At 37.3% G+C, this 72,089-nt stretch overlaps 1 long non-coding RNA gene across 1 annotated transcript; it reads right to left on the minus strand.

Moving 5' to 3' along the window:
• Window positions 1-24,322: 24,322 nt before the first annotated feature.
• Window positions 24,323-35,084, minus strand: LOC141567626 (uncharacterized). Its single transcript, XR_012490464.1, has 2 exons — window positions 34,862-35,084; window positions 24,323-24,617 (listed from the first exon to the last, which is right to left on the minus strand). It is a non-coding gene; the product is annotated as an uncharacterized LOC141567626 (long non-coding RNA).
• Window positions 35,085-72,089: the final 37,005 nt, after the last annotated feature.

Below are 72,089 nucleotides of genomic sequence, written 5' to 3' on the forward strand. Positions count from 1 at the left end.
TGATTGGCATGTGGTCCCACAGTCCTTTCCTTACATTGTTTTTACATTGTCCTTTGTTCTGTATCTGCAGCTGCTGCCTTCAGGCCTTTTTTCTATTTATGGTGTTGTCTCTTCAGCACTGATGTATTTGGATAAATATGAAAGCACAAATATGGATTTTTATTACAATATCATTTAAAGCAGTCTCTTCAGATTTTCTCACGAATAACATTTTAAAGGATGTGGTCATTTTTAGACTCGGGCTGAAAGCCACCTCTGTTTCTCAAAGCAATGACTTAATAATTATTTTTAAAAACTCATCCTTATGCAAATTATTTTAGAGTGGGTGAGACTGTGATTACCAAGAACCTGGGTATGTTTAAGTCCTGAAAGAGCCATAATCAATCCACTGCCCCCAAATCAGTACTTATTATGTGCAAAATTAAGTACTCACTAGTCCCTATTAGAAAATAGGTCCCAGAACTCAACAATATGCATGAAACAATCAGAGAACAATTGCATAATGGGATGTGAGTTTCTGGTTTTTCGTGCAAACCAATTTCAAAGAAGAAAGAAATAAAAATGAACTTGAGTCGTCAGGAAAACTGCATCAACAGCATCTTCCTGGCCTGATATTTGAGCGGGCCCTACCTGAGTGATGATGATTATGTAGCAGAACAGGAAAGGAGGCAATCTCCAGACTGTCAACGGTGTGACTCGGTGAATGGAGAGAAAGCTGAGTGTGACACGTGCAGAGGACGGGAGTGGGATGGTTTGACATGGAGAGGAATGCCTCGTGTGTGAGCATGGTGCCCTGGGCTGAGTGAGTAGGGTTGATAGATAGCGCGGAAAGAAGGAATAGACAACATAGAAAATCAGGTTGTAAAAAATCAGAGGTATTAAATGCTTAGGCAAAGCAGGCTGAAGACCGTGCTTTTAGAAAATCAACCTCACCACCTAATGGATTGAAAATGGGGGCAGGGGGTGGGGGGTTGCTTAAAGCTGGTGGAAAGATAAGCTAAATCTGAAAGACACTTCAAAGGACTACGTAGGAGAAAGAAACAGAAATAAGGAATTAGAGTTTTCTATCCTGTGAAAAGACATTTCCACTGACAAAGTGAATAATTAAGGAGAGTTAGGATTGTATCGTTGTGCTTTGTATGCTTTTGTTATATTCTGTTCTATTGTTTTGGAAAGGGGAACATACAAATTCAGGTTTAGAAAAATAAACAATGGGAGGATGATAGAATGAGGAGCAGAAAAGCCCAGAAGACAGTCATAAGAAAGGCAATTAATGATAGAAGTAATATGTCATATCAGGAAATTCATATTTGGGCACTTTGAGTGGAGGGTTAAGAAGCTGTAGCTAATTCCATGATAGTGAATGAGTGATAAGAGAACTGCTGTTCATTCTGAAATGGAACAATGAAAAATCCAGTTTTGTAAACTGACCCTGTTGTTGGTTCCTGTCCCCCAACTACCATTAGTAGATAGTCCTGTGCAAAGGGATATACTCTAAGTAAAAGTGACAACAAGTGTTTAAAGCAGTCGTGTGCATGTCCACAGTTCGGTAGGGGTGCATTTATCCCTTTAAAAATATCATGAAAGAGGTGGGCCCTGGCGAACCGTGGAAATGCGATTAGTAAGAAAACATTCAAGAAGATCCCACCGCACAGTTGAGTGAAAATAAAGTTTAATACTGTCTGACTCTAGCAAAGGGCTTGAATCAGCAACAACCAAGCAAAAGTCTGATCAATCTCCAAAGAAATACCTTAAATATATCCTACCACGTTAGCCTAAAACACTCTAAAACTGAAGGTTCATTTCCAAATACTTTTTAAAATCTCAAAAGCTGCAAGCAAACATAAGAAAATCCTGTAAAAGTGCCTTTGATGCCATTAATGAAATGCAAAACAGATGCATTTGTATATTACTAACTACCCCATGTCTTCAATGAATATGGAATTTGTTCTTTCAATAAAACAGGCTTAAAGCATGCCTTTTGGATTCATTTAATATCTATGGACTTTAATGTTTGGGACAGAAAAAAGTCTCCAGGGCATAAAGGCAATTTATCTCTTTAAACTTTTCAATAATATAACTGAGAAGAGCTGAGTTTTGAAAAAGTTGTTAGTTATTCATATGGTGCCAACATTTTAGCATAAGAAATGCCAAACATTTATTTTATTAAGTATAAGACCTCCACCTTCACATCTCATGGTCATTCTACAATATCCCTGTTTCTGAATATCTGCTTTATGCCTCTCTGCTGATTTCCAACCTTCAAGGCGTAGCAAGAACCCCCACTAGCCCATAAATATTTTTCTAAATACATGTATACTTGTGTGACATTATCTCTCCCTCTTTTAAACCTGTACAACTTATCATTTAATTTTATTGTGTTATCATTTAGCATGTCCTACACATGTATATATATATATATATATATATATATATATATATATATATATATGTATATGTATATGTATATATATATATATATATATATATATTACATACACACATATACACATGTATATGTTGGCATATACGAGGTCTGACAATTCAGTTCGTAAACTTGTTGCAATGATGTTGCTAACCTTTCTTTGATATCAGAGGGGTTATTCATTATGAATTTGTACCCACTGGACAAACAGTGAACCAAGTTTACTATTTGGAAGTGCTGAAAACGCTGCGCGAAAAGGTTAGACGACCTGAACTTTTTGCCAAAAATTCATGACTCTTGCATCACGACAATCCACTAGCTAATACAGCACTCTTTGTGAGGGAGTTTTTAGCCAGTGAACAAATAACTGTATTGGAACACCCTCCTTAGTCACCTGATCTGACCCCCCAATGACTTCTTTCTTTACCAAAAGATAAAGGAAATATTCAAAAAAAGGCATTTTGATGACATTCAGGATATCAAGGATAATATGACGACAGCTCTGATGGCCATTCCAGAAAAAGTTCCAAAATTGCTTTGAAGGGTGTGCTAGGTGCTGGCGTCAGTGCACATCTTCCCAAGGGAAATACGTCAAAGGTGACCGTAGGATATTCAGCAATGAAATATGAGGCACTTTTTCTAGGATGAGTCCATGAACTTAATTGTCTGACCTTTTATACATACACACACATTTACAAAGAGAATAGATGTGCTATTACATATACACTACATGTATATATATAGTATGCAGTATATCTAGTATATATGTCGTGTGTATACGTAACTTTTATACATATGACATATATACACATATATACAGAATTTACAGTGCCATATATACACCTACATTTGACATTACACATACAGATGACATGATATGACCCATATATATAAGCTTATATAGAGAGAAATTTATCATTTATTAAGGGGTGACTATGTGCCAGGCACTGACACATACGTAATGTTACTCAATCTGCTCCATAACCCTATAAATTGGTTAATATTATTTCTACTTACATTAGACGCAACTGAGATTTAAAGAAGCTAAACGAGTTTCATGCAATTTCACAATCAATACTGAGTAGTGAAGTCGGAAATAGATTCACACAGAGTAATAGAATGTCTCAGTCAAGCAGGCAGCATAAAATCATTCATTCTTTCACCCCCCAGACGTTTACTTACACCACCCAAAGTGGGACAACAAGTATGGGAGATAGAGAAGAGTTCATAAGATATGGCAGAAGAGGCCCACCTCGTAACTGTGTGTGCTATGAACAAACAAAGGACCACAGTTCAGTGGTGAGGGGTGGCAATGTATAGCGGCCCACCATTTTTCTCTACAGTAAAAGTGTCCTCGCTGTCAACCCCAGCAACCAGGCGACAGGGCCTTCCTACTCACTAGGCCCTGTCCTTAATGCCTCAAAAGCCACCTAGAGTGAGGAAGTCAAGAATTACCAAACTTTTGACTTCATGGACCAATCAAAAATAGTGTTGTTAATTTTCTTTTTCAAATAAAGATAACAGAATAAAACAAACCTACCATAATGTAACATGATTATTTCATAAAACAATCGATATTTTAATATCAGAAAAATAGAGAGGAATTCATCTCAGAGGAAAACAGGACTGTATTTTCAACTGAGAGAATTTAAAACATTTAAAAATCATTTAACTTTGTTATGTTAGCCTTGGACAGATTAAAAAACCAACAACAACAACAAGTCTGTTGTGAATTAACACCACTTTTTCAGCAGTTTTAGGGAAGCACCATTCTAAGCCACGTGGATCCAGACAGCAGGCCCAGAATAACGTTCCTCCACGTGATCTGTTAATTGTATACGTTCCTTCTTACAGAGGAGTGCTTGGAAATCTAATGTCTAAGTCACAATAGTTATTTCAGACAGTTGATCGGGGATCACATTTTGCTTTATTAATTCAATCAACAAATGCATACCCCAGTCACTGTGCTTTAGACCAAGGGCCGGTTTAGTGCACATGCGCACTTCTGCTTGTAAAGACGTGAAGAAGGCGGTGCTGCCAAGAGAGCCCCCCGGAGCCACTGAAGGCCATCACCTAGCTCAGTTTATGGTTCCCAAAACACACTCAGAAGTTACAAGCATGACTGGAAAATGCTCACTAAAGGGTCTTTTGTTTTGTTTTGTTTTTCCCCCCAGATGTAAAAAATCTACACTAGAACTAGATTATCTCCAAGGTCTGTTGCCATTCTAAAAAACTGTGGTTCTAAAAACACACAAGCATTGGAACTTGATATTTACGATCATGGTTGGATTTGTCTCAGTATGCACAGCAGTGTAGCAGCCAAGTTGAAGAAGAATACCTTCATTCATGCATTTTGCAACACCAGAATATGTGACAGGGATTACACTGAAAATAATACAAGCCAGAAAATTTAAAACTGTAAGACATTTTGAAGACTGAAGACAATGTAAATCTTACAGTGGGGTGGGAAGTGGGGTGTGCTTACCCACTGGTCTCACCCCCCCCCCAACTTAGGGAAGTCCCATTTTCCTGTCTGTGTGTCTTTTTTGTTCAAGGAGGTGACCCCTTGACTTTGTGTTTGTTATTCGTGGCAAAACGTTCAACCTTTTACAATAAAAGCACACACATAAATAACCATGTATTCATTTAAAAAAAAAGCATAAATATCTCTCACCAATAAAAAGCAAACGAACAAACAAAAAACCTCATTCCTCATTTGGAAGACAGAGCATTGTTTTTTTGACATGTTTTATTCGAGCCGGGGAGATACCATTAGAACACTTTTCCGTTCTTCCCAATAAAACCACTGAGGCCGTGGTGGCAAGCGTCAGTGTCTCACAATGGCGGTGCATTAGAGAAATGTGTACCTCAGCCCCTGCCCTGTGCTTTCATTTTTACTGTGGTTTACAATTAAGCCCAGGGATAAAAGCAGCTTCGAGGCAAATTCCATTTTCCTGCTCAGCCTTTAGTGTGGCCGTATGGTGGGAAAATAAAAACATTATTTCCTTTTTAATATAGACCAAAGTCTGATGAACTGGAAATAGAAGGAGAGCCTACATGAAAGATCTTATCTGTAGAACGGGCCATTTGTGTCTGACACGTCATATTTTTCACTTAACTACATATAGGGTTATAATTATGGTCCACTTCTGCTTTGCTGCCTGGGGAGGGGAAAAAATGCCTCAGCGATGTTTTTAAATAGAGAGAGAGAGTGGAAAAATGGAGCATCATTTAAAATATTCTTAAGAGAAAAAAAAATCTCTTGAATGTCAGTGCAGAACTAAATATAGAAAATAGCACTTGTCTGAGATCTGTTCATTCATTTATAGGAAACCTACAGAGGTACTGCTTATATTAAATGTCAGAATCCAATTAGTAAAGATGTTTTGTGTAGCCCTTAAACCAACTAAATTACCCAAATAGGCAAGAACCAATCCAATGTGTTTTTTTTGTTTTTTTAAAAAAAGGTGCTGACTTTCAAAAAGATGGTTCCTCTAGCACAGAACATTCCATTCCTAATGAGCCCAGCACACTGTATTTCTTAAGGTTCTGTTATCTCAAATTATTGCTATGATTCTTCTTCTGTTCTTAAGCCATGGACAGTGTAGCAGGCACTTAAATTAAAAGTTCAGAGGGATATGTTGATGTGTATTAGAAGTTATGACCTGCAAAAGATGACAATGTTACAGGAATATGAGTTTTTAGGGAGTTTTTAAAAAAGTGTACAAGAGTTACTGCCTGAACTGACAACACCCAGACAAGAAAGAAATCCGAGCTCTCAAAGCATTCACATTTAGCAGAAATGTCAGTACTGAGAGCTAGCGTATTTCTTGAATTCCCTCTGTCATGTCCACTGTCCAACCAGGGATTAAAACTTGAAAACATAATCCCCATAAATAAAAAGGTGGTCACAGTGACACATAATCAAATCTGTAAGTGTTAACGGGTAGAATCGAGTGATGTGGGTTCATAGAGTGAAGATAAGGAGTTTAGATACTGACTTTATCTACTAGTTTAGACGATAGTATCTCCCTGCATAATAACATTGCTAGTGATTGTGATTTAAGAAGTAAAGTGGCCGCCATTCTGACAGGTAATGCGTCTTGCAGTACGTTTTTTGGAGAACAATGTAATTACATCCACGTTGCCGGAGCGGTGATGCATTGGGAAGCCTTGTCATTTTCCTTACACAGAAATAGTCAGAACCTCTCTACTTATTTATACTCACCTTGGTTTGCTTGGTGGCATCCAAAGCTCACCAGTCCTGGCCGCCTTACTTTGCTTTGTGAGCAAAATCATTCTGAAGCAATTACTGAGACTCCCCTACCCCCCACCCCTTTTATTCATTTTCAGAACAAACTAAGATCACTGCTCATTTTCTTCTTGCTCTATACATCTTCCACCCCTGCTACACCCTGAATACATTTAAGTCATTCCTCCTGAGATATATCTCTGGTGACTATAACCCAAGTAAAATGAGATTCATGAACTTACGGGTAAATGCATATCATCTCAAATTTCGAACTATGGCTACTTTTTGAAATATGAGAAAGTTGTCTAGAAGAATTCAATATCGTTTAGTCATGCTGAACTTGCACAGTTTACACAGGTCTTAGTCCTTTCAATTTGACAGCAGACTAACTACCAGCTTATGATACTGTGTTTCCCTGCAAAAAGCTGGACAATCAGCTCTAATGCATCTTTTGGAGCAAAAATTAATATAAGACCCGGTATTATTATATTATATTATATTATATTATATTATATTATATTATATTATATTATATTATATTATATTATATTATGTTGTATTAGACTGGGTCTTATAGTAAAATAAGACTGAGTCTTATATTACTTTTTGCTCCAAAAGACGCATTAGAGCTGACTGTCCGGCTAGGTCTTATTTTCGGGAAAACACAGTAGGTGCCTGCCAATGAAAACCTCTGGACTACTAAAAATCACCTGGTTAGATTTCTAAATAGTAATTTCAGCATCCACCCCAGACAAATTAAATCAGAATCTTTGGGGATGGAGGAACACAAGGTATTAGTATTCTTAGAAAGCTTCCTAGTTAAGAGCCACTCCTCCGGGATACATGAGGTTATTGGGCACAGCAAGTGGTTCTTACTTTCAAGGAGAGGAGTAATAGTGTAAACTGATGCTATTGTTATTATCATTTGGCTAGAAAATCACATTCAATGTATTGGAAGAAAGTTTCCTCCAGATGAGGGCAGGATTCATTCATTATTCATGAATTCTTCCAATATAGCTATGAAGAATTATGTTTACCCTGATTTAGAAGTATCCCCTGTTTAGAAGGAAAACTTCTCAAGGTGGAAATGCAAGATACAGCTTTATCTTATCAGGCAGTGAGCTTCCTCTTTCCATTCTTAGCCATTCTTTTCTACCCACATTTGCTAATGGACATCCTAAACAGATATTGTAGTAGGCAGAAGAATACTCCCCCATCGAAGATGTTCACATCCGAATCCCCAAAACCTGTGGCTATGTTTCCTTACCTGGCAAAGGTGAGTCTGAAGATGTGATTAAGGATCCCGAAATGGGAAGGTTATCTTAGGTTATCTAGGTGGCCGCAATATAATCACAAATTGTAAGTGGTAGAAGGAGGCCAGAATGGGAGAGATTTGAAGATGCTACACGGATATCTTTGAAGATGGAAGAAGGGGCCACATCCGAGGAATGCAGGCAACCTCTAGAATCTGGAAGAGGCCAGGAAACAGATGTTTTCCTCAAATTTCTATAAGAAATGCAGCCCTGCCAACATTGGCTTTAGGACTGCTAACCTCCAGATCTATAAGATAATTTGTTATAACAATAGGAACCTAATGTGGACATACTGAATTACCTCTAACCTTGCCCACTCTGGAGATTGCCTTTTACTTTTCTCTAGGTCAAGCGCTCATTCATTTATTTATTCAGACAGTTGAATTAGACATTAAGCATACACATATAAAAACTTGGCTCTCGCTCTTAAGGAATTCACAGTTAAGTGGGGATGTAGAAAGCACCATACACAATTTAGCAATGGACATTCTAGAGGTTTGCAGATTGCTAAGGTGTGGGTTATCCAGTCCAGTGAGGTCATAAAAGTTTGCTTGGAGAGGTGGTACCTGACCGGTTTCTTGAAGAATGAGCAGTAGAAACATTAGGAGTAGGTAAATGAATTGGGAAAGTTGGAAGGTTATAGGTAAAAAGATATATAGAGCAAAAGGTGTAAGTAAAGAATTGATGAGGTATAGCAAAGAGTAATTAAGTAATTAGTACGCAGGGCTGTAGTGTTGGCAAAGTGTATAACTAAACAGTATGTGTGGCTGGAGCTCAGATACAAATTAGGCAGTGCTGAAATATGAGACATTCAAGCTACACATATTCCTTCAATCATCATTCAGCAACACCTCACAGGTACACAGCACATGCGTTTTGCTTAAGGAGTGACTCTTCCCCACATAAAAAGGGATTCCAGGAACACCCTAATTTAGTCATGATCTGCTACCTTGATCCTCATGCAAATTAGGCTTCCTATAGACCTAACTTCCGAGCTTTCCAGGCATGTTCAAGTTCAACTGGCTCTAAATTAGAACCAAGCTGAGAACGCTGAAAACCCTGTTCCGTAATATAAATACCCAGTCTGGTCTCATCTGTTGTTTTATGGATGATGTAAAGACCGAATCCATTTTGAATCATTTGGGTCAGACTGGAAAAACTCACCTCCTCCCACTCCATCCTTGCCAGATACATAGTAATGGGAGTAATATTGGGGACAGAATTCTGCAATAATAACTAATTCAGCATTTCAAATAAGAAGAGAAAGAAAATACAGATTGCATGTATTTGTGTGTGTGTGTGTGAGAGAGAGAGATTTCTACCACTTCTTCTAAGCAGGTAAAGGCTTCTCAGTACCTGTCTCCCATTTTCTGTTTCCTCCAGTTTACCTTTCTCCTGCCTCTAGACCCAGATAGGAATCTGCCATCAAACACACTACTGGAATAGGAGTTAAAAGTGGTCCACACTAGAGTGTACTGTTCTCAGTCTGAAACTCTGAAGGTGGTTATTTATGTAACCAACCATTATCAGCATCACCTTATTTTCTTTTAATATTATTACTTGTACTTCTTGTACACATGTCTCCCCTGAGGGATTATAAATGATTTGAAATGAGTCTTACACTTTCACTCAGCTGCATTCAGTGATAATGATATATTTGGTAAATCCTCATTAAAGAATTGTTCATGTAACAAATCCAAAGTCATCAGAGGTTGAGGTTTAGGTGTTTCTTGGTGATGGGGCATTAGATGTCGAAGGGAATTTCAAGTTCCCCCCAACAAATTAAAATTTAAGTCAATTGTAAGTTTTGTGCTTTATCCTTTAGAAAATTGTCTATGCAGCATTAGGACTTCTCAGACAAAAATGTGTCTGGTACCTGATTCCTTTGTAGCAAAGATTCTCATCACAGCTTCATTCTGGAAAAAAATCTGAAACACAGATTGGCCCATCTTGCATGAATTTTCCTGATACTAAGGTATTATGATTCAGCAAAATATCTTCCTACCACATGGCTGGTATCCTGACATAGCCAAAAATTTCCCAGAGGGAAGATATGAAACAACCAAGTCACTTTCAGTGGGACTCATCATTTCCTTATTTCCTCCTCTCTGGCTCGTGATGGCACTTAAGAGCCTAAGGGAATGAAGAAGTGGAGATAACCAGGGACTACTCAAGTTCATTAGTTCTTAGGATTTTAGATTTCCATAATACTTCAGAAACCATTTTCTCCTACTCATTCATTTTATAGATGATGAAACTAAGACCCAGAGAGGTTAACTGACATCCACATACACACAACTTGCAGTTGCAAAGCCTGGGTTACATGTTGGCTCTCCTGATCCCCAGAAATATTCCACTTCATCAAAACAATGTATTGAAAGGGTGATTTATGTTTCTGCTGTGAAATTGGTCATTTGAGTATGGATTGGTTCTTTTTCATTATAAGCGGGGTGTTCTAATGACCTCCTTACTGCTGTGTAACAGACCACTCTGAAACTTAGTAGCTTCATTTTTTTATCACTCATGGTTCTGTGGGTGATGTCCTCAGCTTGGAGTCCCTCATACAATTAGTTGAGCCATACGTAGCAGCTGAGACTGGAGTAGAGACCTAGGAAGACTTCTTCACTCACACCTGGTACCTGGGCCAAGACAGATGAAGAGCTGGAGGCTGGACAGGCATTTGCTTCTCTTCGTGAGGCTGGACTTAGCCTCCTTATAACATGGTGTTTTAGGGCTGCTCTTTCTACATGAAGGCTGGCTTCCCGCACAATGGGTGTTTCCCAAGACTAACAGAAAAATTGCAAGGCTTTTTCTAGCCTCCAAAGTCCCAGAATGCTACTTCTCTGTTCTTGCATTCTATTCTATTTGTCAAACAATAGATTCAGCCCAGATTCAACCTTTCAATGGGTGGAATACCAAAGAATTTATGGTCATGTTTAATCTTATTTTTACATATATTTTACATGGATTATTTTATATAATGAATGCATTCTTTTACCTAGAATGTTAAATCCTTGAAATGGTAAAATGCAGTCATTATTCAGGGAAAATTAGGAAAAATAGTAGCTTGCCTATATATGGAGATATTTTCTACTCCAAATTATTCAAGGACCACTGAACGGTTGTCTGCAACACGCTAATTTATTTATTTCTGCAGATAAGTCTCCATCTGCTTAGACAAAGATTACAATTTATTTAAGATTTTTAAATGAATTTCTTTCCTCTCTCACAATTATAGGCCCATTAGCTTACTATACATTTAATATAAAATGTATGTTCTTTCCTTCTTGATAAATTGAAAACAGGCTTCTCCAATACATGGTCTACATTGAAAGCTGACAAATTACAGGTACAATATTTTTTTGTATTAAAGTGTGTTATATTTTTTTAACAATTCATGGAAAATCCGGAACAAACACAGAAAGTTAGTTGACACATTTTGTTTTCTTTCCTTTAGTTCTTGATTCTGTGAATAGAAATGGGCTGTGAAGTATAAATTATACATACAAAATCCCTCGAAGGAAACAGACAAAAATATAAGTGGTTTTCTCTGGTTGATAGTAATAAGTCTTTTATTTTTACTCAGATTTTATCTACCAAGAATATAAATGATTTCTGTAATATGAGGATAATAAAATTTAAAATGAAGGGTTATAGACAAATTTTCAGAAAAATATTTTTTTTTCCTAACAGATTCCCTGCCTGCTGCAGTCTCCATTTTTAACTATTTGCATGATGGCAGATAAGTACTAAAATAAATCACACATAGTAACTGCAGCTGACACTTACACATCATAACCTGTTTATCTTGGAGATTAAATGATAAATTACATGGTTCAGTACCAGATATCCTCTGAATGTTTTCCTAAACAGAAAATCATAGCTAATGTGCCCACCAAGCTATGTGCATTTTATATTTCAGTGAAAATAATTATAGCCAGACTGTAGCATAAACACTTGAGACAAAGATCACTCCTTTAAAAATGTGGATTAGAATACATCCACAGTGATCTCTAGAGAACTATCTTGGTGTTGTAGATAAATAACTCCCTTAGCTTCTGCCCAAGCAGAAGTGGTACATCTTTCTTTTCTAAAATTAGTTTATTGGGGTGACAATGGTTAGTAAAGTTACATAGGTTTCAGGGGTACAATTCTGAAATACATCATCTATATCTCACATTGTGTGTTTACCACCCTGAGTCAGATCTCCTTCCATCACCATATATTTGACCCCCTTTACCCTCTTCTGCCACCCCCCACCCCCCTTACCCTCTGGTAACCACTAAACTATTGTCTGTGCCTATGAGTTTTGTTTCTTCATTTGTTTGTCTTGCTCCTTTGTTGTTTTCAGGTACAGCTTCCCAGTAAGGCTTAAGTCATGGGAGGACAACTCTGATTGTGAAAGCTTGTAGCTTTCTCTTCACTGGCAACACTGAGTTGTCGTACTCGGGACATTTGTTAATTAGAAGGTGTGATCTCAAGGCTACTCTGGCCCAGGTCTTGTCAGAACTTCGCTTGGGAGAAATAGGATCCATGGGCCTGACTCACCCAGGCCGACATCTATCTTTGAGAGACCAGAGGGCCAGGTACTCCCTCCCACCCATTTGCTACTTGCCCTCCCAAACAGCAAAATGCTTTTACTAAACTATGTTTGGAATGCTGTCATGTCATAGAACCTGATCAAAAAAGCGCTACGCAGGCCATCATGTTATTGATTCCAGGTTGTCATTTAGTGTGGTGCACTTTGTGTCCCACAGGAAGACGTCGATCTCTGTTCTTAACGTGCTTGTGCTCTTCCTGAATATCTGGCTTATTTATGTCACAATCATTGTGTATTATGTAATTTGTGGGTGCTAGAAAGCACTTTGTGGGTGCTAGAAAACTGGGAATCAAATTTTCGCACTACCTTAAGAAGACGGTAGGATGTCATCCTGGAAAGTTGGTGCAATAATCTTGTTCCTGACTTTATTATTATTATTATCTACCCTCCTTTCCGCTTTGACTCAGAGGCCTCTAAATTTTGACCTTATGTTTTCACGGTGCTCTGTATTAGATCTCTGTAAGTTGTACTAAGTGAATTCTGGAACACCTTAAACCAAATACTCCTGTTTCTCACCAACCATATGATATCCCATAATGAACCATATTAGACCAGCTAGAAGAATCAGTCCAAATCAGTATTGGGGGAGGATAGGGCTGGATTTAAAGAACATATTATGTGAAAGTAAGTAAACAATATAATCTTCAAATAGGAAGAGTGATTCCTAAAATGTGCCTCTTAAGATTAGAGTTGTCAGTGAGTGCTAAATACTGTATTCTTTGTTAGGAAGATAGGAGGACCATTAACAGAAGATGAGTTAAGAAAAAGTACCACCAATGATAAAACTGTATAACTTTTTCCATAGTAAAAAACAATGAATGGACCTTAACTTGATGTCCACAGTTGCTTTTTTTCATAAACAATTTAGTTACACTGTTTTAATAAATAATGCCAATAAAATGTGATGCAACTTTTTTTCGGGGGGTCGGGGGGTTACAGTTGATTTTCCCCACAAATGTAATTTTGGCATTTTTATCCGTGTCACAAAATAGAATTAATAATAGAACCAAATATCAAAGAGAACAAAACCATTCAGAAAGCATATTGCCCATGTGTATGCCCTGTGAATAACAGCCTTTCCACTATCATAAATAATTAGTAGGGAAGATGTGTGTGTGTGTGCGTGCGTGTTTTAAATAACCATATAGCTTATTTATTTAGTATTGCTGGCTTGTGGTATTGCATTACTCCATTGCATAATTAAATTTGTAATGTTATAAAAGCATACAAAGGTTTGGCATTCTAGGCCATCTTTCTATGCTTTGGTGGTAGAGCAAATGAACACTGTTTTAGTTGAGTGTCTTAAATAATTTCATTGCGGGCTATCTTAATAAAATCAACAGAGGGCTGCTAAATGAAGTCAACCGTGCCCACCATATTCCAAATGAAGAAAAGATGCTAACAGGCAAAGTGTAACACTCTATGTATAATATTGTCAAGCTGAATTCCCTTATCATGTTTGGTCTTTAATCATGTTTTGCAGTACATAGGTGGTGAAATGAGCAGTAGTCATTGATGGGTGACCAGGGATTGGTGGCGACGACTTGAACTGCATATCACTTTTAGGTATTTTGTATTTGGGAAGACAGCAGAGCTGGAAGGAAGGGACATAAGAAAATTCTGGAGACTTTGATTCCTAAAAATAGTTCCTAGGCTATTATCCTGGTAAGAACTTTGTTTTAACTAATAATGCAACATTAGTTTTTCATGTGTAAGTGATTATATCAAAGGTAGTTCAAAATCATCTGTTCTCTTAAGATCAACAACCCTGTGGTCTTATTTCCATCATTCACTTGTCACACAGAAATTCTGTACAAAGTGAAACCAGTTTTGTCAGGGTTTTTCTACCAGTGAGAGGGAAAAAAACACAGAATCTCTCTCCATGGAATTTTAATTCAAAAGAAAAACTGTTGAATGTCTTCATGGGCTTTACTTAATCACATGTGGGAAGGTATATTTTTAGCGTCGGAAGACTCCTGTACCAATTTCATCACTGAAAATGTGTATTTAGCATATCTCATGCACAAAAGGCCCTGTCACAGAAAGTTCCAGAATATGAAATACAAATTAAATATCAATAACTTCCCACTTGTTCTTTCTTGCTTTGGTCCCGATTTAAGATCAGGGATTATGTATTCAGAGGATGATTATGTTTGATCCAGAAAAGAATCCTGTCAGATTCTCAATATACTGTCAGAGAAGACATTCAACTGAACAAAGCTGGGAAAAAAAATTTTTATTTACTAACTGGACAATCTTTGTCTTATTTCTAGAAGCTAAGTACTAGTTACCTTACAGGACTAAGACCAATAAAAGGAAGACATTTAAAGGGACCCTCATTGTTACATGGGAGAAACATGATTCTCTGAGGTCCCCAAGGAAGAAAACCTCCTACAGAGAAAATGACATTTTCAAAATAAAAGCTTGACATTTCCAAGGTCTTGTCCTATGCGTGTTTCTTATCCCCCCGGAATTCTCTGTGCACAAGCTGGTCTGAACCACAAGAGAGAAACACGACTGACACTTTCTTCTTCACTCAGTACCAGATATGCTAAGGAAAGGAGGAGAGGTGATTTAATTATTCCTCCTCTATTGTACAGATATCTTCTCATTCTTTCTTCTAACTTAAGTGCCTAGGAGAAATGAAGAGTCCCAATATAGTATTCTTTTTTGGTGATTATTTTCTTCCTTCAAGATATTTTTCATTCCAGACTGTCAAATTCATACTTAAATTAGTCTGATGAATAGAATATCTTGCACACTTTGGTGAATGGAAGTGAGGTGTATGAATTAGGAAAGCTGGACATGTAGTTGTTCGTTTCCTGACAATTCTGACTTACACCAACAGTCAGTCTCTCAGGTGAAATAATCTTTTTCACCACTTATAAAAATCAGTATGAGAGATTGGAGACACTATTTGAGCTGCAAAAAATTCTAAAAACTAAAAAATTAAAAATGTAACTTTCTTAATGGAAAATGGGAATGTTTCGTGAAAAAGTTAATCCTCTGTTTTGCTTACAAACTGGTCATTTTGGGGTGTTTTATGAATGGCTCAAGGTCAAACATCACCAAGGCTTGCAGCAAATGAATTGTTGTGGTTAAATTCAAGAGAGATTTTTTTCTCTCTTCCTTTCCTGCCCCCAAAGCCAGTGAATTACAACACTAGCCACCCATTTTCCTCAGAAAGATACTGAGTTCTTCTTTGAATCCTCCTACCCTCTTGTTGTTCATGTCTAGTCTCCAAATAGTGGATTCCATCTGCGATACTGTATCACTTTCACATCTAGCTATTTTCTTTCCATTTTCAGTGTCTTCAGGCCAGGTCAAGACAGGATCACCTTTCATACATATTTCTGTAACTATTTCCCTATATTCTTCCAATTTGCCCGATTCCAATACATTCTCCAAACTAGTCAAATTGATTTTTGTAAAATAGAAACCAGGACATATCACACCCTTGCTTGAAATCCTGTAATGGCACCTCACAGACTTCAGGGTAATTGGTAATTTCCAAATTCCTAAGGTGGTTTGCAAGGCCCTGTATGATCTGGATTCTTACTGATATTCCAGCTCATCTGTGGTATCACTTTCATCCATTCTAAATCCAGTAATGTTGTAGAATTTTCAATAATTTTGTTCTTGCTTCTTGGTCTTTGTATTTGAAATCTGTTCTTGTCCTTTCGCCTTTTCTAAAGGATATTGTTATTCATCTTCTAAACTGCATTTTATAATTAGTCATAATAAGAGTAACAATTATAGTTATTATTTATTAAACACTTCTATGTGCTTAGCACTATACATAATTTGTGTGTGTGTGTGCACAACAGATTCATGAGGGAGTATATTAGTTGACAATGTGAAAATGAGGAAAGTGAAGTAAGTTATTTATTACAAATCTGTTGGCTCTTAGCCATTATCTTTCCGGCCCACCAGGACCTGGGTTTGTTCTCTACCCTTGCGATCCACGTCATCTGTACGTGCACAGTTGTGGCACTTCTCACTACAGTCTCTTGTTTCCTATTTGCCATTTGTTCTCTGTTTCCTTTGCTAGAATTCCCTTACATTCAAGAAGCAAATTTCATTCCATATTGTACTTTCTACCCCAGCACCTATCACATGGATAACACAGAAGGCGTTCAGAAAATATGTATTTGTTAAGTTAACAAAATAATAAATGTGCTTGTCTCTGAAGTTTGCTCAGATTTTCAGAAGGAAGACATTATTAGATTTTATTACTCATCAACCTTCAACTGTGCTCCCTACCCCCAGCTCTCAAGGCTTTGTGGAATGAAAAGATACTCTTCACAAAACCATTGGGGATACCCTGCTCTTCACTCTTGAATTCAAAAAGATTAAAAATTGAACTTGATCCAGAAAGATCCTAAGTACAGAATAAGAGGAACACATTAAAATCAAAGCTGCTATTTTGAAATTTGTTTAAATTGCAAAATAACCAAATTCTGCATAAGCTATGCTTGTAAAACAAAAGCTCACTGTTCTTTTCTGTGTCAAAAGCAACTCTTGCATTATTTAGTGAAAAAGAATCTGCTCACCAACTTGAGCCAAGTAACTTGCACTCATTGAGCAAAATCGTAAAAAGTGGAGAGTGATATTTCATCCATAATTTCAGCATATATAATCGTAGAAAGAAACCTGCACAATCTGATCATATAACAGACCAGAAGAGATCTGTTCCTAGTACTGCAAGCTCTTCACTGTTTAATTATGGGAAGACAAGCCATTTAACCTCTTGGTGCTTTTTAAAAATATAGACTGTGTCTCTGTTGGTGTTAAGACTATAAATAAACTAATAAGTTGAAAGTACTTCTAAAATTGTATAACAATGGTAAAGAATGGTAAATTTTATTTCAGTGCTGATACTTTTATTCCAGTGTGATCAGTGTATTTAGATAGAATCATATAGAATGTACCATCTTTTGCATTATCAAGGTTCTATCGATCATTTATTGCCTATTTTTTTAGGTGCCCCATCATAATCAAAAGATCTCACTGATTTTTCTTTCAAATAGAGAAAAAAAATTGAGTGAGTCAGATGCACTTAAATGTAAAAACTCACAAAATAAATTATTTCACCTAAGGCAATTTTATATTTAGTACATGAAAGCAAACTTTTCTGAAATACTCCTTTATTTTTGTTTGTTATTCAAATAAGAAAGAAAGAAAGAAAGAAAGAAAGAAAGAAAGAAAGAAAGAAAGAAAGTCTCAGTCTTCCCAAAATGCAGATAGTGTTTAAGTCAATATTTATGTTTCTTAAGTACAATTTTCAAAATAATAAGTCATGACTCTCATACAAATGTAAAATGAGCATGTGTGAAAGCTTTTACTTAATTCGTTAATTTGTGAGGAAGGAAGGAAGATGTTAGAACCAGCTTAAAGAGAATTTGAAGAACAGACATAGGTAGTTAGAAATGCTGCAGTACGTTTGGTAATAAATGCAAAGCAGTTTAATATGTTTTAGGGTAATAAAATATAAAATTTGGAGCCATCTTTTCTAAAGGGTATAAATCACACTGGACAAGAATAATTCACATTACCCTCAGTTTTCTACAACTTATTATTTTACCGCTGCAGAGTCATTAATCACTCTAGTCGACAGAAAGACGACCAGGAATACACATCCCATAGAATCAGATAATTCCTCAGAGATCCACCAGGTAATACCCAGCAGTCCACTGAAAGGGCACCCAGGAATTTCTTTTGGCCATTTCCAAGTCTGACAAATCTTCCTGACAAAGTCTATGAAAATAAAATATGGAAAGATTTGGTGGGTAGGGACGCTTCTTTCCTTCACATATTTTTGTCCTTGAATACTGAGAAGCTTAAATCTAAATGATCACTAAGTTACAATCTTTAGTTTTTTCAAGATAGATCTCCAAATTTCTAGGACCAGAAAATGGTTCAAGAACTAATTATTATACAGGTCCCTATAATCACACCATCTTTAAGATATCTGTAACTAGACCATGCAAAGAAAACACTCATAAAATAAAGCATTCTAGCCCAGTACATCATCCAGAATAAAGGTTTTGCTGTTGTTGTTTGTTTGCTTTCCTTTCTCTTCTGTATATGTCCTGTGTTGTGATGTAATTTGGATTTGGTTTTACATCTGCTCTTCCTTAGATCTCTCCTGCCATGTAATCTTTGGTTACATTTAAACATCAATAATTTGAATTCCATTTGTGTTTTCAGTTATCTCAAACAGCACAATTAAATAGTTTGTCTTTCGCTCCTACTGGAAAGTGAGCGCCATGCAGCAGGGCCTTCTCTGATTCATCAGGCGATATCCACCTTATACCTGGGGAGAAGTAAGGGCTCAACAAACATCTGTTACGTGACTAACTATGTTGACTAACCTGCGATCTGAATCTTCTCTTATCAGAAGCAAGAATACAGAATTGGCTTTATTCATTCAATAAATATTATTTAGTATTTTTAAACTAGCATTTTTATCATGATGCATACATACAGCTCATGAATGAATAAACATAAAGTTAACCATATTGAGACAAACATGATAACTTTTATGCTACATTTTTTATTGAGCAGATCAGCTTTGGTGCTCAGCAATAAAAATATCATAATGTTTTTTTCAATTATCCTTCTTTATTTTTAGCAGATTAACAGCAAATCACTTGCTTATTTTATAGGGTACAGAGAACCTTTGTACCCTGTTGTTGGGAATGTAAATTGGTATAGCCACTATGGAAAACATATGCAGATTTCACAAAAAATTAAAAGTACTAGCATCATATGATCCAGCAATCCCAGTTCTGGATATATGGCTAAAGGATACGAAGTCACTATCACAAAAACATATCTGCACTCCCATGTTCAATGCAGCGTTATTTATGGGCCAAGGTATGGAAATAACTGAAGCGTCCGTCTCTGAATAAATCGATAAAGAAAACGTTATATACAGAGGGTGCCAAAAAAATTGTATACACATTTTAAGAAACGAAAAAACTATTAAAATTGTAATACTCAGTATATAATGATAACAAAAGATTAATACAAGTCACGTTTGACGTCTGCAATTACAAGACGTACTCAAAGTGGTTACCATCAGCATCCAGACACTTCTGATTGCGGTGAACTACTGGTTGAGCAACGTCGACCAAAGTGTCCACTTGTAGGCATTTTTTGGCACCCCTGGTATATGTAAATATTATTCAGCCTTGAGAAGAAAAGAAATCCTGCCATTTACAACAATGGGAATGGACCTTGAGGGCATGGTGCTAAGTGAAATATGAAATAAGTCAGACAGAAAAATACAAATACTGCATGAACTCACATATAGAATTTACAAAAAACTTAACTTATAGAAATAAAGAGTAGAATGGTGGTTGCCAGGGGTGGAGGGGTGGGGGAAATGGGAAGATGGTGGTCAAAGGGTACAAACTTCCAGTTATAAGATGAATAAAATCTAGGGCTCTGATGTACAGCATGGTGACTGTAGTTAACAGTACTGTATCATATATTTGAAAATCGCCAAGAGAGTAAATCTTAAGTGTTCTTACCACACACACAAAATAGGTAATTATGTGAGGTGATGGAGGTGTTAGGTAACCTTATTATGGTTATAATTTCACAATGTTATGTGTCAATTATATGTCAATAAAGCTGGAAAAAATAAAATAAAACTAAGTAAAACTATGTTCCTTAGGTTATTTTACATTCAGAAAGTTCTACACCCTTCATTTGCATAGGATCTCTTTGTGTGTTAACATATGTTTTCCAAACTTGTCCTAACATCTGTTTTTATCTTCGTCATGCTTAATATGAGATTCTTTGTCAAATTTCCTGTTTGTCCTGATATAATATAGGCACATTCTCTATCATAGCCCCCTGGGCTATAATGCCCCTGGAGTGTTGTATTTTATACTACTAGGAAGTGAGCTCGGTAAGTGGGGAAGAAAAGAAAGCTCTTGTGAATAATGTAAAACTTTTGTTGATGAAACTTGATTCTCTCCTCTCTGGGATGGGTGAAATGTCCAGGGTCCTCCTGGAGTGCAAATATTTCCCCCAAATAACTATAGAGTCTTTTGTGAGACGTCTTTAGCCCTGGTTGCTTTCTCTATATCTCCCCACCAGCTATTTCTGCTCTCCCTCGTCTGCAATGGGGAAACAATGACAAAATCATCACAGTCACTTATCTGTAAATATCAGACTATACATGAGAATTTGCAGGAAGCTGACAACTCACTGACAGTGCTTCTAGCAGCTGGCAGTGGAAGTGGGGCAAGAAATCTCTGAATCCTTGCACTCTGTCCTTGTTACCTCCTGAGGTTTAAGGCATGTGGGTAATCATCTTCTTAACCCTGTTTGGTCATGGTTGGTAAATTTTCTGTTTATTTTTACTATTTTCAGGTGTTTTTCATTTAATTAAATATTGGCAACATATGCATGTATACACGTATATGTGTATATGTTTTTGTAAATACATTTACATATTTTGTGTATATATGGTTATATGTATTTGAAAGAGGATTAAATGCCAAGGTCACCATAAGGGTTAATAAAAAAAAAATCCATTGTCCATTTCCCACCCCACCTAAAGGAACTGTCAGAATGTTTATATATAATTAATCCTCTGCTTCAAATAATTACACATGTTGAGAATGATTTGTGGGAAATAAAAGGAACATTGTTATATCACTCTAATTACCCTTTTTCTATGTCTACCCATGCTAGGTATTTCTTGTTTTTATCAAATAGACAGATGAAATGGTTATCATAGCTGCAGTATGGGAGAGTTCAGAGAGAGAGAGGAGAGCACTCCTCACATGAGCATAGTTTTAGGCAGAGAGAGGGAGAGAGGGCGCTCCTTTTGATGTGTTGCTTGAGGCAATTCACAAGGAAGAAGAACTCAACAAATATTTGCTGATTGATTAAAGCTCAAAATTTAAATTCCTGCCACTTTAGAGAGCCTAAAACTCCAAATATCCTAATTATATTTTTCAAGTCACTGAAACCTATTTCAGTTGCAAATAGCCTTGTTCTCAGGTGGCACGGAAACTATTCTACACAATTATTATTGCAAGTTTCCTGTGGCCCTGGGCCTGCTTGTCTCTTCTGTGCATCACAGCAACTGAATAATAAACCCATTCCCTGCAGTTTATCAGAGAGGTGTTGGCTATAGTCAGGGGAAAGAGACAAAGAGAAGGCAGTGAGGGTGGTTATTAATAATAATAAATTATTTATGCCGTGCTGACAAAGGGCTCTCTGCTGTAAAAGGTACACAATCAAAGATAGACTCCTCTCTGCCTTGAGGACTGAATTCTAAGCAATTCAGACATGAAATAAGCCTTGTCAAGCTGAGGTTGCAGTTTATAATTTCAGAACTTCTTTTGCATAAGTTTCATTCTAAAAAGTTATTGAGTGTATATTCTATACTGGTGACAAATGGCCTTCCAATAAGGCACAAGTTTAAGTACAACACAGGATATTTTCCTCTTTGCCTTTTCCTCAATTTTGTCAAAGTGACAACTTAAAATGTGAATAACTATACTAAATTATACAACTATTTTGACTAGAATGTTAAAGAGGGAGTTTGATTAAAATATTTTTTCCTTCCTCACTTGACTTTATTTTGATCTGAAATGAGGGTAGGCTTTCATTAAACACAGTGTATAAGACCAAGGCAAATGCTAGACCTAAAGAGGCTGGAAGCAATATTCCAGCATGTTTTTATTAGCAATATCTGCCCCCAATGATGTATGACAGGATATTTAGAAGCTATGGCCTCTCCAGAACCTTGGGAGACACCAGAACTCTCCGGAGAAAGCTCAGGGACCAGCGCATTTAAATATCTTAGGAAATCTGCTTTAGGTCTAAACTATTGCTCAGTTCAGCTACTCCTGAATAAACAAACAATTCTCAGAGACAGTTTAGGATTGGGGACTTTGGGGTGGGATAGAGGCAACGGAAAGGCAGGTGAATCAGTTGCAACCCTGGTTCATTGTCCCAAGAGCAGATTGGAACTATGCAGAGAGAACTTTGAATACTTCCATCCAGTCAGAGAAGCTCTCGTCTCCCAAACTGAAGCCAAGACCCTGTTCTATGGTTGGTCTTTCCAGGCTTTTTGATCCAAATATATTCTTTTCTTTTTTCTTTCTTTCTTTATTGTTAAAATACACATAAAATTTACTATCTTCACCATTTTTAATGTACAATTCAGTTGTATTAAATACATTTATAATATTGTGCAAGCATCATCACCATCCATCTCCAGAACTCTTTTCGTCTTGCAAAAGTGAAAGTTTATACCCATTAAACTATAACTCCTTATTCCTGCCTCCCCTTAACCCCTGGCAACCACCATTCTACTTTCTGCCCTATGATTTTGACTATTCTAAGTAGCTCATTTACGTGGATCAGGTATCTGTCTTTTTGTGCTCATTTCACTTAACATAATTTCCTCAAGGTTCATCCATGTTGTAGCAAATGTCAGAATTTCCTTCTTTTTTAAGACTGAATAACATTCCAGTGTATGTGTACACCACATGTTGCTTACCCATTCATCATGTGATGGACACCTGAGTTGCTTTCATGTTTTAGCTATTGTGAATAATGTTGCTATGAACATGGCTGTACAAATACCTCCTCAAGACCCTGCTTTCAATTCTTGTGGGTATATACTCAGAAGGGAAATTGCTGGATAATATGGTAACTTTATTTTTATTTTTTGAAGAACTGCTATACTGTTTTCCACAGCAGCTGTACCATTTTACACTCCCACCAACAGAGCACAAAGGATTCTTTTCTCCACATCCTCCCCAACACTTGTCATTTCTTGTCTTTTTTATTTTATGTCTAGAGATTGTTTTGTCTTATTTTAAAAAGTATTCCCCCATTACCTAGGTTATAAAGGTAGTCAACCTTTTTTGTTTGAAAAGCTTTCAAGTTTTTCTTTTTATACTTAACTGTTCATTGTATCTCGTGTTTAGATTTTGCATAATCTTAAACAAAAATCCAAATTCATTTTTTCCACATGGATAACCACGTTTTCCAACTGTATTTATTGAACAGTCCCTCCTTTCCCTAGTAATTTCCCGCGCTACTTCTGGTGTATATCAGTTTATATACTATACGAGGTCTGACAATTAAGTTTGTGAACTCACCCTAGAAAAAGTGCTACATATACCTCATTGCTGAATATCACTATGGTCAGCTTTCAAAGTACTCCCCTGGGGAAGCTATGCACTGATGCCAGTGCCTAGTCCACCCTTTAAAGCAATTTTGGAACTCTTTTTCTGGAATTGCCAACAGAGCTGTCATCGTATTACCCTTGATGTCCTGCATGTCATCAAAATGTCTTTTTTTCAATATTTCCTTTATCTTTGGGTAAAGAAAGAAGTCACTGATGGCCAGATCAGGTGAATAGGGAGAATGATCCAATACAGTTACTTGTTTACTGGCTAAACCTGCCGCACAGACAGTGCCATGTGAGCTGGTGCATTGTCGTGATGCAGGAGCCATGAATTGTTGGTGAAAAGTTCAGGTCGTTTTCATCTAACTTTTTCATGCAGCCTTTTCAGCACTTCCAAGTAGTAAACTTGGTTCACTGTTTGTCTAGTTGGTACAAATAATCAATAATCCATCTGGTATCAAAAAATATTAGCAACATCATTGCAGCAAGTGCGCGAACTTAATTATCAGAGCTTGTATACAGTTTTGTTTCTTAAAAATTGATCAGTTTCTAGACCCCTTCGTTAATTTCATAGTATCTTTATTGCTATAGTGTTATAATAATAAATCTTTATGTCTATCAGGAGACATCCCTCCTCTTCTCCTTCCTCCGCCTCCTTCTCCGCCTCCTCCTCCTACTCCTACTTCTTTTTGGAGTTAGACGCTCACATGATGACATGTCAAACGATCATTTTCCTGAGGGATGGGCGTAGTGCTAATAAAGCCAAGATTGTGTTATCAGAATTGTGAAGAGACAAACTGTTCCAGGTCCCAGTCTCTACATCCAGAAACTCGTCTTTCTGAAGGCTGTCAGCTGTCCTACAAAGAAGCAGAGAGGGGTGACTTAATGAAAACCTATTTTCATTACTAGCAAGCAATATTGTATGGCACCGTCAGCAGTGATGTCTCCGTGCCAGACATTAACACATTCTCACAGCACAACCTGATGTCTTCAGGGGTTATTCGTTACTGAGTGTGGGACAGGGCCTGGCAGAAGACAGTCTGGATGTTCGCCCAGGCACAAACTTTTAGCAGATGCTGAAGTCTCCAAGAAAATTTGATTGGCTGTCAGTATAAGAAGAAACAGTGCAAGGTGAATAGTTTTTAAGAAAAGAAATATAATTTTTTCTTCCTTACAGTTCATAAATGTATTTATAACCCTGCAAAGAGTAAAATGTTCATTTTCTCAAAGTATGATTTCTTTCAGGCGTTGAGCCTGTAGACCTGCAACAATTTACAACTGAACTAACATCTTTAAAGTGTGAACATGGAGCATCTAATAACATAGCACATGCTCCCAATAAATGCCCTCACAGACAAGCATGTCATTTGGAAGACTTGCCCGATGAATAACATTACTGACACATGCCCTGACAAAGTCTGTCAGATGTTTTCATTTTCAAGTGGAAGAGAAAACCATCTGGCACCCAGAGCAAGTAGTCTCATCTCACTAAAAGAGAAACCCAGTATTTTATGCCAACTGGAACCTTGGGAAATTCAAAGAAAAATGGTAAATCTTTAATCACTAGAGTAATTTTCCATCTTAGTTATCAGACATAATTTTGGTGGAGAAAAGTGTTCTCTCAGACATGAAATGCTCTATTGATCTGGGGTAACTACCCTGTTTCCCCGAAAATAAAACCCAGCCGGCCCATCAGCTCTAATGTGTCTTTTGGAGCAAAAATTAATATAGGACCGGGTATTATATTATATTATATTATATTATATTATATTATATTATATTACATTACATTACATTACATTACATTACATTATATCTGGTATTATATAAGACCAGGCCTTATATTAATTTTTGCTCCAAAAGACACATTAGAGCTGATTGTCCGGCTAGGTCTGATTTTCCGGGAAACACAGTAAAGACATACGAGCATCTCTGATAGTCTATTGCGTAGGTAACACAGAAAGCTGCCTTCATCTGGAGGCAGCTTGATAAAGTGAATGTGGAGACTTATGCATCTTTTGATTCCTTCAAGAACTGTGAACCAAATATAGGGTTAAGTGTTAGGGACAAAAAGACCATGGTCCTTCCCTCAAAGACCTTACAATACAGTAGGGGAAAAACACAAAGATCATTAAAAGCAATGAAGAAGAGACGGAACAGGTGAGTGAAGAGAAGGAACCCCTCACCAGCTGGTCATCCAAAGATGGCCTCTAGGGCCAGGAATTATTTCACACCACACATTATTTATCAGTTAGTAAGTTTTCTTAACAACTCTTAAAAATTATACCACTTTTCTGGTGATTCCTTTTTCTTTAAAATAATGATTTTTTTTTTATCCAAAAATACACTGAATAAATATGCTTTAGGAAATAATAGTTTAAAACTACAGTTTCAGGCAAAGACACACATGTTTACTCGACATAAATTCTGTAGTCAAAGACTATCAAATGAAACAAATTTGAATTGTGTGCTGTGTTTAGAAAAACTCAAAACATTTGGGGGCGGGAGGATAGACAAGTCAAGTGAGTAGGATGAAAAGTTTAAATTGCATATGACTTTTCATAGAAAATGTGCGCATGCACTTTTTCCATGGGTTTCAAAGCACTCTTGTGTTTAGACTTCATTTTGCCCTAAAAGTGATTTTTCTGTGCTGCAACTTTGCTTTTAAATGCAGTTTGAGTGCAGGATAACCATGAGTCTCATTAAGTTTGAAAAACTGATAAGGAAAACAGTACAGAAAGAAAATCTATGAAGAATGATTGTCTCATCCCCGCTCATCCCCAACACTCACCATTAGTCTTCTCCTCATTGAGTACAAACAGTCAATTCTCAGTACATTTCATTTTATATACATGGTACATTTCTTTATTTGCAAACTTATGTTTTGCTTATATAAGCTTGCTTTTATTGTTTTATTGCTAAGTGTTTCTATCTACCATATGAACATGTTTTGGATATTTTACATTGAGATGGAGTACATTATTACATTTCTCATTCAAAGCAAAGTGTTGTGTGTGTTTTTTTAATTTAACAACTTTTCACTTAGTAGCAGGGTTTTCAGGAAAAAATGAAAGTTGTTAAGTAAAAGATAAATATATATGTTGAGTTAGATTGTAGAACATTCTTTGGAGTAAGCCAGGAAAATAGATAATTCAGATGTGTGTGAAATAAAGGAATAGGGAGAAAATGTAAGGAAGTTGGGTCCAGTCAGGTAAATATGCAGAGCAAAAAATGAATGTTTTTATAAAAATGAGAAAGGAAAATTGGATCATTATTCCTGAAGGTATAATGTTGCAGATTCAAGTGTTAAATATCACCGAAAATCAACCTTCTAAAGATCATTTTAAAAAGCAATACACTGATTGCCTTGGGAAAATTTTTTAAATGTACACATGTAGGATGAAAGACAAGGAAGGAAGACTGTCCTAGTGTCCCAATTATGGGAAGCTCATGTTCAGGGTAACATTTCTAGGAACAGAATCACACACAGACTGTACTTTTAGGCTAATATCACAAACAGTGTAGTTGGAAGTAAAAATGATTTGCTCTAGGTTGACTCAAAAAGTAGTTTTAAAATTATGAAGTCACTGATGCTGAACATGCATGTGAATAGTTTGAATAAAATTATTTCAAGAAAATGAGAATGTAAACTCCTGCTCCAGAGATTTAACCATATACTACTCTGTACTATTTCTAGTTTATTTGGATTGGATTGGATTCGATTCACTGTTTCATGAGTTTCTCTTTCCATTCAAGACTATAAGTTTCTCCAGAATGTGTATTATATCATACTGTCGGGCCAAACTCTGTCCAGCGCATGGCTATAAGCACATTAAATCAATTAATTTTTGTTGAATTAAATTGCATTGGCATTTAAGGAAGTCATGAACTCAAAGCAGAGAGAACAGAGTGAACTTAGTGACTTTCTTCTTGCTCTTCATCAGATATGAGGTCATAACTGATATGCCATCAAGAGGGTCTGACTTCCAGTTGGGTTTCTGTTTATATGGTTGGCAGGGCAGAAGAGAGCAGAGTTGACTTGCCCATATTGGACTTTAACCCATGACCTTGGCCTCTGTGACACAACAATCCAACCAACTGAGCTCACCCAGCTATATGTCCATCTTCATCTTTACACTTGGTAGGAGAAACAGCACCAAGAGCTGTCTTGGTTATTGTGCAATCACAATTAATAAGCCATTTCTTCCAATAGTGAAAAATTTTCCTATCTGAGTTTTCACACTTCTAGCAAACAATAAAAGGAAATTACTAGTTGCAAATAATACGGATGACAACTAAACTCTCAGTACTGAAACTGTGTTTCTATAGTTTGGTGAGACTATTGCTGCTTTCATGTCCATGTGAAAGAATCCTTATCAAAGCTCATTCTTTGTCATCTTTAGAAGAGGTTAAAGATGCTATGAACCTACTCAAAAGTTAAAGAATTGCCACCCTTTCATTTAAGCTTTGCTTGAAAGTGAAGAATGGGGCCAAAATGCTATTAATAGCAAAAGAAATAAAGAAGCGTATTTAGCAGACCTACATATTCGAATTGCTTATCTTTCTCTCTTTCCACTTAAATAACTTTTCTGGCTATGCTTCTGCAGGGAAAAGGAAGTTGGAAACTGTTATTATTCGGCTCCATGAACTGGGTTTTTTAGAATCCAATGCTGGAAGGGACCCTAAAGATAATCAAGTCCAAGCCTCTCATTTCATGGTAAGAAGACTGAGGTTCAGGGTAACAAATATTATAAGTGGCAGAGTCACTCTTAAAAATATCTAGAATTGGTCATGTTGTATACAGACAATGAATTAAATTCAAGCACAACTCTATCATTGGAATTGGAATGGCCAATTAAAGACAAGAATTTCCCATCTAGTTCTATTTTTTAATCTCAGTTATTTTATTTTACATGTTTTTTTGGGCTCTAAATATTTACTGATTAACTACTACTATGTGCTAGGCTACTGGCTAAATACCTGGATAGTTACAATAAGGAAGATATTTTGCAACAGCTATTTTGGTTTCATTTAGGCACATTGGAAGAGCAAAGTCCAAGTGTAAAAGTTCTCTATACATGATAGAAATCCCTAATACCCACCCTTTCCTGAAGCCGTACTTCCCCTCTGAGACTCTAGTGTGTGACATGAGACTCAGGACAAAGTGGGGGAGAATTAATGGTCTTAGAAGGGGTTGGGTGCCCACATTATCTTTGTAACAAAGAAACAGTATTTTCTGAACATTATAAAATCTGTCATACCGTGTTTCTCCAAAAATAATACTTAGCTGGACCTTCAGCTCTACTGCGTCTTTTGGAGCAAAAATTAATATAAGACCTGGTTTTATTTTACTATAATATAAGACTGGGTATAGTATAATATAATATAATATAATATAATATAATATAATATAATATAACTGGGTATAATATAATACAATACCGGGTCTTACATTAATTTTTGCTCCAAAAGATGCATTAGAGCTGATTGTCCAGCTAGGTCTTATTTTCAGGGAAACAGGGTATGTAAATGTCCAGTACCTAGGTACAAAAATAAATAAAACAAAATTCCATCTGTCTTAAAACAAGTTTTTACTATTAAGGTTACTGAAATAGCTTCTTAATGGTGTCCCTTCCATCAAAAATTACAAAGAATTTGAAATTTTTACACTACTTGCATGTGACAAGTTAGCCTGCATGGTTCCATGGATTATGGCAGAAGACGTGAGGTTGTTGGATCAGAAAATACTTTATTTCCCACAGTGCAGCAAGCAACAATGGCAACACATCTGTGTCAGTGCCTCTTACTTCCAGGTTCCACAGGGACACTGAACTTGGACCCCCATAGGTTTTTGTACATACAGTGGGTTGCATTACAGGAGAGGGACCCCTTAGTTTAGGGAAACTGAATCTTTTGTAGCAGATTGTAGTGTAGGCCTGCTTGTTTTTGCTCTGGAAGGAGATCCTATCTACCTTCCAAGGCTATTCACAATAAAAAAATAAAAATCCTTGAAAAGATAGTTCAGAACAAAGGCAATATCCTGGCTTACAAGGGACATGTGGAAGATTACCATGCAGCATATCCCAGTCTCTGCTCTCTCTAATGCATCATGCATACTACCTCTAGATTCATCTTCCTTAAGCACAATTGTGATCTCATCAGTCTCTTCTTTAATAGCTGTCAATGTATCCATCCCAATCATCATCTAATCCACCTCCTAGCCTGACATTAATAGGATCTGAACACCTTGGCCTCGGCCTCCCATGCAGGCTTACCACTCACTGTTCACCCTTAGATCCAGGGCTCACATTTCTGCAAACGCAAGCAGCCTTACCCAGCTCACGCCCATTCTGCTTCAGCTCTCTTCTCAGACAGAAGGTCGTCCCTCTCCTCTGTGTCTGCTCTGCGTCCTGGCTGTTCTTTACACTCACACCTGCTCCATGAAGCTTTTCCGAAAGAAGCATTCATTATTCTGTTCCCAGGCTGCTACCTGCTTGCATCTTTATTTCAGATCGACTTCAGTGGGATGGGAATCATTGTTTCTTGTGAATGTGCCATCTCCTTTGTCATACTGCCATACCCCCCAGGAGGGAGGAGCTGTTCTTTCACTTTCTCATCCCTCACAGCATGAAATGTGGTGTCTGGCATATATCAAACCCCCGTTTATCCTGTTAATTGGATTCAATTGTAAGCTACTGCTTCCCAAAATCCAAAAAAAAAAAAAAAGTAGATGGCAGAGCTAAGTGGCTTTCTCCCTTTTCTGCATCCTCTGGAGGGGAGAAGACTCTCTAGAACCATCTTCTCTGTAGAGCCATGCCCCTCGCATGGGCTAATATGTTTAATTTTTTGCTCTGTACTGCTCTGCCCCTCTTTTTTTCATTTCCCCTTACCCTTTCTCCTCAAACCCAAGAAATGTTGATTAGCATTTGTGGCAGGATAGTAGCCATTCCCCATTCCTGTAATTACATAATTATAAGCCCCGTCCCTTCCCCGATCTTCTGTGCCCCACAACTGATTTAGATGTGTTTCTGTATGCCCATCAGCAAGCACAGCCAGACAGGAGGGACGCTGGTCCTGCCACAGGCTCAGCATCTCAGTCACAGGTTCACAGGGCCCTGTGTGGCCCTGGGACAGTTCCTACAAGGCATTGTTTAGGCTGCTACATTCTCAAAGATGGGAAGGATCTTAAACTCTCCACCTGGTCTCTCTTCCAGGTGTCCTCCCACTTTCAAGTCCCAGGCGTCCTCCCTTGGCCTCCCTTGTATGTATGCCTTACAGGGAGCCCCGCAGAGGACGTGGACACTCGTGTCTACCCTGGTATCCATCCATGGCCCTTATCTGACCCTGACACGGATGTCAGTCCAAGGGCTGTGCACTCACACACTGTTTTATTTATCTCAGCGTCTTGTTAGGCACATTTTTATCATGAGTTATTCTTCCTTATTATCAGTTCTTGTTCGGTTTAGTCTAACCACAGATTCTGTGTGTGAATCCAGAACACCTGCCTCCATCGAATGTCCATTACATTCATGGTCATGCACAGGCTAAGAGGAGTATCCTGAGAAAATGGCTAGAGTAATGTCAGTGACTGCAGTCCTGAAATAGTCTTTGTAAATAGTGGGTTGTTGGGGACAAATCAAAGCAGGAAACCCAGCCACAAGCCTGAAAGTTTGGAAAGAACTTATGCTAAGTCAGGTGCCCAGCACATCATGTACTCCCTGGCAAAAGAGGGAACAAATCGCATGCTAGTCATTTTTTCTTATTTATAGTAACATCACTTTGTATTTCCTAATGGGGACAGGAAGTGGCAAAGGAGAAAGAGTCTGTGGCCCAGGAATAGGAACTAGAAGGCCTTAGCGTCACAGTGACCCCGCGTGAGCTTTCCCTGTAGCCTGAAACAGAAGCCCTGCTAACCCCTCAGGAACCCTTTCCACTAACCAGGGTCAGGTCAATGATTGACAGCTTCTTTGTATCCATTGAAGTAACTCAGGAGATTTCCCAGAGCAAATTACTCCATCAGAAGTTTAATCAGGTCAGTTTCAAAGACAGCTTCGGGGAGCAGCTGGCACAAAGCTCCTCTCTGGCTTTCCAGGACAGTGCAGTTCCTCTGGGAGGATATTTTGTTCCAGAATCTGAGGTCCTGGCTATACACAATGCCCCAATTGTGGCCACTTCTGAGCAGGGAGTGTTACCTGGGGACATGCTTCGGGCCCTCTCTGATTCTGAGCCAGGTCATATTAAATCTTTTACAAAGATGTTTTGGAAGAAGACACCACAGAGGGAAAATACACAAATAACCAAAGTCTTTTTATGTGAACCTACTTCCAGGATAAATTTTAATAAATTGTATCACATGCCTTCAAGTCCAGGACCTAAAAGAATAGTAACTTATGTGTAGGTCTTCCCAGATTTCCACCCTCAAGAGAATAAGACAAAGAAGATTAAAAATGGTATTTTTTTTAATCATTTTCTTTTTCAGACTACACTTCCCTTCTTCTCAAAAACCTAGGTCTATAAATCCTCAAATAATCAGAATGTTACAGAATAGAGAGCTCCTAATATCAGAGCACTTTCTTTACCTCCTGACCTCCCTTGAAGGTGCCTAGAATTAGCAGAACACATATTTGGACGTGTTGTATTCATTTACCAATAGAGGAAATAGAATTCTAACTCTATGAGACCTCTAAGGGTAATACCGATTGTGTGATTTTGGCCAGAGATGCTAACTTGAGAAATTGATTCTGGGGAAGGATGCAGCTATAGTTTACAAGGACGTCTTGAAAGGATTTTGGTTAAAACATTATAGGGAATACCTCACCTGCAGTTTTCTGCTATAGTAATTATTCTATCAGCACAGAGGTCGCTAAATGTCCTTCTATTTGATAGTGTGTTAAAAATCGATCTTAAGCATTTAATCTTAAGGCTGGAAAACCCAGTCTCTCTCTCTCTCTCTCTCTCTCTCTCTCTATATATATATATATATATATATATATATATATATATATATCACATTTTTTTAAAGAGAATGAATTTTTTTCAATTGAGGAATATTGGGGAACAGTATGTTTTTCCATGACTCATCAGCTCCAAGTCAACCCATCATTTTCAATCTAGTTGTGGAGGGAGCAGCTCACTGGCCCATGTGGGAATCGAACCGGCAACCTTAGTGTTATGAGCACCGCGCTCTAACCAACTGAGCTAACCGGCCACCCCCATCACTTGTTTTAAAAGTAACAAATCTTCCTCATATTCATCCCCCAGAATATATGGCATAAAAATCAAGCCCAGTGGAGTAATCTATAGCTGTTGATTTGGTGTCACTAGAACTTGTTAGGATTTGGTATAACTGAATGTGACTGAAAAACAATAATGTCTTACACAAGACAGAAACGTATTTCCTGACACACACACAGAAATTCATTAATAGGCAGCCCAGGGCTAGTAAGGTGGCTCCACAAACAGCAGCAACACTGCTTCGGCCCTTCTTCAGTAGACAGAATTGCTGCCAGAGCTCCAGTAGTCACATTCCCGTTCCAGGCAGTGGAGGAAGAGAGGGGCTACAAAGGGCAGAGGCACTCCCAGAACCTGCCGGGTGAAATGTTTGCTTACATGACCACATCTAGTACAAAGAAAACTGGAAAACCCAGTCTTTATTAATGGAGGTTCTCTCTCTTAGGAAAAAAAGAGGAAAGAGGTATTAGAGACGACAATATGCCACCACTGCTATACATGCATGCTTCAATGCTTCTCTAAACTATATTTATGAGCCAATAGTAATCATTGTTCGATGAAAGCTCATATAATATACCAGCTGTAATATCACCAGCACCTACTTTAATGAGATTTTGCTCAGTGGTGTATTCCATTCCCTCAGCTATCAAATAGTAACTTTAAACTATGTTAAAAGTACATGTTCATTGTCAGGTTTCAATTTATTTCCCTGAATTTTATCTTTAAAAGAAATGGAAAGCCTTATTTATATGCTTACAGGGCTGTGTTTCAAGGTGATATTATAACTTTGTAGGGACAACAGAAATATTTTATAAAATTTCACTATACAAAATGCACTGAGGATTTGAGTAATTTTTTTTTCTTTTTGCCATACAAGTTGAACCTCAAGTACAAATAAATGTCGCATTTTCACATCCCCGAATGACTTGGCGCGAGTTTCTGCACATCGCTTACAGTCTGCAGTGGGGCGGCGGCAGCAGAGGTGGCATTGGCTGGAGGGCACCCCTGAGCCCTGTCTGACATTTTAATAAGTTCAATGTGTGTGTGCCAGTTGGGTACTTACCTGATAGTACAAATTTAGCTCGGTGGCTCTGTGAAGACTAGACTATTTAACTTCTAAAACAGCGATAGTCTTCATAATTCAGTGTTGGCAGGAAAAGCCTTCCTTTTATTTAGATCTGTCCCCCAGAAGTTAGCCTAACAGTACCAGCGATGGCACTGGTGGTCTCCAAGGTGTGGTAATTGGTACATAACCTACTTTGGAAAGTGTCCGCTTTTAGTAAAGTTTTGAAATTGTTTTAAAAAAAATTTAAACAATTGACTCATACACATATAGACACTCTGAAGTATCTAAGATTCTGGGAATTCAGCTTAAATAAATGCCATAGGTCTAGCAAATAAGAACTGCCTAACCCATTAGATTCTCGTTTGCCTTTTTTGATCTCATCTTCCACACAACAAATGTGAACAGCACTATAACCCCCATTTTAGCAAATCTCTCTCTCTCTCTGTCTCTCTGTCTCTCTGTCTCTCTGTCTCTCTGTCTCTCTGTCTCTCTGTCTCTCTCTCTCTCTCTCTCTCTCTCTCTCTCTTTCTCTGCCTCCTCCCACACACACACCCACCATCTGTCCCTCCCTCCCTCTTTTCCTCCCTCCCTCTTTTTCTTCCTTCCTTCGTTCCTTCCTTCCTTCTAAGCAAATGGTAATCTAAAACAAAGAGAGAGTGATATCACTTTCACAGAGCAGGTAAGAATGCAGCAAAAGAAAGCATAAACTCCTGCTTTTCTGCCACCTGGTATCATGCCCCCCAAATCACCTTAGTGCTTTGCAAGCACACAATCCTGTGTTTGCATTTATGGCTTTACACTTACCAGAGAGACATTCTTGCATAGCAGTCACCTTGTGAAAAGAGAAACTTCTGGTTAGGTGAGAGCTCTTGGCCACCTTTCCCTCCAGATGAGCTGAGGAAGGGACAACAACAGGGACCAATGCAGTTAAGCCTCTAGTGTGCCTGTGGTGATATTTTTAAGACAAGCTAAATATGTTTTGTTGTCATTGTTGCTGTTGATCTGAATGTTATCTCTGGGCTTTTGGATGCCAGCTGCCACACCAATTCGTTAGACCAGCCCCTTTAGGCTGAATGCAACGTGTTGGAGGTCAGGGATCCCTATGAATGGAGAGTTCTCAGAGAACTGCAAGTTGAAAGACGTTTTGTTGACTTTCAGTAACCACAGAGGTGCCCGCATAACCTGGGAGTAAAAAGGACCCTGGCTCTTTTGTTAAAGAGGTATTATTGTTTGTTTTCTCTTGCTATCCTGCTCTGTTGCCATTTCAAGTAGACAAACTTTGACTTCATTGCATCCCACTTCCTCTAAAATAGTCTAATTCTTTCTCTCCTTCCATCTTTCAAAATAGTGTCCCTGAACATATAAAACCAAAGGAAAGATAGTTATTATTAAACATAATAACACTAAGGTGGGAGTAGTTTAATAGTCTATGGCCTTCAGAAATATTCTTATTTTTAAAAGGAGATGCATCAGAGAAGGAAAAGAAAAGAAATCAATAATTACTGAGCCATGACTACGTACCACACATTATCGTCCATAAACTTTACTTATTTTACTACTTATTTGGAGGTGTCATTAGCCTCATTAGTCTGGAAAATTAAAATTCAAGGAGGTTAAATGTTACCACACATACAGTTAGTAAGTATTAGCAATTGTAAATAAATAGAGGGCTCCAGTCTTTTGTGCCTATAACATGGCAATTCAAATCCATCATTAGGATGAACTGCTCAGAAAAAAATGGTGGATAAGGGAGATATGAATAAATACACTCTATGCCTGCAATTTCTAGTATGATAGCCTCTAGCCACATGTGGTTATCTAACTTGAAATGTAAATTAATCAAAATTAAATAAAATGAAAACTTTAATTCAGGGGTGTCCCAAACTTCAGACCGCGTTAACTGCAGCCCGCAATCCATTTTTAATTGGCCCGCAGCAAATTCCAAAAATATATTTAGTTTACTTAAATAAACCAGGGAAGGCAATACGTACTTCACCTCTAGTGAGTGGCCCAGCTGTTTGTATATTTTATCGCATATGGCCCTTGGTAAAAAACGTTGAAAAAAGTTTGGACACGCCTGTTTTAATTTGTTGGTTGCTTTAGGCACATTTCAAGTGCTCGATTGCCACATGTAACTATTGGCTACTTCCCTAAACAGTGGTGAGAAGTAAGATATACTCTTACTCTCAATTTTGAAGATCTATAACAATACCAAAATGAAAATAAGGTGTGTGTGTCTGTGTGTGTGTGTGTGATGTTTTCTTTCTTGAAGGAAGAGAAAGGATGAAATAAAGTGAAGAAGAAGAAGAGTCTTTCAAAGTATAATGAGGGAATTTACCACAGGCTTTGTTTTGGATGGAGGGGTGATGGAAGACATAATTGCAGCTTGCAAGGAAATACTTTCTTGGATAAGTAAACAAACTGTACAAAGGAGAGTTTAAAAGAGTTTAAACTCCAGGGACTTCCACTCTGGCCTTTCTCCTTGAAACAACCAAAAAACAACAAAAGAGTAAAATATATGAAACCACTCTTTTCAAGACATGAGGCATGAGAAAATAAAGGACAATGATTGGTGAAAAAATGGAAAATAGATGAAGTAAACTCTACAGTTGCCCCCAGATTACAGCTTGAAAGAGATTCAGGTCATGAGTGAAGAAAAGGGAACCCACCCCCACCTTTCACAGGTTTTCATCCCTAATAAACATTTTGTGTGCCACACTTTATCTGGGGATATGCTTCCAGAGAATCCAACCTGGGGCTGGAGACGACTGCAGGTTGGCAGCTAGTTTAAATCTGGCTTGAACAACTATATTGAGCTGAGAATTACTTCGAGAAAAATAAGTTGAGTGTATGAATGTGTGGGTGGACATAGTCTGTTTGATTATGTTATGTTGAAGACGCCTATTCGATGTCCAAATAAGGATGTGAAGACAGGTAGCTATGCGATTCTGAACCTCAAGTGAGAAATTAGATCCAGAGATAAAAATATGAATATCACCACCACTCAGACCTGGAACTGGGTTGAGTCTCCCAAATTGCTTGAAAACACACTAGAGGTCCCGCAGGTATTCTGACATATTTAATTGAGTAAAGGGAACTCTTGCTTATGTGAATTTTTCAGAAACATTGGGTACTCTACCCCTCTGGGGGAGACCCACAGTGCATGTTTATTATCAAGGCAAAGATTTTGCAAAGTTCTGTTAACAAAGAAACCTATTTACTTTGTTTCACTTGGAGGTCTCCATATTTTTTTGCCATAGGAACTTTTCTGGTAGGACATCCATCAATTTTTTTCTTATGAATCACAGTTTGAAATTGTTGATCTAGACTAAAAGTCCAACATAGAATTTTCATGTAGATTCAAATGTATAAAAAATTAGGCTACATTTTAAAATTCTACAACACTTGTCTACATCTATACAGACTGTGCCTCTTAGTCTGTACTTTTTCAACACTAAAACTAGATAATTTCCCAGCCTTGCTATTTACTGACTTTGTTCATCTATTCTCTTCATCACAGCTGAGCCAGAACATATGTCTGAAAATAAAAATGTCTTTGACAGTAAGTCAAAGACACACATTGATATTTAGTGGACAACACATGGCCCCCTCAGTCATAATACTCAGTTCTCAGCTCTGCCTCTGACAGGTTGGAGATCCTGCTCAAGCCACAGCGCTGATTCTCAGTTTCCTCAGTGTAGAAAGAGGAAGATGAGCAGAGGAACTTTAAGGCTCCTTCTAGGGTTCGCTTTGGCAGCGCTGAAATGATATGAAATGACATACATGACAATAAGGAAAAGAGAGAGCAAAGTATGTTTTACAGGCTTTGTGTTGAACATCAGTATCTAAGCCTTGTCTCCTTTCTGTAGCCCATCGTGTTCATTTTGTTAAGACAATAGACGATATTCCAGACTCATATCTTACTCGTAGTTCTGAGCAGACATTTTTCTTAAACGGTAAGTGGTTAAAATAAAATTTGCCGACTAGTAGATTTACATCCTTCTCCACATTACAACAAAGAGAGGAGAATTACTTACGAGTGTTTTCCAATTAAAGCTTATTGTTTTCTGGAACTCTGGAGACACCTATATTTCTTGCTGCTAAGTATAACGTCAAACTTGTGGATCAGTGAAATAATTTTCCTTCAGCTTCAACAATTTTCATAGGAGGCCTGGCATTTAATAGCGAATATGTTCTAATCCTTTCAAAGAGGATTAATACTTAAGAAATGCGAAGAACTTCTATATTATAGAAGATAAAGGCCTTATCAAAGGATATCCTACTTTAAACCTGGAAGCCCCAAGAGCCAATGCAAAGACATACATGAAAATTGAGATCATCTGCATAGAATTCATCGATTCCAGGGAAAGGTAACCCTCAAGTACAACGCATCATCCAAATCCTCATATATTTTCTTTAAAATCAAAAAGGGTACAAGTACAGGGGGTTTTCCTAACACTTTATTTTTACTCTCCTTTGATAGATGGATGGCCTGACATGACATATCAAGTATGATAAATCATGTAAATGAACAGAGACTAGAGTACAGGCCTTATCTATGCAACACAGGCATAAAAGTGAAAAACTCATCTCTACACTGCCGATATGCAAATACAGAAGTTAAACTGGGATTGTTCCCTGACACCAGGCCTATCAGGGGCAGGGGTGTTGGTGTTTATTTTTGTTGGTTTTAATTGAAAAGGCCACATCCATTTGTCCAAATGACATTTACTCTATAGAAAGCCATGATATTTTGGCACCATGCAGCCTCAGCCTAAGAGAAACGAATGGCTCAGAGAATAAAATTAAGAGGACATTTCATAGATTCAGCAGAAAACGTACATGCTGGCCAGCAGGGGAAAAGCCCGAGGCAACCCAAACCTAAAAGACCTCCAACAGACTTGTTCATTTTGGAAGAATAATTGCAAATGGAAAATGTTTCCCAAACCCAAGGTCACAGTTTATTTTGTTAATAGGGAATTAGAGAATTCTGGGAGCCTAAGCTACACTAGTTAGATGGGGAAACCATTGCATGTTAGGATGGAGAAAGCATTCTCAGCTGTGCATGGATAGAGATGCTAGTGGTGGCACACAGTGGATGGATGGCCACGATCCCAGAAGGAGGCCGGAGACATCTCTGGGTTGAAAAGGTCTGAGACCTCAGACAGCAATTGAAGGAAGAAGGTGTAAAACTAGCAATGGCCAGGAATGGGTTGGGTGAGAGAAGCTTGCCAAAAATGAAGTGATCTTTAGAGGATATTTAGCAAACTTCCAGAAAAAAAAATCAAATCTTTCGCATCTCCATCTCATTAGTCAGCTGTGCAAAATATCTCAATCAAGGTTAATAATGGAACTGAATTTAGCATTAGGATTTTAGAAGAAAGCATTTTACCTTAAAGCAATAGAAATGTTTTAAATGTATACTTGGATTTTCAATTTTTGCTCTCCATAATTGGTAAGCAAAGAGAGCTAATATGCATAAAGTTTTTTTTTATTAAAGCATTAGATTATAATGGCAAAATAATTTCTTAGGAAACAAAAACTCTCTCACACTTAACCCAGTAGTAATCTCAACATTTCAGAATTCTCTGTGACACTTACAGAAGCATGAAGAGGAAGTTTGGGGTTTAGGGTGGAGGTAAGGGGTAGCACAAAATATATTATTATACTATCTCCCATATGTCATATCATCTATTATAGTTATATCCTATGTTATATAATATGTTATATGTATGCAGACACTTCTCTGTTTATATTTCAGTTAAAACATGAGACGTATACTTCGGAAATAAAAGCTGGCAGATTTTTCTCCATTGGAGCACCCAGAGCTGAGCTGTGATTTAATAAGCTAGCATGTCTGATATCTAACTAATGCATTTTGATAGAAGGAAATAACCTTCAGGGTCTCAGAGAAGTTTTCAAAGGGAAAAGTGTTTTTCACCAGAAACATAATATTAACTTAGAAATGATCTGTAACACCTGTCATTCATCTGCGCTTGGGGAAAAACTAAAAAGTTAGGCAATAAACGTGTAAAGCCTGTGCTGCATGGAAATGACATGTGTGCTCAGCTAAGAAAAGAGGCAGGAGGCCCTTCAAGTGCTGACAGGAGGGCAGAGGGCAGACAAACGGACGTCGTCATAAGGAGAAACACCCAGGAGGCTGCACTCAGTAAGCGCTGAAAATACCAAGTACAGAGAGAGAGAGCGAGAGAGCGAGAGCGAGAGCGAGAGAGAGAGAGAGAGAGAGAGCTAAGAACATTTCCTTATACGCGTACAGTACTTTAAACATATCATTTCATTTGAGCTTAAAAAAAAATTAGCTAAAATGAAGTTATGATCTCCTTTGTACTAATGAAGAAATTTTGGCTCAAAGAAGTTAAGTGATTTGTCCAAATTCACACAATTTAAAAAGTCGAAATGCCGAGGATTGGTGTATCCAGTGTTTAAGAATATTCAATCTTTCAAAAGCCCAAAGCTCTTTGTACTAAGCCATATATTAATATGAAATATTAGTCTTCTTGAAGGTCTTTTTAATTAATGAAATGAAATTCTTGGAATTTCCGTTTTGAAAGGAATGCCTTTTCTTTCTCTGGGGTCTGTGAGGAGGGATTGTTCCTAAGCACCTCACACCTCTGTCATTCCTTTGCTGCCTCTTCAGCAGGTGACAGATTTCTGATTAGAAAGCAGACCTGGAGGTAGAAAGCTCAAGTTCAGCCATATGGTCAGGACAGCTACGTGAGGCAACTTCCTTGTGTAGCCAGGCCGGTAACTAGCGGTACATCTGCCAGATTCTGGGTTTCAGTTAACAGGCCAAGCTGATGGTCATGCTAAGCCATCTCTGCGACTTTGATTCTATTATTCACAGGGGAATTATTTCAGACTCAGTTTCTACTTTGTCTTGTTTCTCAAGTTGTTAATCCGAAATGGAAGAGAGGGATGCCATTTGTGGAAGACCTTCTCAGAAACCCCAGTGCTCCCAATAATGCTTTCATTCTAAGCATCAGTGCCATTAATATTTTAGATCCAGATATCAGGTTCTTGTAATAGTGGATTGAGTAATTTGGTCCAAACTCTGAGTAGAAAGGCTCATTGGCATACTATTTTTTTCTTTAGTCTTCTTGAAGAGTTAAAATAGAGAAGCATTGCCCAGAGGCTTAGAAGAAGTTTGGAGCTGCTTTTTTCCCTTGCAGATTCCAAAAGAAAAGTCAGAGTAAATAAGAAACTGAATTGTACGTTGTGAAGGCCTTCTCAGAATAGAAGTATCAAAATTAGAGTTCAAAGCTTTAAGAACTGAAGGGAGGGACCAAGAGACTGCACCCTAAGAGTTAATGTAAGTCAGAAGCAGTTAGGCTGTTGTGTAGATTGTGGCTGAGATTTGAATCACTACAATTTTTGAAATAGAATTGAAGTGATTCTGCATTGCTTAGAGCCAGCCCCCAGATACCTGGAAGAAGCAAACATAAATCTGTTCTGAAGAGAGATAGCATCACGTTATAAACCTTACATTATTTTGACAAACAACTTTGCAATTTTAAGTCCCAACACAATCGAAAAAAAAAAGAAAAAGCATGGAACAAATTGACAAAACAACAACAAAAAGAAAATGGGCAAAATTATGAATTGGCAATTAACAAAAGAACATATCTGAATGGCCAGTAATTATGAAAGTATACTCAAAATATCTAGTAAAGGGTAAAATATGAATTAAAAATGAGATAACACATTCATCCATTGGATTGATAGACATTTTTAAAGGGCATTTCTCTGTTCACAGGGAAAATCAGTATACGGGGAAAAAAAAACTTAAGTTAGAAATGTTAAGTTCTACAGCCTTTTCTGGAAAAGAATTTTTTAATATCTATTAAAATTGAAAATGTGTTTACTGCTTGAATCAGCCCATTCATGGGGACATTATCCTATAGAAATAAAATTATCAGTATATAAGGACATCTATTAAGTGTGCTTGTTGATCTGTTGTTCTTAGTGGCAAAAAAAAAAAAAAAAAAGATTATAATTCCTATGGCACATATCTAAATAGCCAGCAATCATGAAAACATGCTCAAAAATCTCTAGTCAACATCAAAATTACAACTAAATTATAGAGCAACCACTCTGAGCACCCCCTGAGCACTAGCTGAACAAAACTCTTAAAATTAAGGATGTAAAGAAGAAGCCACATGGAGACTGGATGTGAGCAGCGTGTGAATGGAGACCTCTGTCTACTTCACCTGCTGCTGTGCCCTGGGGTCCGGAACCAGCCAGCATGTAGTAGTGCCTGTGATGGGCACTGGGTGAATGAACACAGTAAACCACAGGCAAGAATATTTCAGAAAGCACAATACAGTTTCCTGCCCACAGTTCCCTCCACTCTCTCTGCCTCTTGACCAACCCTGGTGCTTCCCTGTGTGGTCCTGCATGGTGTGGCATGGCCCCTCCTCTGGGAACTAGGAGGTGCCCTCCTCCACACAGACCAGGATGGAGCTCTAGCCCCAGAGCTCCCCTTTGCAGCAGCAGGACCGAGGAAGAAGCAAAAGAAAGGGCCTGCTTCTCTCTCTGAGGAAATATCCTGGAAGTTATACAAATGGCTTCCCTCCCCATCCTAGAGGGAGAGCCTGGTCACATTCCCAGCATAGCTGCAGGGGAGGCTGGGAGCTCTGTTGTCTTGTGTAGCCATGTGCCTAGCTGTAAGTCAGGTATTCTGTTACTCTGAGAAGTGGACAAGGCTATTGGGAGCCATCTGGACGTCTCTTCTAATGTTCACCCCTACCACCCAGCCACTCCCTAAACTGAGTGTATGTTTTATGAAAGATTGAAAAAAAAAAAACAAAAAAACAAATAAATAAAAAAAATTCTAGTCAATGGAGAAATGTATCAACTTACTAAGCCAGAAAGTTATTTCCCAGAATTCTCTTTCCTGTATGGTTGGACATTAGTATGGGCCACAGGACAATTTCCCCAAGATTCGAAAGCCAGAGGTGAAGCCTTGTTCATTACCTTCTGAAGTTCTACATAGGTGGTCAGATACCATTGCAGCTTGCACGTGGGTGTTGCTGCTCTGTTGGCTCACCTTGCAGGCCTGGGGCAGCCACCAGAGCCACATCTACTTAACTCCCATGGAATCTCTTCTTGAGCTTCTCTGAGGCCTGGGACAGGCACTCGTACAACCCCATGGTGAAGGGTACTGTTTTTTCTTCTAGTCAAACGCATAGTCAAGGTTAAAGGCAGTGAAAAGCAGATATGGCTTCCAGTTTGACCTCAGTGATTCTAGATGTCTTCACAGTTGCCAATGTTTCCTTACTCTCCCCTAATTCACTGTCAGCATTTCTTCCTACCTGCTGGCTCTCTGTCCTACCTCAACTTCACACTCACCATCTGCAGAAGTAACAGCTTGCTGTTAACTTCTGCACCAGCTCCCCAAAATGCATTGAGTCTAATCTCTATAATAAATCCCTTTCTTCCCATCAGTTGTGGCCATTCTGCTTCTCTGATCAAACTAACTGATACAACTCCCATTAATAAGAAAGTGGCAGAACGTAAAGCAACTGCAAAACAATGATAACAGTTAAGTCTATGCAAAATTATGGTTGTATAAAGAAATTAATTTTTTTTAAAAATTATACACAGAAGTTGAAATATTTTCTTCATATATCCCTATAGACAATCTTGTAAATGTATAACCATATAAGAGCTCTGCTAAAAGGGATGAGTTGATGAAATATCCAGTATCTCTTGTCTCCCTTTTTTCTAACTTTCCTTATCTGGATCCCTAAGGATTCAGCTAATAGGGAAAAATCCAGAGTTTGTGCGACCTTAATCGTATAAATTTGGGGATGCTTTTTTAAGGAAAACAAAACAAAATTGGGTCTTGAATGTATATGTATTAGGGAGAATATATTTTTAAACATTACAAACTTTAAAAAGCTGACAAACAACACAAATGCTACAAAACCTAGAAAAGTAATATAATATTTTTACTAATGAACTTCCTTACACACTTTCAAGTTACATTTGGGGATACATGCTCATTGATTATCTCTCTATATACTTCAATTTTATAAAATCATTTTCTATAGAGAGACTAGGAAGGCAGTTCATTTTTTTCCTCTAGCATGATTGACGGAAGTTTATTTATTATTTATTACTGATAGGTTAGCTTCACACCTCTTGTCATGTAAATTTTAAAGATTGTTGTCAAATGTGGGGAATCTTCTACCAAGTATCTTTCTTTCATATATGTGACATAAAATTTTAAGACATATACAGGCTGTAATATTTTAAGGCATATCAATTGTTATGGTGCTGTGATGACCTGAATTGACCTGTAATCTGAATTGACAGCCCTCGTAACCAATCTGTTGTTGATATCACTGAGTTCATTGGCTCACAAGGATGTAGAAGAATTCTTGGAAGCCATTTGTTCCTTCACCCTGACAGCTAAAAAACACCTATACACAATGTGACTGCAAACCAAATCAAAATAATCCCACTAAACCCAAACTTAAACATATCATCAACTTAACTTTCTCTCAGGCAGATGTCAAAAACAGTAACGCCAATGCCGCCTGCATAAGGTGAAATATGACTAGTGGAGGTCATAATTTATTCATAGAAGCTGTGGTATTGACTGTGTTCAAATATTTTGCCCTTATAAATTTTATGAAATATGTGAACACATTGCTAAGGCCCATTTTGAAGTAGCCTATGCACTTGCTGGTTTGGAATCTTAAGTTTTGCTAACTTCATGATAAAAATTCTGTCAGATATCAGCAAATTCTGATTTCCTGGAATCTGAGAACAAAGAAAATGCCTCAATTTTCCGTATTATGAGAGCAAAGCGTGATTCGTGGTCTTGGCGAAGGTGAATACTGTCTCTGTTTTATTCCATTCAGCTTTGCACTTGAAGCAAATAATAAAAAAGCTGTTTCTCTTTCATTTACACAAAACAACTCACAGGAACACAATTTGCTCTTCTCAAATCACCCTGGGTGACGGCATCTTAATTAGGAGCAGTGAGCAGATTGCTGTTTAAAGTAAAATGAAAACCAGAACACCTAGAAAGCAGACAACTTCCACTCTTTCATGGCTGACAATTACAAGGCTATCACTGCTTCACACTTAGAAGCATCACAAAGAAAGCTACAACCAACAGCCAGTCTTAGAATTCATGCTACCGCCTAATGTAAGTTGAACAATGTTATCGTGACATTCTCCTGTGGAATGGAACGTGAATATTGGAAGGATTCTGTTCAGAGCTTTATGACAGGTTGGCAACCAATTCACATAATGGAGAAGTGGTCCATTTGATTACTTAGCACTGAAATTCATTATCAATTTGTCTGGATTTTGACTTTTTATTGAAGTAGCATTTATGTGCTAAGAGTAATAAAAAATTTATCTACAGCATTTGCTAGATACCAACTGAAGATATTCTGATTCAATAAACTAGTTATGTCCTTTAAACACCTCAACAATAACAACAACAAAAGGTGACTTCACCAAATGTAATATTCTCTGTGACCTATTTAACACATACCTCTGATTTGGGGATGTTCAGGTTACAAATTAATATAAATGATTCAATGATCTCTATTGTTCTCAACTAAATTAATGTTTTATGTAAATATGTTGGAAATATTAATGTGTCAAGGAACAAATTATGGCAAGGGGAAAAAGACAAAGGATTGATATAATCAATTTCTCTTCTTCATAATTTATACAGCTATTAAGCACTAGCAAAGCTATGATTTGAACCTAGGAGTACATGGCTCTTGGAGGTCATGCTTCTAACTGTTACATTGTACCATTTATCTTAATAAACGCTTTGACTTTTAAAATTTTATTTTCAAATCCCTGCACTTGCTGTCATTGGATTTCTTGTCAATCTCCAACACACACTGTAATCTATCCACAATAAGCCATTGAACTTATGAATTTGATACCGTGGGCTTGGCCATTTATGATAAAAGACATATTTTTAAATGGGAAAGTAGATTTTTAACTACAATGAAAAATAGCTGCATGTAATTTCTACATACTGAAAATGGAAGAGAGAGATTGAGAGCATCCAGATATTCAAGATAACATAGGTAGCTAGGGATGGAACCTCACGACAGGAATCTGGTTTCCCTTTTCCTAATTAAGACCACAGCATTCCTCACTCACTCAGCAGTTTTCCTCCCATACTGTCTGTTGGTTCATCTATAATTTGCTTCCTTTTCCCCCATTGCCCATCATCAGCATGGACTGAATATAAACCTAGACTTTAAAACATGTTCCCTCATAATTTACAAATTTCAAAAATATTTAATCAATAACTAAGTGTTCCTAAATTGTCTAAATATCAAAAAGTGTTTTTTTTAGTATGTCTATATATATTTTTAAGAAAAAAAGTCTACAACGTATCACTGACATACTATTCCTTAGTAACAAAAAACAGATAAGGATAAATATAATTGGGAGACTATTATTAAACACTAATGTTCTTTGTCAAAATTGGGTCCATATGTGTGTGTGTAATTCTGTTGTAAACTAATTTGACCTTTGTTCTTGGTTGCTGGGACTCCCAGACCTTGCCCTATGCATCTCTTCATTTCGTTGGTCCTCCTGATTTGTATCCTTTGTAATGACACTGTAATCATAAGTATAGCACTTTGCTGAGTTCTGTGAGTCATTCTAGGGAATTACCAAACCTGAGGGAGTTGTGGTAACCCCCAGCCTGACACCCAATAAGTCAGAAATGTGACTGGCCTAGGGTCCCACCTGAGCTTGTGAGTGGCCCCTGAAGTGGGGGTGGTCTTGTTAAAGACTTTGCTCTTAGTCTTGTGGGATCTGACACTAACTCTGGGTGGTTAATGTCAGAACAGATTTTCAGTACACCAGGGGGAATTGGAATAGATGGAGTAGAAATAGGATGCATTCTTCATATTTTTAATCAAGAATGATTACTGCTGTGTCAGACACATAAATATTGTATAAAATCTGATTTGGAAAACGTAAGATGAATAGAAAAGCCAAGAAGAAGCGTGGTTCTAAATGTTGGTACTTGGCTGCCCACTGTTTGCGTTGTCTTACTCACTACTAGTATGTGAGTCTAAAAGTTGACGGATTCTCTTGATTTTTGAAACAATTAATTTTATAAAATTGAAAATCTCTTTCAACGTTGAGTAGCACGGTAGCTTCCAGCAAGCCCCTTACTGGTCTGGTCTTCAACAACTAGAAATTCTATAAGCCAGAATTTTGCTTTCATCTTTCCTATATAAACACAGAATCTCAAAGAGACATAGCTACTCAAAAGAGACTGGGTGTCCTAATGTTTAGATACAGTTTTTTTTTGTTTGTTTGTTTGTTTTGTTTTGTTTTTAATTTATTTTATTAAATTTATTGGGGTGACAATTGTTAGTAAAATTACATAGATTTCAGGTGTACAATTCTGTATTACATCATCTATAAATCCCATTGTGTGTTCATCACCCAGAGTCAGTTCTCCTTCCATTTACCCTCTGGCAACCACTAAACTATTATCCGTGCCAAACAAATGAGAAACGGTGTTTTTTAAAAGAAGGAATCTAGACCCATTGTTCACCTTGTGTACACATACACTGTAAGCCTGAAGAGTCTTTATTTTTTGATATGTTTAAGAACATTGACTTTTGAGTTGAAAATCTATTATGATAACAGGTAGCCAGCAACAACTTGCCAACAACAACCTGAAACTACTTGGAAAATAATTTGATACAATTTTAAGAGACTTTTATAGCCAAAATAAGCATACAAGATGTTCTAGTTTTTGTTGTCCTACTTGTTGAAATTATGATGTTTTCTCTTGTGATTAGTCTAATTAAAGAGCAATTGTTGACTGGCACTTTGTACACGTTATCATTTCCAATAATGAAAACAAATGAAAGGAAGATATTGTTAGTCCCATTTTTTAAAATAAGAAAAGAAGAATTAATAAGGCTGAGCTAGTAATGGTTGCATCAGGATTTAAACCCAGATCCCTCTGCTTCCAAGTCCATTGTTTTCACCAATTACATCATGCTGCAATGCACTTTTGTTATTTACAGTGATAAAAACCTTGGATACATGCCTAAATATGGCTTAGATTTTATATCTTTATAAAATATTTTATTCTTCATTCAATCAACATCTACTGTATGCCTATTTTCCCAGTGTTATTCTAGGCACTGAGGATACAGTATACACTAAGCTAAGAGATATTAAACACATGAACAAATAAATATAAATCAGGTGGTAATAAAAATTCTAAGAAGAAAAATAAAGCAGGATAAGGGATAGTGAGAGAGTGCTGAGATGGTGAGGAGTGGGTAATTGCTTTAGACCACATGGTCAGGGAAGGACTTTTTGATATAGTGACATTCATATAAACAGCTCAACAAATAAAACTGTGTATGCAATTATTGGACCCTAAAATGTGGCCATTTATATAAAAGCTTGAAGTTCAAATCAAGGATATCTTCCAGGAGATGGGTTCCTTTTGCTCAGAGGCAGTGGAATAGAATCAATATGAACGGGATAAATAGAACAGAAACAAAAGGAGACCAGATGCCACCCGGGAACAGGGGCATCTGATATTTGGTGTCCTTAACTTTATCCATTGCCTTGGAGAAGAGTGTGGGAGACCACAGGAAAGACGGTTAAAGATTTCTGTGGTCTTTGAAGTTTCTGAAAAGGCAGCAATAACCCAACCCAAGATTTCTGAGACCCACTCTTTCATTATGATACAATATCATCTGTTTCAAATCTCTTTGAAAAAAAATATGGGACGGGGATCACTATACAACTGCCATTTTGCTCTTTTCATATAGCAAAAAGGACAAGTTGGTGATATATTTATGTTGAATGTTTGATCATAACGAACTCCCGTGTATCACTAGATATTGAAATGTGTACTTCTTATCTTACCTTGGCGGGAGTTACTTTCTCCTTCCCCTATTTTCCTTTGCAAGAACAGGCTTTAAATGCTTTGAGACAATTAAGTCAATAAAAACATACAATGTTTCTAAAATAGGCCCAGGATATGGTGATGAAAAACATCAACAAGGTGTCTGTTCTCATGATCCAGAGAAGCGCTCACACCCGGAGCCATCACTGCCCGTTTGGAATCAACAAACACCCAGGTCCACTGACTCCAGCATCTCTAGGATGATTCTCTGACCTCCACGATGTAATCCACCCGTTTAATGTGGCCTGAAGTTCTATATGATACTTTTTATAAGACCTTCGTACCTAATCAGTGTCAATCCATTGGAGAGAAAAATCCTCGAAATTTATATATAATGCATTCATCAAATTCCCGTAAATTTGTGAAATCCACTGATTGAGAGCAGGAAACAAGTTTCACTAATCTTATTGGATGTTGGCCCTGACAAATTAGGCAACTCGTTAAATAACTGAATTTATACCCAAGAGCGAGTTTCTTAACTTTTCTGAGAGATGTTGTCAGGGCAAAAGGGGGCCTAAGAGAATAATAGGAAAAAAGCAAAGATAGAAAAAGAAGAAGATGGAATTAGTCTCTGCATGATGGGAAACATACAACCTAAACGAATTTTTTTTTCTTGAATTTCTGGAACCATTCCCATCCTTTCTTGCCAGTGTTCCCTAATTTATCAAGGCCCCTTGCTCAAAGATCAAACTGCAGCTCTTGGAAATACTTCATAACTAACCAGTTTCTGTGATCATTTTGAGCTGATATTGATGTTTTTCCTGCTTCCTTTCAAGTAAAAAATCAGGGCAGCCCTGATTTTAGCACTGGTAATGGTAACAGGGGCTACTGGAAAACAGGGACACTGAATATATACTAATTAATAAAAGCAGAGGAGATAAAGTTGGAAAGTTGGGTGAGGGAAGACTAAGACGGCTAAAATGCTCACAGGCTACAGTGTCTGGAAAGTTATAAAGTAGGGCTGGTTATGCCTGCAAGAATGTATGTAAGTATCAAAGCAATGGCAGGTGACACCATAGGAAATGTCTGCCTTGAAATTGGTCCCATTGTAGCCATTGTTTTTAATCTGACTACAAATGATATAACAAAGACAAGTGTCCCTGGCGGTGTATCAAACATTTTGTGGAGTATGACTCTCTTAGTTGAATCTGAATCTGAACAGAAGCATAATCTCCCAAAGGTTCTTCTTAACATTGATGTTTTCTTGGGAAGTTGAAAATGAATCCTGCAGCCCATATCTAATCCTCTCCTGTGAACACAAACCACTTCATCACTTTCACTATCAACCTGTTCCATTACACTTGCTTCCTCCTCTCATACTGTGCCTTGCTCTTCAACTAGGAGAGGGCAGTCCTGGGGAACCAGCCACCTCTCCACAATTGTTGCTTTGATCTAGGCACAAATGTCTTTGGTGGCTACTGCGTAGTGCAAGTAAAGGGAACAGAGACAGGCTAGCCTACGCTTTGAGTAGAGACATGCTAATCCTTCCTTCCTTCCTTCCTTCCTTCCTTCCTTCCTTCCTTCCTTCCTTCCTTCCTTCCTTCCTTCCTTCTTCCCTCCCTTTCTTTCCTTTCTTCCTTTCTTTTTACACTACATTAATTGAACAGTTACACTGTGCTAAGCTCCAGATGAAATTTTATCTAGAAAGATGATAGAAAAAGGAAAACAAACAAACAAATAATAAATCTTTGCAGCAACAATCCTATAAAGTAGGAAATAGAATTAACTTCATTGACTTACCCTCCCAAGCTGTCCCTCCTCTCCCCTCAGTTTTTATTTTCTCTTTTTGTTTCTCATCTTGCCGTCATGTCAGTTTCTCAAGTTTAAAACTTGCTATAATGTCTGATGTCCTTGAGGAGACTGGCTCAGGAGGACTCCTCCAGGATGGCACTGAGCACCTGAGGATGTCATGAAGCCTGGGCAGTGGGACACTCAGGGATCTCCTGGTGGTGGATGGAACTATGGTGGAAAGTACTAGAGGAGAGGAGGGGACATTAGCTAAAAGTAACCTTACTGGCTTCTCAATGTTGTGTTTCTCTATGTCAGGTAGCATTCTTAGTAAATCCTTTTAAATAAACCAATCCCTTTAATCTTGGCAACATCCTAATGTATTTCCATTTCATAGATGAGGAAGCCGAGACCCGGAGAAGTTAAATAATTTTCTCAAGACAAGATGGTTATACATTGAAGAGTCAGATTTCAAACCCGGGAAGTTTAGCTACAGAGCCTGGACTCTGAAAAGCATCACCCTTCTTTAACAAATATAAATTCCATAATGCTAACTTTTTCTTCACAGTAAAAAATTGTAGATGTAAAGACATCTTGAGGAGAATTAAATAAACAGAGGCATATGGTATTTACAATTACCAATTGTGGAAAGCATTTATCATGGATCACTCTGAAACTGGTTATTAAGAAGAATGTTAAGAGCCGCTCTAGCAAATCCTGCCAAGAAAATGCTAAAACCATAGAAATCAAAGAAGAGTTCTGCAGAGAAGAATAAGCTTTAGTGGGACCAAAAACACGGAGCTCAGATTCTAACACCTTTTTAAAAGAATACGGAATCTGCAGAGTAACAAACTAATGAGCCAGACTCCAAGTCTCCTTTCTCAGTTCTAAGGGGAGATGGGTGCACTGTGAATCCTGCTAAGATGTGCCACTCACTCAGATTCCTGGGGCATCTTTTGTTCCAGAACATTGGAATATGTAAAGACTCTGATCTCATTTCTTATGTGAGTGTTTTCAGTCATCTGGAAGTTAGAAGGAGTCCAGATTCAACAGATAAAATCTGTTTATAAAACAAAGTTGGCAGGAGTGGCCGGTTAGCTCAGTTGGTTAGAGGGTGGTGCTCTTAACAACAAGGTTGTAAGTTTGATCCCTACATGGGCCACTATGAGCTGTGCCCTCCACAGCTAGATTGAAACTACTATTTGACTTGGAGCTGATGGGTCCTGGAGAAGCACACTTAAATAAATAAAAAAATGATAAAGTTAAAAAAAAAAAAACAATAAAACAAAATTGGCCAGTTGGGAGCATGTGTTTCTCCAAGGTAAGCTGAATTGTAGTGAAAAATTTGCATTGAAAAAGGCCACCGCCATTTCCTCAAGTTAGTTGACAAATTAGTTGACAACACAAATCTGGGAGGATATTATAAAAAGAGGTTGTCAATCCATGTTGTAGAATTGTTAATTATAACATGTGTTATGGGCTAAATTGTGTCTCCCCAAAATTCATATGTTGGCTTAATTGTGAAAAGACGTTCCTTTTTCCCTTAAGAAGGACTATAATCTATTTTACGAATCCTTAGACTTTTGTCACTTGTTTTTTTATTCATTCAATAAAAATTTGAAGCTTATGTTCTATCAGGAACTGTGTAAAATCCCAGGGGATAATGGAAAATGAGACTAATATAATCACTGATTCACTTAATAATAATGAAGAAACATTTTGCATTGTGGTTAGGTGTGTCTCTTGAAATTTAAATGCCAGGCCCTTATCTAGTTGAGTGGCCTTGAACATGTAGCTAAAGCTCTCTATGCTTCAATATCCTTATTTTTAAAAGTAGAGATTAGGACCTACTTTGTAGTAGAATTTTCTTTTTAATGGGTTAAATAAAATAGCATATGTACAATATGTGGCAATAGTAAACAGTCAATAAATGTTATTTTTTAATTATTATCGTTGCTATTATTATTATTTATATAATAATACAGAGCCATTCTACCACTAACTGAAGTTCTAAAGTAAATAACATAAAATTATTCCAGGTATTTTAATCCCTCCTTATCCATTTTAAAGTATAAGTGTTAAAAAAAGATTTGTGAGGAAATGTCGGAAGGAGCAGTTCCCCTGGGTGGGTCTGCACTCTTCTTCAAGAAGGCAGCAAGCTGCATTGTGAGAGGCAGGAAGAGTAAGGACCAGCATTTCTTCCTTCCCTTCAGCCTAAGGAGAATATGTTTCCACGGCACCACTCGGAATTTGTTGCCTGTAATTGGGAGATTCTGTGATGCTTGGCACGCACCTGACACATGGACTAAAGAGGGAAAGGACAAGAAGAGTGTTTGGGAAATAACTAGGCTTCTCCCACCAACAGCGGGGACAACAAATGAGTGACGGTTCCTTGTGGGCTAAAAGAAAGAGAAACTGTGTGCCTGGAGCCATTTCAAATTCTGCTAGGATGACCTGAAAGGGTGATGGGGACTTCCACAAGGAGAAGGCATGCAAAGAAGATGCCCACAGAGACGCTGGCTAAGGGAGTAGTGGCCCACTAGAGAAAGAACCGGCTTTAAACATTTCCTAGAGCCAGAGAAAAAGCTAGTTCATGCCAGATTCAGTCATCAGTCAAGAAAGAACTTTTCTGTCATATCCCCTATTCTCTCCTTCCTCCCTGATCCATCCCTGGTGTGGTCTGACACAGCAGAGGGGGAGCACGGAAAGACTGCAGGATGTCTCACCTAGGGCACACGCTCAACCAACTGCAGACCCCAGAAGGAGCAGAAAGAAGAGGAAGAAATTATTCCTTGGATGGAAGATGAAACGTTCATGCAAATTAGACAAAATGCTGGATTTGTGATTTGGCAAAGCATTTAGTGCCGTACAGTAACCATAATTCTGTGTTTCCTTTTCCTTTTTCTTGCTAAGAATAATCATACAGGTCATGGACCTACTCAGTTTTCATCTAATGATAAAAAAAAAAGCTCTTCTTGATGAGTAGACCATAAAGGAGCAGCAGTCAGAGACAAAATAACTTTTCATTATGATTACAGTCCACACATCATGCTTCTTCCATTCACCTTCTACACAGTTATCAAAAGTTCCCTCCATGCTCGGCTCTGTGCTAGGTATCACATTACTACTAATAGTATTTAATATTGAGGGAGGGCACTTGGCACTATACTAAGTTCTTTACATGGACAATCTCACTTTCTCCTCACAACAACTTTATGTAGGTCCCATCATTATTACACCAATTTGCCCAAGTAGGACAATGAAATACAGACATCATGCTAGGTAATTTTCACAAGGTCACATAGTAAATTAAGTAGTTAGGATTTTATTTTATTTCTATAGCAGAGTCATTTACATCTTTGCTGTTTTCCCAAAAGGTCACTTTTCTATTTATCATTAAAGTTTTCATTCTCAGAAAGATTAGTGTCAACTTAACCAGGGCCTTACTAGCCTACCTTTTAGCAATCATTTTCCAGCAATTTCCTATTATGGGTCTAGATGTAGTCCCATAAAACTTGATCCCATTTTATCAAGGAGCTCAATGTTCTAATAAGCAAATTTGAACTGAACCCTCAGTGGATTGAGAAAAGACAGGGTTAAAGTAGAATGTCAAGAAAATACCACTTCATCTAAAGTAGAAGCGAATGAAGGAGTTTTCTTTCATCTGTGGGACATGTGTTGTGCATTCAGAGTTCAAACAAGGAACTCATACTTCATTGAGCAACAATTAGAACAGCCAAGTAAACATCTATTAAATGGTTACTGCATGGATATGGCATGTGAATAAATGACATTAAATCACTATATAATCACTGTATACTAGATATGATCACTATATAAAACAATCCTATAAGGCACATGTAGAAACACATATTTCCAAGAAAGAGGCAGTCAGTAGGGCTAAACTCCAATGGTAACTTCCTCTCGTTAACACAAAACTCTCCAACCCAAATGACACATTTAACTGAGTATTTAAAGAGAAATTTGTACCTTCATCTCTGGCTGGTTGTGGCCATTAATAATGAAAACTGTGTTTGCATGACACAAATATGTTCCACTTCCATTTTTAGGCCTGAAGGAAGAGTTTGTTGTTGTTGTTGTTGTTGTTGTTGTGTTTCTTGATTTTTTGGGGTTTCTTTTCACACCAAAAATGAAAACCTAAAGCATGACTTAAACATTTAGTTTCGGAATTAAAGTCTGAGCAGAAGAATAATTCATGAATTCATAAATCATCCATTCCTATTACAGCTATTATCTGACCATCAAATTAGATGATATATTAAAGAAGTAATATGTTTACTTATGTGTCACAATTTTATTAAATTATTAAAATAATGTGCCTACCACTTGAAGTTCAATCTTTATTATTGTTTTCTGCTATAGCTTTTCATTTAGCCTTTGGAGACCATCCATATTCACAAAGTGCTTTGTAGTCATTTTGTACTTCTTTTCAGTGGTCGCCCTCTAAGGCTACTGATGACATTGGAGGAGAAATCTATCCTTTGGCCTTAAAGAAGGCTCAGGAAAGCCAGGGGAGGAAAAAATAAATGGTTTTCCATTATTTTTTCTGTGCTCACAAAATCTGAAATCCGTACGTTGTCCAGTAAAGAAAAGCAACAACAAGAGCAAAACCCCTCTATTTTGTTTAGTCAACACTTTAAAAATTACTTGTAAAGGTTTAAAGCAAAGAACTCTAAGTATATTTCAGTATTTTGAATATGAAGTTGATAGTCTGAACTCTATGATCGGCAGTTTCTTGATTGATTTCTATGGTGTTATTCAGTACATGATTTTACATGTTCAACTCCTCCAGGACTAGCAGACAAAGCAGACGGCACCCCCTTTGGAAACTGCCTTCATTCATTTAATAATTTAGATGATACTTGTGCTGCTGCATTAAAACACTAACGGAAGCAACTGTGTCTGAAAAAAAAGCAATCTTTGTTTTTGGACTAAGGCTCTCAAAGCCAAACTTCTTTTATTCAGATTGTGTTGCTGACTTTCTCAGAATCCACTAATAGAAGCTAATGATAGGCACTTCCAGGGTCTTTGCAAGCCCTTGAGTAGGCGTGCCGCCAGGCAAGGCCTTCAGGATCATCTACTAGCCCAACTCCTCCATTTTACGTGGGAGCGATACAAAGCTCGGAGGCCATTGCTGTTCTCCTGATCTTTCTTTGGTCTCATCCTGCGTATTGAAAGAGTAAGGAATTCACATTGAATCCTTTCCTTTACCAATTTGATATATCATCTACTCTTAGCACTGAAATTGAATTCTTACTGTAAATTATTGAAATAGAGTGGTTTATCCCTGGCTCCCCGTAAAGTACTAAATTCATAAGGGTAGATTAACTTTTCTCTAAATCAGACTGATTACACTTACATTACAGTTTATAGGCCTTCGTCTCAGAGGCAGTTAAAACACTTACTTACATTGTCCTCATTCGAAGACAATCTGAATAAATGATCTCACAGAATAAATTCAAGTCAGCACCCGCCATAGACATAAATGGCTTTACACATATCACCCTCTAGTGTTTCGAAGAAGCAATTTGCATTCTGGCCATAGAAAAGTTCAAATCATTGTAACTATTGGAGACTCAGTATTGAGCATGATTGGTCCCTGGCCTGACTGGACAGCATAATGAGCTGTATTTACTGTAATCCAGTCCCTTCCAGGAAGAAACTTGTTTCAGTGTCTTTGGCAGGATCTCAAAGTTGTTGTTTTTTTAAATAAATGAATAAATATGAGACACTCAAGCTGATTTCACATTCTACATGGATGAATGCAATAGCAAAAAGGAAGCATGACCCAGTTTTCTTTGGCTTCTACCTACAAAGCAGCATATAGCACCATCCATTGATTAGTAGACACCATCATTTTAAAAATGAAATACAAAAAGAATCATTTTTTTGCCTAGCTTTTAAGTACTAGCACTGAACAAACTCCTGTGATGTAAGTGCTAATGTGTTAATAAAAGTATCTTATAAACACTTGATAGAATAAATAAAGTATGACAGCCTCATCATCACATAGATCAACATAGCATGGAATGCAGTGTATATCGGATCCTTATCAGTATACTATAATAAGAATATACAAAAAGGAAAGTAGCACATGCACTTCTTTGCGTCATTACCTGAGTAATAAATTGTCAAGCTACATGGCTCAGAGAGCCACCACTGATGTTTCACTCTGGTGAGAAATCAAATCAAGTGTTTATATGATGTCACTAGATGCCAAAGGGCATTTTCTTGGAGCGACATTTTCAGAAGGTCTATATAACATTTAACATGTATTTCTTTCTGTTGTATATGTGCCATTAGCCTGGGCATTCTAGGCTAGATCAGATAAAATAGGATCATTTCTTTCTTTCCTTTTTTTTTTTTTTTTTTTAAGGAGGGCACAGCTCACTGTGGCCCATGCAGGGATCGAGTCGGCAACCTTGTTGCTACCGGCACCTCGCTCTAACCAACTGAGATAACCGGTCATCCCATGGATCATTTCTTTTAAAAAACAAATTGAGCACTAGCTAATGGGTAAGTAAAAGGCAAAAGCACAAATAAAAAAACATAAAAACAACAGACAGAAAATGTGCATTTACGGGAAAAAAAAAAAAAAGGCAATGTTTTTAGCTTCAGGCCCGAACAAATTATGCTCAGGTAAGGGGCCCAGAAGAACGCACATGGTAAGTAAGACTGGTAGATGGCCATCAAGCAGCAGATGGGGAATTTAGAAATAGCTACAGCATGGTAAGAGAAAAGGTAGGTGACAGCACAGGTGGAGCTATGCAGGGTCCAGCTGAAATCAACTGGGCAGAAAAACAGAACCAGGTATAGGTCAGATCCAGAGTCTGAAAAGAGGAGACAAAGTCGAGCCCAGGACTTAAGCAAAGAGTTTTTTATTGGGTTCCTTCAGCCTTGTCTATGTTGGGGAGGGATGCGTGTACCATTAGGTAACCCTGACCCTTTCATTTCCCTCCCACCCAGATGTTCTTAATTGAACATATAAATATGAAGGACAACAAGACAACAGAACATGCATTTGGGTGGACTTGAACACAAGTGGAGAGACAGTTCTGAAAAGGTAGGCATGGGTGAGACTGTTAAATTTGTGGATTTGGACATTCATGAGCAAGGTACCTTTGTCAAAGTACAAATTAAATGTTTGCTATTCTCTGACCCTCTGGTAAGTTCTGCTTTTGGAGCACTTCTACCTGCAAAGCCTGGACTTTTGAGGTTGATTTTGGCCCAAGCCAATAAGCATAGAGTGAGATTATTAAAAAATGAGATGGATTTTTTGATACTCGATAGTACATAGAAATGGTTTGATCCTTCCGATTGCAGGCAGCCATTAGTTCCTAATGATTTGAATTCTTATCATTGATAGACAGTGCTCAGTCAAAAATACCATATTGTTGACATGGGTCACCATATTTTTTAAATAAGTAGGAGGTATTCATTTTATTGTTCATTTTGACTTACAATTTAAGTCAGTTCTTTTAAATACCTACATTTGCGTCATTTAGAAATTAGTTATGTTGTTCACAGCAATAATAAAGCAGAGTTGGTTGAAAGTGGCAGTTGCCCATTTCCACAGGCCTAATAATAGTTGTCATAGAAATGAACAATGAGTCTGACTTTCCCTCTGTTCGTCATGAAACACACTTCCAGGCTTGGGCTGGCCTCCTCCCCTCGTCCTGCCCTGCAGCCTTTCCTCACAGTTGCAGATGCGTCCACCAGAGTCTATCTTTGGCACTTCTCAAACTCAGCCTGTTGTTTGTTCTTAAAGGGCAGAGGGAGGAAAGAGGAAGAGGAAATGAACTGAGTGAAATGGGAAAGGGCAGGGGTTAGGGAGGGAACGCACAAAAAGAAAAGAAAATGATTTCTCTTGTGTGTCTGGTACAGTCTCTGAAGGCGGTTCTAAAAATGAAGCTCGAGGGTAGTTCAAAGCTCTCATAGAGATGGAGAATCACCTTCTTGTGATCCCTGCCTGTTCCGACTCCCTGTCCCTCTGGCTCAGGTCTTTCCCCTGATTTTGGTGCCTCCCCCCATGCCTGGATCCCCAAACTGCAACCCAGAGAGATGAAGTGACATGTTTAAGACCACACAGCTGTGTTTCTCATGGGCTCAGCAGGGATGTCAGACCCAGGGCCAAAATGATTCTCTCTTCTTGGAATCTAAAAACAGGGACACAGAGATTTCATTAGCCAGTAGGAAAACTGGAACTAAAAGACCAGAGGGACTTGGGAATGAAGCATCAGTAGCCCATCTGTAAAAATAAAAGAATGAAACTGATGTACATCCAAGATGAAGGATGTGTGTGTATAAAAGAGAAGAGACAGAAAGAGACAGAGAGACAGAAAGAAACTTGATTACTTTTTCCTTTCCAGCTTCTGTGAGGAGCAACTTCACTTGTTGCAAGTGGGTCTTATAAAAGTTCCTACTGTGTTTCCTGAAAATAAGACCTAGCCAGACAATCAGCTCTAATGTGTCTTTTGGAGCAAAAATCAATATAAGACCCAGTATTATATTATATTATATTATATTATATTATATTATATTATATTATATTATTATTACATTATATAATACCCGGTCTTATATTATAGTAAAATAAGACCAGGTCTTATATTAATTTTTGCTCCAAAAGACACATTAGAGCTGATTGTCCGGCTAGGTCTTGTTTTCAGGGAAACACGGTATGTTCTCACTCATCCCCGACAAACCCTCCTTGATTTAAGTTAGTGTTAAAAGATAAAAGTTTTGAAAGTTTATCTGAGCAAAAATTAATTCCAAATGTGCAACGCCAAACAGGAAGTGGGTAGGAGTGCTCTGCCGACAGGACCAGGGGCAAAACTCATACAGAGAAGGTGCAGAAGCAGAGCAAGGAATTAGTGACCAGCTGTAGCTTCAAGCCCGCTCGGCTGTTTGTGACTGGTTGTCCTTAACAATTTGATCTCACAACCATGAGGTATGTAGAGGCCTAGATTTTGGGTTGCTTAGATAGGTTTCCATAGCAGTAGAGCCACCTCAGTCTAACAGCCTCCTTGTTTAATTAATTTAACAGTAGTTTGAGGAAATTTCTGTTTCTTGCAACACGTACTTTAGCTACAGGCCTTTGGCCAGCTGAAAAGTAAGCTGTTTTGTGGGGGAAATAATAAGAAAATGGGACTCTGGCCACTGCTAATATTAGCAGCGTTTTCTATCTCCAAGACACCAACGCGGCAGCTTTCTTAGTCCAATAATCTTTTGTTGAGGTCTGTTGCAGATCTTTCTCTGGGAGGGTCAGCACCCACTAGTGGTCGGTTCAATAGTCTTCGTACACACACCTCCCTGCTGACCCAAGGCTTCCAGACGACCAAGAAACATCTTCTTTCAGCAAAGGTTAAATCGGAACCATCCTGGAAACCTGCTGTTCTAGATAATCAGCAGCATTCCTTGCTGTCAGTGAGACCACTTTTTTTCATTTTACCTTCATACACACACAAAAAGATTTTGATAATGTGAAGACACACTGAAGTTGTCTTCAACAGCAGTGAATTTGGTTTTGCAAAGGAATGATTATTATTCTAAAAGTAAAGAAAGCTTCTGAATAAAGGGATGTAAATGGGGCCAACATATACATGCATTTCTCAATGGCATTTTTATTACTTAAAAGAATAGTGAATCCTGACTACTTGTGTTTAGAATCTCAATGTATACTTTAGCAGATAAGTGGATGGGACTAATGAGTGAGCTTCTCTCATACAGAAAACTGTTAGCATTGGCCAAAGCACACTTTAATGCTGGGGTATTATCTTCAATCAAATGTTAAGAGTTAGTGGAGGAGTCACTCAGCTGTCTAACTCCCTTTTTATATCACCAGCTCTCCTTTTAATACCTTGCTGACATTCAGTTGAATGATTATATATAATAAGAAGAGTTATGAAATGAGAACTTAAATTCTCAGAAAAGATAGTCAGAAAGATACATATTGAAAAATCATCAGGCAGACTTTGGATGAAGAACAAGAAAATAGTTCCCATAAGTCAGGTTACCAAACAGTTCAAGTACATTAAGAAGATAGATGATGCTTTCTTCTTGAGAGAATCATATCACTAATGAAATTACAGATCCTAAAGAAAAACCTGCTGTATCTCCAACCCAGAATAGATACATTACAACAGTGATAACTCTCCTTAGAAGAGCTGAGATGTCTATCTAGTCACAGTGCCTCTAATTTCACAACAGCATTTTCTAAATGCCCATTATTTTTAAATTAAATTCTTTCACATTTGAAATAATTGCAACTGGACCAGATCAGAATGTCAGTACTGGTAGTGATCACAGTGCTACGCTTTGCCATTTTCTGTGGTGACTTTGACACCAAGTCACTAATATAGCACATTTACCCACCGAAGATTCAAATTATGGCAGAGGAAACATCCTCTTTTCAAAGTCAAAGCAGAAAGTTAAGCAGTCAACCACAGCGAGACTTGGGTGTGAAGGAATCTTCAAAACCAAAGTCTATCCTGCCATTAAAAACATTAAAATATTTTCCTTTGGTGTTCTGTACCAAGTGACTTGACGACAACCAATATTTCTGGGACCTACAAGTCAGTCAGGAACATCACTGAAATGTTACCTGTGAGATTGTCTTCAAAATGACATCATATTACATTTAGGATCTTCCTTCTCATCCTATGGAGTGAGATTTAAGGGGTTCAAAAACCCCTAAATCATTCAAGAATGATTTATATTATTTTGATTAAGTGAAAGACAGCTTGTATATTTGGAGTTAGAGGTGGTCCCCTAACATAGTGACTTAAGATGTAAATGAATACTTGTACCTTTGGAGAAGTGGGTAGGAGAAATATAGTAGGAGAGCTCCTAATGGAGTGGATGAAATATTCTCTGGGGGAAAGGGAGAATTGTGAGGAAAATTAGGCTAGAGAGACTTAAAAGGACATTATTATATTGTCCAGGATAATCTCTATTTAGTAAGCTTATGATTCTTTAGAAATGAATGGCTTCAAAGAAATCCAAAATAGTCCTACCTTACAGTATATGGCACTTTATAAAGGATTAGATTATGGCAAGCCTCAAAAGCGTTAGCCTAAGTCATTTTTCCTCCCATAGTCTTCTAGCATATGTATTCATGACATGCTTAGCATTTTAAAAATCTTGCCTCGTGCTCTATATGTCTCAGTGAAAAGGTATCCTTCATATTATTTGGACCAAAACAAAATATTATTTGACACTGAGGGTAGCAGACTAGTTACAAAATCTGTGACTGGGCAGCACATCTTCTTGCTGCCATCGTTATTAGTGTGGAAGAATATTGGGGTGTCAGGACAGTGATGTACTCACAAAAATGCACATACACGCACCATGGAGAATCATTGTTAAACTATAATGGCCACAAGGGTTAGCGCTTCAAAGGGAGTCTCATTGATTCAAATTATTTTCCTAAATGAACATATGCTCTTTGATAAAGAAAGTCAACTTCTCTGTAGATTTCCAAAAGTGATTCCTAGTCTGCTTACCCCAGAAAACATAGATGAGTGATGGAATGGGGTGGTTGTAATGGAAAAGTAAAAGGCTGGAACGGAAATGATGCAGCAAATAAAAGACGTTTTAAAATGATGTCATTTTAAAAGTATATAAGAAATGTTAATAGAAGTTACCTTTCTGATATGTGGAAATTGGGAGTACGGGGGTAGATGAAGGGAAAAAACTTTTAATTTTTACTTTAAGGATTTCCATCCTAACAATTTTTAACTCTGTTCATGTATCATTTTTATAATAAAATCAAAGCCCACAAAATATACCAAGGAATATCTTTGGACATTGAAAAAAACAGCAGAGCTATTTTACAGAATTCATTTGGATGCCAGTAACATCCCAGGGGAATTTCTTTGAATGTTTTCTTTTTTTTTTTAAGCTGGACATATAGCCTCTGCATATAAAATTGTCACTGTGTTAGTTAAAAAAAAAGGGGGGTGGGGGGCAGAGGAAGATATTGGATTGACACTTAATAGTTTTCCCCAGAGTTCCTAGACCCATGGAATTCTCTGAGGGTAACAGGGAGAAAAGATGGGTCCTTAATAACAGTAGGGAACTGGTGACCCAAATTTGGAGCTGCCTCCTTCCAGAATGTTTGTGTGCAATTGTACTGCCATTGTTTGAGCCACTTTATTAGGAGATTCTTTTATTTGCAGCTGAAAGCTAGAGGAGTGCTATGAGCAAGTGTGATGAGTGTTCTGAGACTCACAATTCTGAAGGAATTAGGAAAAGTTTCTTTACGAGGATATCACAGAGCTGGGTCTCTCAGGTTTAGAAGCAGCTGGCAATGGACTATGTGCAGGGTGTGCCCTGAATAGGGACAGATTCTTTGATCTTCCGAACACTAGAGAATAAACTCTTCATATACAATGATTGACAGACCTACAGTCTCTATTCTTGAAAATTTGAAGAAAGTCATTTTATATAAATCAGAATTACTTTAAGCAGTGAGAAACTGACGGGAAAATCTGTAAAGTAATAATATAAAGCAAAAGTATAATAAAAAAGTGTGACTGCCTATTTATTCTCCATTCCATGTGTATAAAACTACCTAGTTGAGGAAAATGTATATATAAATGTATACATATCACAAAACATCTCACTTTCATGGAAACCTAACATATACTAATCACAGTTCTCCAACTCGACTTGCGTAACCCTAGAAAATAGGACCTGCTAACCTTGCAAGGAATTCCCCAACCTCCTAGATAATCTTGTTCTGTTTCCGTGTTGCCTCTTCCAATGCTTTGTAAAACGCTCTTGCCCAAAAATCTCTCGGCAAGAGCCCCCTGCTTGTGAGGCTCTGCACTCCCCCAATGCAAGGACTGTTTTCCCTTGAATAAAGGACATCACGTTTGTTGCTAAATTATGTTATTTGTCATTTGACAATAACAAATGAGGCTGTGCTTTTACGCCTTCTGTTCTGTGCTAGTGATTAGAATGCAAGAGGTCCTCAAAGATAGAAAATGTGTCTTCTATTTAGTTACTCTCTTGTACAGCATTTCATAAAACGCTTATTTACTAAATATTTAGATTTCTATCCACCTGTCAGTCAGCCCTTTATTATTTTCACTCTTTTATTTTTGGTTGTTTCCTGTTTTACAGCCAATCTTGAGATGTTTATTTCTCACAGGTTGTGATAAGGAAGAAGTGACTATCCACCTGCAATATTGGTACCGCTCTTCCTTCAACTATTGTCTTTTAAGTAGAGACCTTTCAAAGACAGAAGAATATTGTTCCTATGTGCTCTTACATTACAAAGAAAATAAAATTTCATGGCCTTTCAAAGTATTCTGGCATGAGCTGGTTTCAAACATTAGTGGTTTGATGCTTTTAGTTTCTTATCCACAGACATCTATCTTCCCCATGAGTGTAGGTCACTGAAGAAGGGAGTTGACCAAACTCACTTCTGAACAAGACTTGCATTTGTGGTTGTGACAGCCAGGATTTGTGGAAATGGTCCATCAGATCAATAAATGGAGTTTTACAGTTATAGACATTTGGAGGCAAAAACAGTGCTTGCCTGTGGTTTGGGTTTGGTTTTCGTTTGTATTTTTATTTCCATTTCCAAAGAGACTGACAGCTCTTAAAAGGCAACAGAGATGAAACTATGTCTGGGCTGGTGATTAGCCCTGCGTTCAAACTTCTAGTGTGACTGGATGGATGTAAATCGATGTAAAGTTCCCATTAATTACACAAAAATGGGGATATGGAGGACAAATGGCTTTCTGAAAGACACGTTAGACCAAATTATCTGACTTCAACAGTATCTGTACAGCTAAAGAGCTCCCCTCCCTCCCCATCCCCTGCCCTCAGAAAAGAAACCCACAGCTTTTAAGGGCAAAGGAAAAAAAATTAAAGGGCATTTAGAGGGGGCAGCAGAGACTGTATGTTTCTAATTATCTTTCTCATTATGAAGAACTGTTCCTTTCATATTGTTTTGTATCAGCTTTTAGTGAGCTGAGTTGCAAAGCAGTTTCTCATTGCTTTAGGAAAATAAGAATGTGAATCCCAGTTGAAGAAAAGGACATGTGTACAATCCATCATTATTTAAGCACACCTCTAGTTCCGGTTCTGACTAAAAATATGAATAGCAGAAAAACACAAAAGAGTCTATTCTTTGCACCCATTTGAAACCAGGAAATGATGATTCCCACTGGAGAGAGCTTGTTTCTACTGGGTTCCAAACCCAGTTTTCAGATGAAAGCGCCTTGGAGAGGTAGAGTGAAGCTGTGCTTTGTTAAGCTAATGGTCGGCTTACCTCCAATGCTTCAACCAGCAAGCCTTGTTCTTTCTATTCTGTTCTGAACCAGTTTCAAGAGCAAAAGGATGTTTGTTTTTTCAGGCCTGGATGCTAGGAAGGACCTTTGGAAACCAAAGAGTCTCAAGTACATGCTCATGAATACCAATGTCTCCAGAATTCATCTGGTTTTCACAGATAATTTAAAGTTGTATATATCCTAAAATAGTTGAGTATGTTTAAACTCTTGCCATAGCACTTGCATTTTAAGGAAGCAAAGTAACTAAACATTTTAAGAACCTAAAAATTATGATAACAAGTAAAATAAAGTTGAAAATAGGATTCTAGGTATAAAAAGAAAAAAAACAAGAATAAGTCTCCTTTCCATTTTCTCTATTTTGGAAATGAAGATAGCATTTTTGAAAAAGGATAGAGTTGGATGGGAAGGAGGAAGAGTAGAAAATGTGAGAGACTCACAAAATCCAGATAATGGAGTTGTACCTAGATGAATGAAACAAATATAAACTATGAATAAAACAATATAAAACATTTTCACATTATTCTTCTTTACCTCCCTCCTGCATGTCAAATGTATACTGATATGCTACTGTGTTTCCCCGAAAATAAGACCTAGCTGGACCATCAGCTCTAATGCGTCTTTTGGAGCAAAAATTAATATAAGACCCAGTATTATATTATAGTATAGTATAGTACAGTATATTAAAGACCAGGTCTTATATTGTAGTAAAATAAGACTGGGTCTTATATTAATTTTTGCTCCAAAAGATGCATTAGAGCTGCTTGTCCGCCTAGGTCTTATTTTCGGGAAAACATGGTAGGGTTTCTTGTGAATATGAGTAATTTAATCAGGAGCAGACCACTGGGGAATTGAGCCCCAAGAGTTTTCCAAAGTATAAATCAGAATATATAAACTAACCAAATTTCTGTCCAAAATAACCTCAAAAACAATTTTATATATATGTTTTTTCATTCTAAACTCTAAAACCTTCACCTACTAGTTAATTCACTACTGCACTGACAAAGACTCTCTAAGCAAAATTTAGTCAGTCTCTTCTGAGTCCTTCCTCTCCCCCTCCCCCTTGCTGAGTTCAGTTTTAGCAAAGAATGTAGCTAAGCCAGTTTATTCAGAATCCTCACCCCTGATATCCATTCAAACTCCTTTTCCTCCACCTTTCGTATCTATTCAAGTTCTTCCCCCTCACCCTTGACATGTAACCAAGTTCCTCTTAGTAATTTTCCATCCATTCCATCACCCTACCCACTGGCTATACATCCCCATTGGTCCCTATTTCATTGAGTCCAATCTATCTCCCCTATTACAATAGTCCTGAATAAAATCTTCTGATAGGCATGCTATAGGAAGTCCTATCTGGGTAGTTTTGCAATCACCCCACTTGTCAGAATCTTCCCCTCATCTTGGCTCAGGTGGACCAACCTGGATTGCAAGGAACCAGTTTACTACTGCAGGTATGCAATCTAAAGATATTAATATTCTAAAATAGCTGATGAAATGAATCCAAGCCAGAGTCCTTTACATAGAACTAAAGAGCAAAGACAAAGTACAAATAGAAATGCCTAGTACAAAGGGCAGGAAAAAGAAAGTTCATAAGTTAAAGACAGTGTTTGAAATCTAAAACCCACACTTCAGTTAATGAAATACTTAAAGCATAAACAATTGAGGCACAAAGGCAAGAGAAGAAAAATAATAGGATATTCCTCTTCAGGACTACTGTATGTATATATAGAACTACGTGTGCATCTAGAATAAATAAAACCACTATTTGTTAAGTTTAACTATTTCTGTAATTAAAGAAAAAAGCAGAAGAAAGAAGAAGCCAACTATTAGTTGCTAGTTATCACACACTATGTCTGCAAATAAATCTATGTTGCAGAAGGCAGACCTTATAAATTCTAGTTATAGGCAAAGCTGTTCAGAACAACTTTATACCTGATAATCCAAAAAAATCCCAAATAGCTGCATATTATGGCACCCAAATATATTATACCAGGTAAAAATAAAAATCCTTTGTTTGATAGGTTTATCAAAGGTGTTTTCTCAGCAAAAGTATCTATGTTTCCTTTTTGTAAGTAATTTACAGTGACCAAGTAATTGTATCAATTTGACAATCTCCTGTTAAAATCAACAACTTTAACACATGAGTATCTATGGTTGAAAACAATATTTGTCAGAACTAAACAGACTCATTTTAACTGCAATTTTTTTAAATTGTGACCATTTGAATATCAATGCTTAATTGAAAACATCCTTTGAAGCAGCCTGAGTTGTTCAAACTGTTATTTAAATGTTTTTTAAAATGTTATTTTGTGTCTAAAAGAAAATCCCTGCTTTTGAAACATTTATTTATAGCCATAATTCATTGATTTTACCTGCACAATTTTAGAAAGCAATTTTTTTTCCCCCAAGATTTACTTACTTCCTCAGGTTTTTTTCTGAACTTATACTTGTATATTCTTTGTTCTTTACTTGTTAATTAATTGAATACATGTTTCAAAAATTACTTTTTTAAATGTTTTATTTGCAGATAACTGCTTAAAACTACAGTTATACTTATTATATTGTATCATTTAGAATTAAGAAAAAATTTTAAAATCAAATCTTTGTGAATTTTAGCACAATCTAACAAATTTCAAAAAGCAATATATTAAAGAGATTTTTCATGTCATGCAGATACATTCTATTAATTTTTTTAATCTTCTAATTTGTCAATTTGAAATAACCTCATAGAGATTTTTAAAAGCTAAAAATACTACAATGTATTACCAAATTCTCAGGTATTTGCATTTTACACAGCCAATACACAATTATCAAAATTCAGAGTATGTTTTTCTCCATTCATTTACATTTAACCTATATGTGTCTTTATATTTAAAGTGGGTTTCTTGTAGACAACACATAGTTGAGGCGTGTTTTTGATTCACTCTCACAATATCTTTTAATTGATGCATTTAGAACGCTGACATTCAAAGTGATTATTAATATAGTTGGATTAGTATCTACCACATTTGTTACTGTTTTCTATTTGTTCCTTTTGTTCTTTGTTTTTATTTTTCTCTTTGATTGTCTTTTTGCCTTTTTGTTATCGGAACCCCACTGTTTTTCCTTGGGTCTGCCTACCTGCACACACTAGCTCAAAAAAATGCAGGAGTGGCAGTTTGCCTTACAGAAAGAAAAGATAGTTTAATATTGAATTGGTCAATATGGAGAAGGGAAGCTTGTGCTCCAAACAAACCAACTCCACAATGGCACATAGATTACAGATTCAGTAGAGCAAAATCACAAGACACTGTGTTAGGGGTTCTGGGTCTTCCTGGGAGCTGATTGGTCAAAGGTCAGGTACGGATAATAAGTCATTTCTTCAAATCTTGAGGACAGCTCTGGGGTCTGCTCTGGCATCCCTCTGCCCAGTCTCACAGGAAAGTAACCAGAGGGTCATTCCACCTTAGGGCTCAGGAACTGAAACATAACTAGGTCAAGATGTTATCTTTGGCCTGCCAGAGGTCCAGACCATGTGGCTATTAGTCAGGTCTGGGCTACTCTCTTCTGCTGCTTCTCGGGTTGGTGATTACCCGGAGAAAGGCTAGGTCTCTGGGGGAAGGTGGGGGGTGGGGGGAGAGAGAGAGGAAGGTGATTTTCAAAGCTAGGATTTAAAGCTAAATTTAATTAAAGTCATAAGTACTTTCGGTTTCATGTTATTGTTTTCTTTAAGCATTTTTTTATCATTCAGTTTTCAACCCGTCCTTAACATATCAGTTACACTTTTTTTTAGTGGTTGCCCTGGAGTTTGCAGTATGTATTTACAATTAATCACATCTATCTTAAATAACATTGTAGTGCTTCATGGGCAATGTGAGTATCTTATAAAAATAAAGTAATTTTAATTCCTCCCTCCCATCCCTTGGATCGTTGCTGTCATTCATTTCACTTGTATTTACTATGCGTACACAAGCATATATATGATATATACATAAATGTGCATAATTGAATATATTGTTGTTATTGTTATTTTAAACAAATTGTTATTTATTAGATCAATAAAGATTTTAAAAAGTATTTTACCTCCATTTTTTGTTCTTGCTGTTGTTGCTCTTCCTTTCTTAATGTAGATCCAACTTTTTGACTATACATCTTACTTCTCTCTAAAGATCTTTTAAAATTTCTGGCAAGGCAATTCTACTGGTAATAAATTCCCTCGATTTTTGTTTGTCTAAGAAAGTCTCTATTTTTCCTGCACTTTGGAAGAATAATCTTGCAAGGTATAGAATTCTAGGTTAGTGAATTCTTTTTCTCTCAATATGTTAATAGTTCACTATAGTCTCTTGTTTGAATGGTTTCCAAGAAGTCAGATGTAATTCTTGTCTTGGTTCCTTTATAGTAAGGTGTTTCTTCTCTGGCTTCTTTCAGGATTTTTTATTTATCTTTGGTTTCTGTAGTTTGAATATAATGTGCCTAGTGTTAGTTTGTGTTTGTTTTTGTTTTTGCATTTATCCTGCTTGGTGTTCTCTGACATTGCTGAATCTCAGGTTTGATGTCTGACATTAATATGGGGGAAATACTCAGTCATCATTGTTTCAAATATTTCTTCTGTTCCTTTCTCTTTCATCTCCACTGGTATTCCCATTAAGTAAACATTACATCTTTTGTTGTTGTCCCATAGTCCTTGAATATTCTGTTCTATTTCTTTTCAGTCTTTGTTTTCTTTGCCTTTCAGTTTTGGAGATACCTATGGAGAGTCCATCAAACTCAGAAATTCCAGTCTCCTAATAAGCCCATCATTCTTCATTTTTCTTACAGTGTTTTTTATCTCTAGCCTTTCTTTTTGGTTATTTCTTAGGATTTGTATTGCTCTGCTTACATTTTCCTTCTTTCCATGCATGATGTCTACTTTATTCACTAGAGCCCTTTAGCATATTAATCATAGTTGTCTTAAATTCTCCTCCGCTTGATAATTCCAACATCGCTGCCATGACTGGTTCTGATGTTTGCTCTGTCTCTTCAAATTGTGTTTCTTTTGCCCTTAGGAATGTCTTGTAATTTTTTCTTGATAGCCAGACATGATGTACCAGATAAAAGGAACTGCTGTAAGTAGACCTGTACTATTCTGGTGGTAAAGTGTGGGGAAAGGAGAAGTATTCCACAGTCCTGTAATTTGGTCTCAATCTTTTAGTGAGCCTGTGCCTCTGGACTGGGTAATTCACAAGTGTTTCTTAGGTTTCTATTCCCCCCACCCACCCCCAGTAGGTAGGACAGAATGGCTAGAATGGAACTGGAGTTGGGTGTTTCGCTTCCCCCAGGCTGGTTAGTCTCTGGTCATACCTCAGCAGGATAGCCTCTGGATAACTATTAGTTTCTCTTGAGTTTGCCTTGTTAAGAAAACTGAATCTCGTGAGCCTTTGTTCCAGTGTGACTCCGCGTATTCACTTGTCTCTCCAACTTTGGGAACAGCAGCTTACCCTGTGTCCTTATTCCTCTTAAGAATTTAAGAAGAGTTGTTGATCTTTCAGTCTTTTCAGCTTTTTACTTGTTAGGACAAAGTTGCAGCTTCCAAGTTCCTTACATGTAAAACCCTCAATTGTCTTTTAATTTGTTAATGGATTCTTTGCATGCATATAATATTATTTTTATGTAGTCAAACGTATCCATTTACTTATTGCCTCTAGATTTTGAATTTAGTTTTAAAGCCTTCCCTACATGGAGGTTAAAGAGGAATCTACTTGTTTTCTTCTATTATTTGTATAATGTTGTTGTTGTTTTTATAATTATATCCCTGTTCTGTTTATTCTTGTGTAGAGTATGTTGAGATTAGTATAGGCATTTATTCTTGGGTTTAGTATGATATATATATATATATATATATATATAATGTTTTTTTCTAAATTGTTACCCAGTTGTCAGCACCATTTACTACAAAGTCCATGTTCCCTACAGTAATTTGAGATTCTACTTTTATCTTATCTTTCCGTATGTGCTGTGTCTATTTTTGGATTTTTTTTTCCCTGTTCTATTCCTCTAGTCTGCCTGTCTATTTATAAGCCAGTATTACCTGATTTAACTCTAGTTGCTTTGTGATGTATTTTGATATCTAGAAGGGCTAATCCCCTCTCATAGTTTTACCTTTTCAGTGTTTTCATGGCTACTCTTAAATTATTTATATGAACTTTAGATTGATTTTTCTAACTTCATTTAAAAATGTTTGCTGGTATTTTTATTGAATTGCATTAAAATGTACATTAACTAAGGAAGAACTGACAACTTTATGATGTTGTGTCATCCTACACAAGAACAGGATTTTTTTTGTTGTTTTTTGGTTTTTTTTTGTTGTTGTTGTTGTTATTTGTCCAAGTCTACTTCTGTATCTGTCAAGAGAAATTCACTTATACACACAAAACCATTTAAGTGTATATTCATTTGACAAGTCAAAAACAGCAACTAAACTTGTACACATGTTCAATTTAGATCCTTCTCAGATATATCTTGAGACCCAGAAATCCATAAATAGGCTTCAAGACCATAATGCATCCCTTAAAATATACACAAAACTCATGTGTGTGGTTTAAGTTAAATTTTTATTTTACATTGTTTTCTCTGAGAGATCATTACAGTTTTTTTCTGTATTCTCAATCAAGTATAAATTTTCTAGAGTATGAGATTTCTCAACAATAGCAATCTTATATGTTTAAAAAGAAACACATATACTATATGACATTTTTTAATGCTTCAAAGTCCGATGAACCAAGCAGTAAATAGTTTCTCTCCACCCAGAATTGAGCCGAGCAATATGATAGAAGGTGATATAAGAATGATACTTTTACTCAAAAAACTTGCAGACTTATTTGGAGGCAAAACACTAAAATCAAGTACTGAACCACAAGTACTGAACCACAATCTAGCTCAACAGTTCAATAAGGAAGCGATTATAGATAGAGCACTCTGCAAAGAGATGTCTTAAACTTAGAGTTTTCCAACTAGGAAGACGAGAGATTTCAGATAACGTGATATAAGCTGTAAAAACAGGATT

Source organism: Rhinolophus sinicus, linkage group LG11 (assembly GCF_036562045.2).
Source record: "Rhinolophus sinicus isolate RSC01 linkage group LG11, ASM3656204v1, whole genome shotgun sequence".
NCBI lineage: Eukaryota > Metazoa > Chordata > Mammalia > Chiroptera > Rhinolophidae > Rhinolophus > Rhinolophus sinicus.